This window comes from Ruditapes philippinarum, unplaced genomic scaffold, assembly GCF_026571515.1.
Source record: "Ruditapes philippinarum isolate M1 unplaced genomic scaffold, ASM2657151v2 ctg2614_1_1_1_1, whole genome shotgun sequence".
In the NCBI taxonomy this organism is placed as follows: domain Eukaryota; kingdom Metazoa; phylum Mollusca; class Bivalvia; order Venerida; family Veneridae; genus Ruditapes; species Ruditapes philippinarum.
This window is the reverse complement of record NW_026855026.1, coordinates 147,416-212,098: the sequence shown is the minus strand read 5'-3', so window position 1 is coordinate 212,098 and position 64,683 is coordinate 147,416. Positions and strand designations below refer to the sequence as shown.

The 64,683-nt window shown below is 34.5% G+C and overlaps 5 protein-coding genes and 1 long non-coding RNA gene across 6 annotated transcripts; 5 read left to right on the top strand and 1 right to left on the bottom strand.

Annotated features, from left to right (window-relative positions):
- Positions 1-4,258: 4,258 nt before the first annotated feature.
- On the bottom strand, positions 4,259-16,048 carry LOC132741874 (syntaxin-8-like). The gene is made up of 8 exons (XM_060730138.1): positions 15,976-16,048; positions 12,780-12,879; positions 12,477-12,571; positions 11,663-11,764; positions 11,101-11,222; positions 9,972-10,064; positions 5,508-5,609; positions 4,259-4,548 (listed from the first exon to the last, which is right to left on the bottom strand). The coding sequence occupies exons 1-8, from the start codon at positions 15,987-15,989 to the stop codon at positions 4,469-4,471; spliced, it is 708 nt and encodes a 235-aa protein (XP_060586121.1). The 5' UTR covers positions 15,990-16,048; the 3' UTR covers positions 4,259-4,468.
- A 2,686-nt stretch (positions 16,049-18,734) lies between these two features.
- LOC132741882 (putative ATP synthase subunit f, mitochondrial) lies at positions 18,735-22,143 on the top strand. Its single transcript, XM_060730147.1, has 4 exons — positions 18,735-18,927; positions 19,519-19,614; positions 20,853-20,990; positions 21,855-22,143. Exons 1-4 carry the CDS (start codon positions 18,765-18,767, stop codon positions 21,881-21,883), a joined length of 426 nt encoding a protein of 141 aa, XP_060586130.1. The 5' UTR covers positions 18,735-18,764; the 3' UTR covers positions 21,884-22,143.
- Positions 22,144-24,855: 2,712 nt separating this feature from the next.
- On the top strand, positions 24,856-27,037 carry LOC132741873 (uncharacterized). The gene is made up of 5 exons (XM_060730136.1): positions 24,856-24,883; positions 25,289-25,430; positions 25,625-25,789; positions 26,419-26,566; positions 26,758-27,037. The coding sequence occupies exons 2-5, from the start codon at positions 25,295-25,297 to the stop codon at positions 27,035-27,037; spliced, it is 729 nt and encodes a 242-aa protein (XP_060586119.1). The 5' UTR covers positions 24,856-24,883; positions 25,289-25,294.
- An 18,564-nt stretch (positions 27,038-45,601) lies between these two features.
- LOC132741869 (uncharacterized) lies at positions 45,602-46,554 on the top strand. Its single transcript, XR_009627356.1, has 3 exons — positions 45,602-45,739; positions 46,075-46,216; positions 46,477-46,554. It is a non-coding gene; the product is annotated as an uncharacterized LOC132741869 (long non-coding RNA).
- Positions 46,555-46,968: 414 nt separating this feature from the next.
- On the top strand, positions 46,969-47,708 carry LOC132741872 (uncharacterized). The gene is made up of 2 exons (XM_060730135.1): positions 46,969-47,108; positions 47,393-47,708. The coding sequence occupies exons 1-2, from the start codon at positions 46,972-46,974 to the stop codon at positions 47,682-47,684; spliced, it is 429 nt and encodes a 142-aa protein (XP_060586118.1). The 5' UTR covers positions 46,969-46,971; the 3' UTR covers positions 47,685-47,708.
- A 12,372-nt stretch (positions 47,709-60,080) lies between these two features.
- Positions 60,081-61,411, top strand: LOC132741871 (uncharacterized). Its single transcript, XM_060730134.1, has 2 exons — positions 60,081-60,220; positions 60,473-61,411. The coding sequence occupies exons 1-2, from the start codon at positions 60,084-60,086 to the stop codon at positions 60,756-60,758; spliced, it is 423 nt and encodes a 140-aa protein (XP_060586117.1). The 5' UTR covers positions 60,081-60,083; the 3' UTR covers positions 60,759-61,411.
- Positions 61,412-64,683: the final 3,272 nt, after the last annotated feature.

The following is a 64,683-nucleotide window of genomic DNA, read 5'->3' as shown; positions in this document are numbered from 1 at the left end:
ATTTTCTTCTTCTCTACTTATATTTCCATGCATCTTCTAGAACTCTTCTTATATTTAACGCATTTTCTAGTCAAATCTTTTCAAATATCAACAAAAGAAAAAATACAAAAAAAAGAAATATAAGAAAGACAACAAGACTTCATTCATAATTGTTTGTTTAACCTGCTGGAACCAAACTTGATAAGCATTTGTCACCAGTATAGAGCAAAGCCAGTCTGCATATTCGTGCAGTCTGTTCATGCTTTAATCTGTTGGTATTTTAATTTTGAAATCCTTTGAACGAACTATCCCAAATCGTTATCTCGACATCGTTTGATTCCATTTTCGTTATCTCGATCCCGATATTTTCCCTACTTTATCTACATACAAGGTTAGCTTTTAAAAAAGCTAGTAGCGACTCGCTTCGTAATTTTATTCCAGGGGTGTGTTTAAATGTAAAAATGACAGTTCTGTACCTGAAGAGACTTCAGGGAACATCAAAATAAAAGTGACATATAAATAAAGGGGAATATGAGTATATATGAAGATGCATGTAAACAGATAGAATGAAGTCCCTATGTCTATGCACATTTACTATATGGCCTGTTGACCTTGACCAAAAAATGTTAGATAGGTAGAATTCATAAAGATGTCTCTTTATACAAAGTTAAGTTGTAATATGTTATTTAGTATTGGAATGAGTGACAGACACAAGTCCTATACAGGAATATATTACTGAAGAACTCTCTTGGGTGTGGGCGAATTTAGATTCATGGGGTATGATTATTTGATTTGTACAAGTTCTCAAGTCTCGTAAATCCCGGTCAAAATAGACCGGGAGAGACCTGAAGCGACCGGACCGGAGAATAGTATATCCCAGTAAATACATACACAAAATACCGGAAAGGATAAAATTACCGGAAAAAAAAGAAAAAGAAAATATGCACAGAACCAGATGAACACTTATGTTAATTAACCAATTAATTGTTAATTATTTAACATACTACAGAGAAAACAGGTGAAATCGCTAAATCAAAAGTCAGTGTAAATATGATTTATTGAAAAGAATTCATGAAAACAAATATTTTATCATCATTATTATCTTTGCGCTCAAAGCAATACTTGTTGCTTTTTAAAAATGGCGTGAAAATTGAAGGTTTTTTGACGCTATGTAAGATCAAATTTGATTGGCTTAATTATTTTGGATTCCAGCCCAGACAGATAAATTTTGTAGAAAGCTGGAAGCCAAGCTTAGATTAAATTTTTGGATGGATTCGGAGTTTTAGGTTGTTTCTAAGTAAAATCCTAACGTAATACCGGCTCGCCGTGGCGAGCCGGCAAAATACTGTATATTTCTTTATCTCGACTTTGGATCGCTTTTTCAGTATTTCAAATGAAATTTTAGTGTCATCAGTTATTAATACACTATAGTCCTTTGCTTATCTCGGCTAATGAATTTTGTTCTGCAATTGGCCACATTCAGCAAGTTAAGGGTTGAAGTTAAATTTTTAACATCTTTTTTCAATTGTATCGTCACACAGCGACGCTTAAAATGCAGCAAGTGCAGTTTGAAATGTCGTCTGATAAGTTTTGAGTAGGTAACATGTACAATTGTCTGTTACAGCGGAAACAATGGAGGCTTTATCGTTTGCTAACATTAGTCCAGGTATAGCAAACAGAGCCGTGTTCGATGTTCCAGCCCAGTGTGAACCGAGACAGGTAATAATGTTGAATGTTTGATTTGCAATGGTGTCGAATTTTAAATAACATTCGGATAACATTAGAATACGATTCTGATAGTAAATAATGAGAAAAATTATCACAAGTCAATATAAAGTTTGTTCAAGCTACCGAAATATGTCGATATTGGGCTGTGCTACTTTTGTTAATTATATATGCAGCTACTGACCATAATGAAGGTCACTCTTAGATTTAAGGTTAATTTTTTTTTTTTGCAATATTGCTGATTTTTACATTCCAGTAATGGTTTTGATAAGTTTAGTTAGTCAAACAAAGTTCAAGATTAAAGAAATATTTTCCTTTCTTTTTTTCCAGACCCAACCAATTGGTCGACGTGCATTATTCGTCATTTGATTTCATGTTCATATCATTGTGAAATATAAACTGTATCTATAAACAAACTTGATGCGTTTTTTTTTCTACATTTAAATGACCGTTCACTATTAAATGTACAAAAATGCTATACATTTTACAGTAATCAAATAAATTGACATGTCCATTCAAGTCTAGATGTATATATCTTCTAAACCAAAATTTGAAAGTGATATTTTGTGCAATAAGTCAAATCGCCATTTTCTTTATATTGTTGCAGCTTAAATAATGAAATATGGGTTGTACTGCATCCCAGAACATGCCAACTTAAAACATGCAATACACATTTTTCATAGAGTATCTATATCAAATTGTAATTTAAATGTGTTCTTTGACGTGTAGAGGTTCAGAAATGCAAGAAAGTCTGTGTATGTCTATTACAACAAGGGCTTCGCTGAGACAAGGCAATATACAAAATATAGTGCAGGGTAAAAAGTGCCAAAGTGTAAAGAGATTTGAACGGAACTAAGTCCATTATGTCCATGAAAGGTTTCTCGTGTTCGGGAAGGTAAAGTTGAGCATCAATTGTTTCATTGTAAGTTGTAAGAAATGCAGAGATAAAATAATCGTATGGTGTGGTTTTAACATTTAGATTCTATGTTTTATGTGGTTTTTACCTCTCTCTTTCACAGCTGGGACATAATATCAATTCCCAGTTTAGTCCTATTTTTCACAGAAGGGTAGGAATGAGGCGAGGTAATACAAACGCCTTTCTTGCTTATACATGTATTTTTATTTTTTAAAAATATAATAATATCGTAACAAGCATATTTCACTGTAACAGTTATACACTGTTAAAATTGTTCAACAATTTAGATATATCCAATGTGGAGAATATTACAAAAGCTACAAATTAATCACCATTGGCGCGGCTTGTGTATTTTTGATAGTTTTTGTGGGGTTTTTAGTGACACAGACATGGTAAAGCCCTATGGTTCCTGGTACAGGAAGACCTCAGGTACCCTTTCGTGCACTGTTTCAAGCACGAGCAGGCACCTGAGTAGAACCACCAACATTCTGATAGCTAGCTGGATAGCTTCCACATAGAAAAGAATACAAAGTCCCTGAAAGGATTCAAGAACAGATGTCGCGGCTTATCTAGGTCTGCACCTCTGGCACAGATAGATTCAATTGCCGCAAGCAGGCAAAGAGTTAAAACAAATAAGGAAAAAAACTGCTCTTCAGTATATATATAATTATTTTAGACTTAATTTTCTTATAAAATGTCGTTTTGTCTTCACAAAAACATTTTTATCATATAAATTTAATTTATTTTTCAACTTCAAAGTGCTTCAGCTATAAATGTAAACACTCAATAAAGTTGCCCTTACTATTATGTCTCTATCATAATATAATACATGTATTCTAAATCACATATACATGCCATTAAGTTTTGCATATATATATATAAAACAAGATGACCATTTGGTCCCATTATCATTCTATTGCACAATTATCACATCCATCACACATAAGGGGACATCAAATAAGAAATTATGTACATAAAAGTTAGTTTCAATTTACAAAGAAGCTGTCTAACATAAAACAATGATTTATATACATGTAAACAAAACAACTAAATGCTCACATTAGTGGGTATGGTGTTGTTTTTTTTTTTTTTCGTTTTTTTTTTTCTTTGGGGGGGGGGGGTGAAGGGGGGGTCCGACATTTAAAACATGTCCGGAATTTACCAGAATCAGGAAAAATTTAACCAATGACTGTAATAGTTTCGGATTTAACATACAAATTGAATTGGCATACCTGTTTCATAGGTTATGATTAAATTATGTACATGAATTATTAAAACATCAGTTGGATATCAATTTTTATAACACACACTTAACTCAGTCAATCAAAATCACAGGGTGACAAAATTAATGTAATCTTACAAAACTTGCATAATGAACTTGCCCTGCTTTTAAATTATAGAACAGAACATTTGTAGTTGATTAGAAGGGATTTCAGTATTGATAATTGCAATAACAAAATTAAGCAGACGACACTGCCAACAGTATAGAGATTTGTGAGCCTGTGAGGAAGTTAAGGATAGTCAAGCTCTGTATTGGTGGCAAAGACTGTATTATATAATCACTGCCAATATCCACTGGAGTAATAATAGTCAATAGTTATGTTACATATACATTAAGTTTACCCACTGCATGTATACTATTTTAAGACATTTAAAAATACACTGTTTTTCCCAAATACATTACCAAGTGGGTCATGACACACCCCTTTTTCTTCAAAATATGGAGCTAAAAATACACTGTTTTATATAAGGCAGTCATTTATCAATTATTTCACAAATTTACATATTTATATACATATAATATACATGTCTATGATAAAAATTTGTCTGTTTCCTGTGTAAGTTTTGCTAGGCACCTTTACCGTTGTATGGAACAATAATCACCACCAGTATGGCCACAAATAGAAGTACAATAAATACCCAGTAACCTGAAATATACAAATATAATCACTATGTAGTGAATATCTTGTTATACACCTGTCATTTAAAACAATAGCCCCAACCACCCTTGGGTTAGCAGGATTAGCTGCCCTGCTTTGATTGTCACATTATAAAATCAAACTACAAATGCTATTTTCATACAAGTAAGCCAATATCCCCTGGGATATTGGCTACATCCCCCACAAACAAAATGCAATACTCTGCTATTTTGGGTTAACCGCCCTATCCGCCCCCAACAAAAGGCAATAGCCCCTGCTGTTTTGGACTACATCCCCCAAAACTAAAACAAAATATTAACCAAGCATTCATCTCGCAATGTTAGGACAATGTGGGAGTAAAAGCTTTTCTGAATTCCACACAGTCTTCTGTAATTCCGCCAAGGAAGGTCAGGCAAAAAAGCATTTCGGTATTTTCAATGAAAATTAACCACTTTAATAAGTATTGCACATAGAAATCACACATTGTATCATTTAATCAACTTTTTGTTGAATATCTTAAGGTATTAACTTCATACTCAGCTGCAAACAAGTGTCAGAAATATGACATATTTATCAAGATTGTTAAAAACAAATCAAAGAAAATACTAATACAAAATCAGGAATTAAACAAATTTTAATCAATCCACTTAACACTGCAAATATTGGATACTGACCTATTTGTAAGGTTAAGAAAGAAGTATAGAAGAAATGTCTATCAGAATTCACTCAGGCTTCACTCTTAACCTACTGACCTTGACCAGCTTCTAACTTCAAAACTGTTCATTAGCAATGCCGAGGATATTAAGATGAAAATTGAAAGTGGATCTGCTAAAAGTATAGAATCTGGTAAGATTTTACTGACGATCAGGCTTGCCTGGCTCTATACTGGTGGTAAAATGTCTAATAACTTTCAATTTCACCAAGGTAAGGCTTCAATATTTCTGTGAATCATATATACAGGTACTTACAGCATGTAGCTGATTTTCTATCTACTATTCTTATATGTCTTGTTTCCTTAATCAATCTATGACCTGTCCTGTCTGTATGGTCAGTGATGTCATCTATCAAATCTGTAAATATTAAAAAATATCTCTTGTTATATTCAGCTCAATATCTCATTTTTTATTCAAAACAATATTGTGTTATATTTCAATTCCATATCTCATCTTCAACTCAATATCTTGTTACATATGATCTCAATATCTTGTTATATTTCGACATCATTTAAAGATGTATTACTGTCCTTTATGTTGGAATTTTGGATATGAAAATCAAAAATTGTATTCGAAGGTTAAAAGCAGAAATTTTCGTTTGTGATATAAAATTGTTATTCTTAAGATATGCATTAATTTTGTATTACCGAGAACTGAGATCAAAAGTTAGATTACCATAGCCATTCTACACCCAATTCTTAAAATTTTGGTGGTTTCTTTTCATGTTCCGACTTCCTTAATAACCATCAGCATAGCTTCCTACAGGTGGCATGGGCCATATTTATGTATTGATGTATTTGTCAAATTAAGTAAACAATTCTTTTTATCAAGAATCATGTTGGTAAACTTCTTTCAACATATATCATTTACATTTGTAAGCATACAGTTTTTGTATGATATAAAAATGTTGTTTTTTTTTTTAATTTGTTTGTTCTTACATTATTTGGTTCAATCCAATTACAGGTTTTCCTGGATAACTTTTAATTGTTAATAAAATCAGAATGAATCATGGTATGCTGCTGTGTAAAGGTTAAAATTACATGAAAAGGAAATATGATCTTATAAAATACAATACTTTATATTAATAACAAACTCAAGAACCTTAAATTCTAGAAGATTGTTGCTATTTATGTATTAAACAAACAAATTCGTTGAATTTATATCCCCCACCGAGTACTGGTTATTACTAACACAACAACTGAAGACATAAGGCTTTATTTATATATTAATCATAGCATAAACAGTAATATTCTTTGAACTTGATAAATATTCAGGGCAATAACAGAGCCATAACCAGGCCTCGACACTAACTTTTTTAGCAGGTGGTAAGCTGGACCACTAGATTTGAAGTTAAGGTGGTCCTTCCAGAAAACAAGTGGTCAATTTTTATTATTATATCATTTTACTGCAAATTTAGAAAAATATACATGTATGCTTAAATTGATGACAAATATGTATTACATGTATTAACGTTCAATAAAACAGATATTTTAGTCTAATCAGAAATTAAGTAGAGCAAGTTAGTAGGTAAATCTATCGTGAAGTTATTTGTTTGTTTCTTTATCTCATTAAAAATAAACAACAGGACTCTTATTTATGGTAACTTTTAGTTTAATATTGAAATGACTTCTCCCTCAACTCAAGGGAATAGTGAAACAATTTTTGTCTGTTATTTTCTGACTGTTATTCAAATATACATTGCTGATACATTGTACGTCTTATAATCATGATTATTGCATGTATCTTTTATAGATTAACATTTTTAATAAAAGTAATAAATTATCTTATTCTTGTCTTTGAAAACAAGGAAACATCTAAAGGATAAAAAATAATAACAACGTTATATATAACAATAGCTTATTTTTCTCACTGATTATTATGAATACAGAATATTTACCTCCCTGTTGCTTGTTGGTTGATATTTATTTTTGACATTGAACATTTTTAACATTTTAAAGTATTTTTAACTCTGGAAGAAATGGATCTCTCATCGTTAAACAGTAAAAATAAAGAAAAGTAGCAAAGAATTACAAGATGTATTTTTACAGTTCCTTTCGTTTGCTGCCATTATTCAAGTCAAGTATATGAAATTTTCAGATACCCCATACAATATCATAATTACCATCGCCAGATACCCACGGTTAATTGAAATGTAAAATAACATAAATGTAAATGGTTCTGCCGTGGGTATCCGACGATGCATATTTACTAGCATCATTTGAATGAATTTTGTACCAAAATTAATATCATGAAAATTTACCTCGTTTAACTTGCATAAACAAAATATTAGCGACTGAAAATGAAAGTTATTGATGACTTAAGAACTTCTTTAACTAATCAGAGATTAATGTATTTTGTATTTTTTATGAACCATGTACATGTACATCGGACTAATTATTTTAAACAAAATGTATATAACATGTTTTTGACCCAATCGCCATTCTCCCAAATGAGTCTTGCACCAACCAGACAAGAGCCATGTCAACATGGCCATCCCCCGCCGAATGTGTTTGCTCATTGGAAGAATGTACAAGTAGTAGAGCAGAATAATTCCATTTTAGGAGGTCTTTTGGTAATGAAAACTGATGGCTATAGTGATTACAGATTTGAAACCTATGTGAATACTGATGGCTGAATATAACAAAGGGCAATTACTGAAAAATAATGCAGGGCAGGTTATCATTCTTGTGTGCTGCATCCCTCCTCAGTAAAATCTATCCACCTATGAAGTTTCAAGTTGATACCTCAAATACTTTTTGAGAAAAAAATTGAATTGAAAAATTAAGTATGAAAAATAACAAAGGGCAATAACTCAAAAATTGTACAGGGAAGAGTTTTCATTCTTGTGCACAGCATTCCTCCTCAATAAAATCTATCCACCTATGACATTTCATGTAGACATCTCAAACACTTTTCGAGTTATGCTTCACTCGGGTGAAAAATTAAGTAAAAAAAATAACAAAGGGCAATAACTCAAAAATTATAACAGGTAGAGTTATCATTCTTGTGCACTGCACACCCCCTGAGTGAGATCTATGCACCTATAAAGTTTCATTTTGATATCTCTTAGGCTTTTGGAGTTATGCTCTGGACAAAAATTAATTTTGAAAAATAACAAAGGGCAATAACTCAAAAATTATTCAGGGTAGAGTTATCATTCTTGTGCACTGCACTCCTCCTCAATGAGGTCTATCCACCTATGAAGTTTCAAGTTGATAACTCAAATACTTTTAGAGATATGCTCCGGACAAAAATGTCGGACGGAAGGACGGACGGACGGAAGGACGGAAGGTCGGACGGACGGACGGACGGAGACTATTTCTATATCCCCCGCCGAACATTTTCGGCGGGGGATAAAAATTCAAGTGGTCCGACGGACCAGTGGCCTTTAAAATTAAGTGGTCCTTGACAAAACCAGGTGGTCTCGGACCAAGGGACCACTGCTAATGTCGAGGCCTGCATAACTCTGTGTTAAATAGTAATAACTGGAAATGCCAATGAGATGTATGCATACTGCATAACTAATCAAGGGCCATAAATCTGAGTTATAAGTATCTGACCGGAACAAGGCGACTATATGCACATCTCCTCTTAGTATCCCATAAAGGTTCATTGAATTCCAGCCAGTAGTTACAGAGAAGTAGCACAGAAACGATTATTGCTCTGGTTGTATACTGTATAAGTTATCAAGGGCCATAACTCTAAGTTAAAATGTCTGACCCGAACAAGGCGACAATATGTGCATCTCCTCTTGGTATTGAAGGTTCCCATAAAGTTTCATTGAAGTAGCGAGGAAACAAATATTTTTCTATATGCATACTGCATAACTAATCAAGGGCCATAACTCTGAGTTAAAATGTCTGACCCCAACAAGGCAATTTTATGCACATCTTCTCTTGTTATTGAAGGTTCCCATAAAGTTTCATTGAATTCCAGCCAGTAGTTGCAGAGAAGTAGCGCGGTAACGATTTTTGCTCTATATGTATACTGCATAACTAATCAAGGGCCATAACTCTGAGTTAAAGTGTCTGATCCGAACAAAGCGACGATATGCCCAACTCCTCTTGGTATTGAAGGTTCCCATAAAGTTTCGTTGAATTCCAGCCAGTAGCTGCACAGAAGTAGCGCGGCAAATATTTTTTCTCTATATGCATACTGCATAACTAATCAGGGCAATGACTCTGAGTTAAAGTGTCTGACCAGAACAAGGCAACGATATGCGCATCTCCTCTTGGTATTGAACATTCCCATAAAGTTTCGTTGAATTCCAGCCAGTAGTTGCAGAGAAGTAGCGCAGAAACGATTTTTACTCTATATGCATACTACATAACTAATCAAGGGCCATAGTTAAAGAGTCTGACCGGAACAAGCTGACGATATGCGCATCTCCTCTTGATATTGATGATTCCCATAAAGTTTCGTTGAATTCCAGCCAATAGTTGCAGAGAACTAGTCTGGAAATGAAATTCGGATGGATGGACGGACGGAAGGACAGATGGACAACGCCAAAACTATATCCCCCTCCCGATTCCATCAGTGGGGGATAATAACATATATTGAGGTCTTCCTCCACCAGAAAAGCTTTGGTTATTATAATTTTATATAAATACTCAAATACTATATTAATTGGTTATTGATATATAAAAATTCATGATTTGATTACATCCTAAATAAATTACGCCCGTAAGACAAACCATTTTAATAAATATTTAAATATACCATTCTGTGAGTCAACTTCATTTCCAATATCTAATGCCATATTTTTCTGTCTGGCAATCACATCAGACAATGCTTCAAGTCCTTGATCTTGTGCTGAAATATAAAGAATCGGACAATATATGTTAATGCTCTTGCTTTTGAATGAATTTTTGCTCTCATTCACAGTTTTTCTCTCACTTTCACAATTTTATTTTCCAATTTTGGACAAACAAAATCAAATCTGTCATGCCACAGACATGAGCATATTCATGTTTTATCCCCTTCTCCAGCTCCCTGCCCCCCACCCTTCTGATTATTATCCCACTATCTATTGTAATGTGTGAATAGACCAATGATGGTAAATTGTGACAACTCTTTGAGTGACCGCTTTTTACTTTATTTTCTATTTTTAAAATGCCATAATATGGAAACACAGGTCAAGTATTCTTGCACAAAAACTGTGCATGCAGGTATACATTAACAAACAAACAAGAGCAATTACCTAGAAAAGCATCCTGACAAAGTTTGATTATGATTGATGCAAGAATATGACTACTAGAGTGTTAACGAACAAATGTGGACGGATGACAGACATTCAACGATCCTAAAAGCTCATCCTGAGCAAGCTCAGGTGAGCTAACAAAAATCATTAATAGATAAAATCAAGTAGGCATGTACAGTTGTTGCACATTTCTAAATATGCATGACTCGGTGCCAGGTAAAATTAGTTTACTTTGATAGATAAACTGGTTATTTAATCATCAAAATACAATTGTCAAATGACATCCCACTAGCCCGTGAAAAGCATGACGAAATGTTTATTTATATGAAAAACAAATAAAGCAATGCAGAATTTCCGAATCAGACATGTACTTTTATGCAAGAAGAGCACTTACGCACTACATTTTTTAATTTGTAATCCGCAGAAGCCCTCCAAATTATAATTTCTCTCCCTCCTGCCTGAGACTTTATATATTTACTAGTACCTCCACAGATGTTAATGCAACAAAAAAGATGTATTATCCTCTATTTTCAAATAAAAAGGATAAAACATATAAACTTTATGCGTCCTTTTTTCAGCATGTATTTATTGATTTTTAGTCTGCAGTAGGTATTAAAGTTTTTAAAATTTTAAAGAAGACAGAAATACCTTGTATAATTTGTTGTTGTTGTACTCGTATTTCAGAATTGCCAACATTTCTCAAATCTTCTGGCTCTTCACGAACCCCCCATACATCAGCCGATTCTGATCCTCCAGTCATCAAGTTGTACCTAAAATATTTTTACACATAAGAGCACATTTATTTTAGTCATCTTGGTAAAAAACTTAGATGCTGTTAAAAAAAAACATGCTTCCAAGCAAACTAAATGAACTTAACAGGGGTCCACTAGCCATGGCATGAATCCGGAAGCCAGTATGGACTAAGTTTTGCTGATTCTAAGGTCAAATCTCATGATTTGAACAAAATATGACCCTTCAGTTAAAATATTGAGGATCAATTCAGGCCTTTAAGCAATTTGAAGGATAAAAGGGTCATTTCAAGGGTCAAATGGACACCCTGCTCAACTTCTTTTACCAAAACACTATATTTTACTCTTCACATCATACAGAAAATATGAAACAAGTTGTCCCTGGCCAGTGTGTCCCACTATTACCATGCTTATCCTACAATAATGCAACAATACAACTATATAACATCTGTGACACCTACCTGGATTCTCCTGCCTCATTGCGGAATGCTTGTTCAATTTGTTTTTCTTTCGTTGTAAGATTGTCTATCATTACTTGGCGTCTCTCCACCTCTCTTTGTGTTCTTATTAAACATCAAGGAAAAGCAGATGAACTTGGGTTATGACCTTAAGCTGTCAAAATTTAATCTAAGACTCACATACACTGGGTAAAAGCATCTACATAGAGCGGGTAAAAGCATCTACACACAGCGGGTAAAAGCATCTACACACAGCGGGTAAAAGCATCTACATACAGCGGGTAAAAGCATCAACACACAGCGGGTAAAAGCATCTACACACAGCGGGTAAAAGCATCTACACACAGCGGGTAAAAGCATATACATACACCTGGTAATAGCATCTACACACAGCGGGTAAAAGCATCTACACACAGCGGGTAAAAGCATCTACACACACCTGGTAAAAGCATCTACACACAGCGGGTAGAAACATCTACTTCCTGTGCCCATAACAAACAATAAAAGTTAAATAAGGTTACAAGAAATGATATTGTGAAGTTGTGAACAGAAGTTATAGTTGCTTGTGTTCACAATAAACCATACACATTGATATGTAATATATAACATGACTTATATAAATGATAATCTGATTTCATTTCTGCACTAATGTAATATACCAGGTACCTGAAAAATATTGCATATTTACCAACAATCATTTTAAGCTTTTTGTGGTAAAGGTCACAGTAACCTTGACCTTTGACCAATGACCTGAAAATATGGGTCATCTACAGTCTGAACCAATGTCTGTATCAAATCTAAAGATCATGAAGGATACATGTGATAGGATGATGTTGCTCTGATCAATCCATTCTTCAATTTTTGTAGATCTCCAGAAAACTGTTTCATAGATGAGCGTACTTGTGCTGATAACTACAAAATATATACATGTATAAAATGGTCAGAACTGTTCTTAAAATTGGTAATTTTACAAAAAAAGATACATGTAATAAGTTACGGAAATTTTGAATAATGTTTATATGCAAACATGTAGTCTTAAAAACAGATGAGGTTTTCAGCAAAAAGAAAAGAATTCTCAATGGTTGATCTAAATAAATGCAAGTTATACACACTCATGTACCTTTGTATATGGAGTACTGGTTCTGTTATGTTTGTTTCTTTCGTTGATTTTTTGCATTATATCCTGCCCTAGTTCCAGGCATCTGTCATAGTCTGTAAGCCTGTAAAATAATGGGTATCCACTTTTTTATTCATTGTTGTCTAGCATACAAAACTAAATACTTAGGTATATTACTGAAAATTAATTAAGTTAACAGAGAGGTGAAAAACTGAGCAGTGTCAAGTATAGTAAATGACAAATCTTTTAGTTTTAGACAAAACGACCCTCGGAATACCATACTGCGGCTCTACCCACTGAGCTAAATGGCCTCTTACACATCATCTCCCCTAAATAGTGAACAGTTTTGGACTTTGATATACAATGTACTCTCCTGCTATATTGAAATTCATCCTCGAATTCACAGAGTTACAGAGTAATGTAAATTAAACTCTAAGCTTTATCCAGTCACGGTCCCCAGTGGGGCGCCAAATGTCAAAGGGTGAGAAAAATGTGCAGCCTGACCAGGACTGGAACCCAGAACCCTCTGAATACCATACCTCGGCTCTACCAACTTAGCTATCTGGCCGCTTACAAATCATCTACCCTAAATAGTAAACTGTGACAAAATTAAAATATAATTTTGACATTGTGTTATACTATTTGGTCATTCAATTATGTTGCAAAGAAGTACAATTATAGGATTAAAGTGGAAGTATGCAACTTTCCACTAAAATAACCCATTTGTTGCAGCCAGACCAAACTATAGATGTATTTATTCTAATAATCAGAAATGTAATTACTATTGTGAGATGTATACACTAGTACCTATTACAACTTGGTATTGCTTAGAGTTAGACATTTTTGATACAATAGAATGTTAACCCTTTCGCTGCCAGAGGATTATTTATTTATTGATCACCTGTATTTGCCAGATGGTTTTCTAAGAAATTACTATATTATTAATTAATATAATTATTATTATTTGTTATTAGTATTATAATAATTATATATGTTTCCAAATCTGCTAGTATATAATAATTATTGTTGATGGTATAATTATCTATATATCTATATATTTTTTATTATTATTATAATTATTATTATTGTAATAATAATTATTATTATTATCATAGAAACGGCAAAAGCCGTCCCCATGGCAAATACGCCGAAAATAATAGGGATGGCATATGCCGTCCTTATGGCAGTGAAAGGGTTAATGCACCTTTTTACTTGCTTAAACATCTAAAGAAAAACAAGGATGCATTGACATATATACATGTAAAGCCCAAGTGTGAAGAGTAAGGGATTAAATAAGTCTGAGGGATTCTACAGATTATTAGCACTAAATTTACATACAAAATAATGTCTGTCTTGTTAATTCCCCATTATCAGTTTTTCAAAATAAAAAATATTATCACTCTTTAAAGTTTTATATGCTAATGCGATGTCATTTGACAGTTATGTTTAGATAATGGAACTACTGTGTAGTAATTGCTCAGGATTTAATACTTTATCGGCGAAGTCGAATTTTCTTTGATGTTTCGAAAGGGCGAAATGGGGATAAAAATCAGTTAATATGTCTGACTCCCTCGCAGTGAGCCCTTAGTCAAAATATATTGATGTGCCAAAGCTAGATTCTGAGATATCTTTGTTCTGGATCAGAATGTCGCTTCATAGAGGGGAGATATTGCCCATACACAAAATACTTTTAATACAATATAGCACAATATCTCATCGCATGGTACAATTAGTTGGACTAGATATTGCCCCTAGTGATACACAAAATAACACATCTCATCATGTAGTACAAGTTGGACTTAGTGCTGTATACAATTTCAATAATAGTATGAAATGAAATTGGCAACTTGAATATAAGATGAAGTATACCACAAAGTAGGGATGGGTACCACCAATTTTTTTGTACCGCGGTATATCGCGGTATTTCACCTGTGTACCGCGGTATGTACCACGGTATTATGAAGACACTTTTTAATGTTTAACTTATGCAAACTAAGACCAACTGCCATAAGAATGTTTAAACATTTTGATAAAACACAATACATTTTAGAAAAACAGATTAATATCTTTATTTCTTTCAACTAACATCTGTCTACCTGACTGGAAAATAATAAATAAAAGAAAGAAGGAAATAACCTTATTGTCTTGATAATATTTTCAACAAAATCTAAAACAGAAAAAATGGCAATTCCCATTGGATTTTTGACCGTGGTGAATTCGTCCATGACGGTATGAGCTGTTTACAAGTTGGGCTATGTCTAAATGCTTACGTTTGTTATTGTCGCCACTCGTCAACACGTCAACATGTTTACTAGCCTTAGACTGAGCACTAACATGGGTGTCCCTTTTAATGCATTTAAATGAAGAATGATATATAGAAATTATATAAAATGTCGGCGATGAAATGTATTTACACTACATAATAAATATGAAAAACAACCGGGAAACGATCCGACCTTTCCGCGACTAATTATTCGTTAGAGTATTATACTGTGCATTTACTGCTGCTCTAAAAATAGACTTGGAATTCCACTTTAATTTAGGTTGAAAGTTGAAACACAGATTACAGGGTAAATAACGTCCGAATCTTACAAAAATATTATGTAAAATTATATATATTAAAAAACCGGTATTCCTAGGGGTCGTACCGGTACGTACCGCGTCTGAACGAAACCGCGGTATACCGGTATACCGGTAATACCGCACATCCCTACCACAAAGAAGTACCACTGTAAAAATGGCAGCATTTCACTTTTTTGCAGCCATGTTAACATCTACAAAAATTATAAACATGGGCTTTATTACATGCACATAGATGTATAGATATGTAAAAAACCACTTAGTCTTATAAATAGAAAGCAATTTTTCCTGCACCTGACCATGACTCATGGAATGGCTTTAAAAATAATTGCGAATTATTATTGTATGTCTGAGAGTATCTCTGCATAAAAGCACAAGTCATGCCATAACCACTGATATAATTCTCTTATCTTTATGAGTTCCAACATAAAATAGATCTATAATATTCTTTTTAATCTTACACTGTTAAAACCGTTAAACGCCCCCAAATTAGAATCTTACTTCATTAAATTCAATATTTATAAGAATCATTATTAAAAAAAGAGTAAGAACATCTTTAAAAAAAATGAATAATTTAATTAAGATGCATATATATAGGGTACAGCAGGATTTATTTTACCAAGAATCTGTCATTTTTCTGACAATTTGTGTCTATAGTCCCGATATTGGCGAGCTTGATTAGTAGAATAGAATAGAACAGAATATTATCTGGTCTTACGGGAAAATCTAAAGTGCGAAAAGAAATCCATTTTCCAAGCCATTTTTCCACAATGATGCGAATGGTAATCAACCAGAAAGAATTGTAACGTAAGTGTATGTGTTTTTACTTGGATTTTTTCAATTAATATACTATTCTATCCACTGACTTTGAAGACTATTCACACAAGGACCAGAAAAAGGAAAATCGCTTTAATATTCTTTTTACAGAAGGAATTAACATCAACATGCAATTGCATACTTATTACCTCAGCCTAGAATTTTTGATGGTGATAAGCTTTTATGTTTTCTGTTCTATATATTACATGGTACTCTCTAATATCACCCACTTCTCGATCAATATCTAATTAATGTAGGAAAGCAATGTACATAATGCATCTACCTTTCTGCCTATAGCCTGGGGCTTACTATATAACATTATATTTTATCATACAGTATACTTATAATTGAAATATTGAGACATATTGATAAAAAAAAATTGCATTTTTATTCATTTTCCTCATTTCACCGTAAATAATTATTTTTCATTGCATGAACATATTTTTAAATGGTGTTTTGCAAGACTTCTTTCCTCTAAACTCACCCACTTAAAAAAGTGAGAAAAGTTAAAATAAACAGAAAATACAGGTTTTCTATAAATTAATGATATATTAATTCCAAAATGATTTCATTAATATTTATCTTCAAACCACTCGATGAAAATCAATCCCGTATTCATAGAAACAAGAAATATTTTCTTAAAAAGATATATACTTGTTCGAGGTAAATTATCTTTTTCTTGCAAAACTATTCCGGATTTTTGTATTCATGCAATATGTCAGCAGTGCAAGTTTATTGGTGTAGAAATTCTAGTTATTACGTGTTGTGCAATTCGAATTTGTGATTGCAAGCAGTTATGCATGGCTCTCAGTTTTTAGGGGGGTTTTTTTTTTAAGTCCCAAAAAACCAACTGTTACTACGTTGATGTATTGTGAGGGGATTTTTAAATATGTTATAATGTAATATCTCCCTAAACGACGTTATTCTAACCGATTTTCAGACCCAGCTAGAACACAAAGGTACACCAGAAACTAGCTTTGGATGCTGGAATATCTTGCAATCTGAATGTTTCGAATCACAATTAAAAAGTATGATACAACTTCACATCTACATCTACATCATACTGCTTTAAAATCGTTCACGATTGCACTAAGCAGGCGCGTTGTCTGGGAATAGCTGTTAAAAACAAACGTGTTAAGTGCAAATTTATAGGTATAAGATAAAAGCAAGTTTAAAAAGAACTACAAGACTGAAATAAAAAGTTAAAAGCAAAGCTGAACTAGAGCTGGTAAAAAGGATGCAGCTGCCCTAACAAGACTGTGCTGGATTTTGTAGAGTAGGGTAAAAGAGCTGATGTTGCGCCTCTGCTCTAGAGTTTGCCAATTAAGTTCACTTATCATTTTAGATGCACTACTGGTGTAATTGTAGTCGTTGTATACATATCTGGCAGCTGACCTTTGAACTAGTTCTATATAATAAACCAGATATTTTTGCCAAGGATGCCAAACCGTGGAACAGTATGCTAATTAACTGGGGCCTTACATAGCTAGGTTTTGTAGGCAGTTTCTTTAACATTTTTGATTGAAGTTTTGTTTGACATTTCTTTTTATAAATCCATATTTGAATTATTTGCATTGCTTTGTGTTGTTTGGTATGATTGCGTCCAAAATAGATCCTTTTACTAATTGTTACTCCTAAATAATTTTCCAGGCCTCATGGTTTTATTGTTGGGACCATGTTACATTATAAGGGGAATCCTTACGAATGTTTTTTTGCGGGCTGATACTAAGGAGTTCACATTTTATCTGGATTTAAAATTTCCCCATGGACCAATCAGGATCCCAGTTTTCCGAAGACTGTTGAAGATTCTTTTTTGTGCAGGGTTTGTACATTCTTGGGTTTGATTTAATTGTTAGAGGTATTATTATTTGTATTCGTCTGCAAATTCTGAACCCTTCCCCTGTTAATTTACTATCAGGGTGAGGTTTCATTTCTGTAAGATTAATTAAAAGGGCAAGGTTTCCCAGGACCGAGCCTTGGGGGGGACACCAAGAAAGAAACTGTGGTAGGTTGGGTCAAGTTTTGACCATTCTTACAACGACTTGTTGGGGGTGCGACCATATAAAAATGACCTTTTGTCCTTATTAATTTGACCTCTGAGCTAACACCTCTATAGTCCTTATGTTTAGTTTAAGGAAACAAGCTTGTTTATGGTCACATTATCAAAGATGCTTTTCTGAAGTCCATGAACAATGACATCGGTCTGTGGCCCTTGCTTTTAAATTTCACTGAACCCTTTCTGGGGAAACACTGATAAGCTGGGTTTCACAGCTATGTTTAGCCAGGGACTTTCAAATAGAACTTCTATTTGAAAGACCCTGGTTTAGCAGAAATTATACACACACATAAAAACGAAGATTAGATAAACAAATTGAGGAGGTTTTAAAATCAGTATTTATTATTGCAGATATAATACATCTTGAACTGTAATTTAAGTCAGATTAAATATTTTTAAAAATTTCTTTCCCTACCTTTCGCCAAAAATAATTCCTGTCGTAGTTTAGTCATAACGCCGTATGTGCTCCGGCATATTCGGAATAATCTTAAGAATTACAAAAGTGAATCAAGCCCACTCATGCGCTTCGAGAGAAGATGGCTGAAGTCGCTAAACAGGCCGCAGAGGTAGATCCTCTTAAACCTAGGATTAACATCAATTTAAGAAGATTTCCACCACCATATAACCCATACCCAGTTGATTATAATGCACGTGTCCATGGACCTTATGACCCAGCTCGTTACTATGGGAAAGCTAAGAGTAAGTGCAGGATTTTGGTTCTGAAGGTCAAGTTCCTTTGAAATCACCATGCATAATTTTCTATTTTGAATTGATAAATGTGACTGGTCTCTTTAACAATTATATTTCAAATATAGGTTTCTAAATTTAAACCTGGTTGTACTGTTGAAATGTTGTCAAATGTTCTTGCGAGAAATTTTATCGATTTCGAGCCCGAGACGTTTCGACCCAAAAATATCATACGAGACTTTTCGGCCCCTTTTTGGACTAGATAAGTAAAAACATTTTTATGGCCAATAACACACTATGACTGCTATAAAAGTAATGAGATGTGATAAATGGCTAACTGTCTCTGGATCGTTCTGGCTTCCATAACTTTATATGTCGCTTTTAAGTTTTATTTTGACATTGTGCGACAGTAAAGTTAAATGTCAACCTTATTTGCAAATGAATAAAGTAAATTTGTTTTTCATTTTCTTAATCATATTGTATTTTTAGTGGGCATTAGCCAAGTTTAGGCTTAATGCCTTGAATCACTGTTTTTATAGAATATAAATTGTATAATAGAAGTATATATATATACATAACTTCACAATCATTTTCTACTTTCAGTTCAGTCAGCATGGGACATAAAATTGGGAGAAATACCATCAAAATTGCTTGCTTTTGATAGAAACCCTCGAAATGTATTTGGTGTTTTTTCAAGATGTAAGCTACTTTTGTTTTTAAAACCCGGGTTTTTTCCAAAATTTTCAGAGGACAAAAAACTCAAAAAAGGGGATTGGGGCTCCCCATTCTTTTGTGTCAGTTCCCCTGATACATAAAAGCTATACATATTTTTGATTTAAATTTACTTTTCCCTTTATGTCTTTTCACACCTTAGCTTTTAAACCGGGCCCTATTTTTTCTTATGGGGCCCCAAAAATAATGAAAAGGTTTAGTACAATAATTTTCAGTAGCCCCCTTTTGGGAAACCCCAAATGTTAGCATGGACATCTGTCAGACCATAAACCAGACTTGGGGAAACTACCCCAAAAAAAAACTTCGGGTCCCAGTTTTATCTGAATTTTTACTCAACCTTTTGAAAGCTGAAACCAAAGGACAAAAGCATTGTGTCACATTTTGGGGTTTAAAGGGTTTTTTTTTTGCTTTTTGGGTACACGTTGTATCTCCAAAACTACTGTAAGGAATAAGATTTAACTTCGCAAACTTTTTTTTGAGAACATTATATGAGGTAATTGTACAAGGCCCATAACTCTAACATGGATTTTGACAGAATTATGGCCAAATGCTAATTTGACTGCAGCTGGCCATATTTACTGACTTTTTTGGAAAAAAAAAGGAACAGCGTTTTAAAAACCCCGGGGCACCCGAAAAAACACCTTTGGTTAAGTTTTTGTTGAAAAGTTGTCAGAAATTTGGGTTTTCTAAAAAAAACTACTGAAGGAAAGGGGTTTTGAAACTTTATACACTTTTTTTTTGAGGGGCAAAACTTTTAAATTTTCCATCATTTCTAACACTAAACAGGGAATTTTGACGGGAATTAGGGCCCTTTTTAAATTTTAAAAAAATTCAAACATTACCCCGGGGCCCTTTTTTTATTATCAAGCAGCGAGAATAGTCAAGCACACTGTCCTACTGACAGTTAATGTTCTTACTATTATCATAATTTCTTAGGGAAAACTTTGGGTGTGCACTTGAAATTTCTTTGCAAGGTCTTCAAACAAAGTATGGGGTTAGGTGGAAAAACTGTTTGAACTGCTGGACACACAATTGTGCTGGCTGGAACTTATTACTACATAAAAGTAAAATTGACCAATCAAACTTAAGCTATAGATTAGGCCATTGAGTATAGCACTATAACTAATTGCACAAACTGTAGACCACATGATGAATTCACACCTTGATTCTACACATGTTATTAAATCCGATTTTTCATATTTCAGGCATAAGCAGATACACAGCGAGGCATTACCGTGCACAAAAAATGCCTATTAACTTCTTTATGCAGCTTATGTTTTTTACAATGACTGTAAATTACATCGCTACTTCTGGTTTCTTCTCAACAGGAAATGGTGGAAAACGTAAGTACATGTATCATATATGTATTATTTAAGTTTTAGTCTGCAGGCCCCAACTAAAAATACCAATGCAAACAGTGTGGACCAAGATCTGTGCCATCTATTCATAGTCTATACTCTGTTTTTCAGTGAGTACATATAATTTGATGACAGGTCCTTGGGGATCATTGATGCCAGCACTATCAAGTGTTGAGAATTGAGTACCACTCAAGCAGGTTCTAGGGGGCATGAGGGATGTTGCATGTATTCATTATCCCTCATGTACAGACTCAATCAAACCGAGTCTGCAATTCTCTTTTAAATTTGTTGTGATTTATGCTTCCGAGGGATCACTTTGTTTCCAGATCTTTGTCTACATTTAAAGATGGACATTACCCATGTATGATATTTTTCATGTTAATGGTAAATTTCAGTTATATTGTAGTAACAGTTAATCTAATTTGACAAATGTATGTATTTCAACTTTTTCCTTCTTGATTTCTGTATTTTTAAGTTTGCATTGTAAACCTACGCTTTCTCACACAGCAAACAAAAGCTATCCTTACAAGGCATACCGCCCCTTTTGTCTAGGGGTTAGAGTCGATGACTTCTAATCCAGTTACCTCTCTGGCGTGGGTTCAATCCGCGGGAGATGCTTTGGTAGTTAAGCATGGAGGAAGGTAGTCTAGTACTGGTGTAACTCTGCAGGAACGATGGATAGGAAACTACCGGCTATATGACTGAAATACTGTTGGGAAAAGGCGTAAAATGAAACAAACAAACAAACAATCCTAGAGCCTGATAGAAGGCGATTATAATGCCCTATGTGATGGCTTTTGATTTGATAATAATACTACATGTGAAAATGTTAAAAAATTTATTTTTCAGGGGTCCAGAGGAGATACAGATTTCACTAGTGGATCAATACATGGAAGCCATCTTGCGATACTGTTGTGCTTTGTGCAGATGTTTCATATTATCTTTGATATAATAACTGACTTTTGACCAGTTGTGTGCAACATAAAAGATTGTAACAATATGTCAGATTAGTATTTAAAATAAAAAATGTTTGAAATACCATTTGGCTTAAAAATGATTAAAATAGATTTATAATGCCCCAAAATATGGAGGGCATAGTGTCAGTTACGAAATTTTAATAAAATTTGTATAAGATTTATTTGTTTATCTAGATTGTTGAAACTGGACTTGTTTGAAGTTATTAAAGGGACTCCACTGAGGTTTTTAATGTTACCAGATTTGAAATTTTTTCTAGTTTAGTGTACCGTTAAATAAATACATGTATACAAATAACCTTAATGCAGCTCATTTTTCCAGAATAATCATTTTTATGAAATGCAAAATGACCTTAAATTGAATACTGCTACAAACAATTTTTAATTCAATCATAAGTCTCACAAAGTCAATGTAATAAAAAAAATTCCTGCTCCAATAAATAGAGATACTGATATGCACTGTCTACAGTCAAGGATACATGAACAAAATTAGCAAGGTCACAGAGACTAACAAGTAACTGAAAATGATCGTGATCTTGTATAACATGATTTACTGATAACACAAGAAATATACTGATTTTTGGAGTAAATGCAAAATAAATATGGACCTTTTTTAATATCCATAATTTTGGAAGATTACGATCAAGAATTCAAGTTTAACTTTAATTTGGTATTTGGCCTTAGAAATTTTGTCCTCTACCCGCAAGTGTTTTTGCATTGTGAGTAAAGATGTCTTTTCTTCAGTTTTATAAACCAGTGAGTATAATTGCTCATGTTAGCTGAACAAGATGGCCAGTTGGCCACTAGAGCTATAAAAATATTATCATCTTTCCCGCAATAATTTCTCAGCTGTTTGCAAGTTTAAAAAAAAACTTAATTATATTCTAACATTAGGTGATAATTTGTACATTAAAAATTCACAGGTTTAAATATAATGTCTTCCTATTCCTATGCAGATTTCATAAAGATGATTATTGATATGATACAGGGTCATATAAAATTGTAACCAGAAATTCATATTTGGGACTGGCGCATTATATGTTTGATTATAACTTTGTAATTAATGAATGTTTTGTCCTTATACTTGTGCACAACAAGTCAACGACCCATCAAGGACTTTGGTCCAATTATTAAAATTTGCTTTAATGTCCATATTTTTGATAATTATTCATGGGTTCGTTTCTTACACAAAAATAACACTTAAGACAAAACTGACTTGATTAATTCACGTGACCTTGACTTTTAAATGACCTTGACCGTCAAGGCCTAATGGTTAAGGTGTCTGGCTCTCAAACCAGGGACCAAAAGATCGAGCCTTACTTGAGCCACCACCTTGTTTCTTCATATTACAACAGTATACGTACTGGTTATTCCAGGAAGCGGACTAGAAAGTTATTAATATAAGTAATAAGAACTTGCTTACGTACGAGTGGCAAATTTTAATTATTGTCAACAACTCGATTTAACATTGATTTGCACGTGAAAGTACATGTATAATATACCGTTGGAAAGATTATTGATTTTTCTAACCAACAGTCTATTTTCGCACGATTTGCCCGTGCAATAAATTTTTAGCAGGTCATTTAAGTATATGCGTTGTAAACATGGCTGAGTTGCATTGTGATTTGAGAGGAGCAAAGAGCTTATTGCAAACTTCATGGGTTATTAGGTAAATGCGCGAAAGAAATAAAAACGGAGAAAATGCCCTTCCATATCGTATAATTGCTAGGTGAGTGTAAGGTAGAACTAAAGTTAAGGATGATTCCCGCGCTTAGCCACCAATTTCCGCTACTTCTGACCCCTGACATCGCCAATGCCAAAGCCAGATATACCGTAGGAGATAAGCGACATATCTGGCCTTAATTAGTGCGTCATATGTGTTTTCCATCTTGATAGTAAAGTTAAGGAAACTTCGCCCGTTAGATCCCGCATTTGCTAACTTCTGACCATAAGAGGGCCTTATTGTCTTGTTTCAAAGATCGAGGCCCTAGACGCCTGAGAGAAATTGTCACAAGGGATAATTTTTGAGCCTGACAATAAACTCAGTAATAAAATGAAAATAGGTGAAAACAGCAATCATCCAGTTGTTGGAGCGTTAAAAGAGTTGTGTACGTCTATTTATAAACACTGCTGCTGCCGTTGCCACTAATTGAAATATGCCCCTCGTAAAAATGTTTGAACTAAACTAAGTCGACTTATATTGTGCGTATAATTATTATATGTAAATAAATTCTATTGTTTCGTTTGAAACGAGTTTTTACTTGAAATATTTCACCAGTCCACTTTTTTTTCTGAAACGTAATGTTTCTTGCATTATGGGAATTCCTGCAATGACAACAACAGCAGCAGATGGTGCCTTATTGGCATGCATCTGTGAGGGTTATTACAAGAGATAACATTCGGAAAACTTTCTTTAGGAAACTACCAGGGAACAGATACTATCGTCATCAATGAGAAGGACTACGAGCTACAATTAAAGTGCAGTGTGGATACAGCTCAACTAAGTACATGTATTATCTAATGTGACTTGTTTAATGTCAAATGACATCTGGAAGAAAGACCCTGATGTTGAACGAATTTTCCTTAATCTTTCCAACTTGTTCAACCAACTTATTCGTGTACGTTGTTCAAACATCGGACAAAATCGGAAACGTAACTTCACAAAAACTGAAATATTTGTTTTATCAGAGCCGTTTAAAATACTTAATTTGTATATTTATCTGGATATATAACTAAGACATAAAAATAACGATTACAATAACGGTTAGAATAATAGATAATGTCATACCCATTCTACGTATTATTTATCACGTCACTATATAACGTTGTATGACGTAATTTGATTTTCTGACGTAATTTTTCATAGATACGACGTTCGGCAACATAAGATATCAACACATCACGGTATGTAAACATATTTATTATTTTTTAATTACCATATGACCTGTAGTGCGTTCGTGCGCCGTAAAACCAAACAAACAACTTTATTTTTAAATTACTAACCATATTTAAATGTCTTTCATAGAATTTTATGGTCACTATAACTCAGTTAGTAGATTCAAAATATTATAAAACTATTTTAGCTCATCCTTGGTAAAAGTTTACATTCTCGAGTCTACCTTGAATTCTCCTGTACGGAAGTTGTATGTCGAAAGCTGGTTGTAACCAGAGTCCCCCGGTCTGCCAATAGTCCTAAAAGGGAGAAAGTGTATCATTAAAAATCAAATTCAATTTCAATGTAATCGATTATGTGTTGAACAAATTAATTTGTTGTGAGCACAATAAGTGAGTATAAATGTTTTGTGACAGTGAATTATGAACAGATTATCAAGAAACGACTACAAAGCTCATTCAAGAATGGACAAAGTTTGTTCCTCAAAAAGGGCAAGGTCTATATGTGGCACACATAGAGGACACGATTTCCGCAGACAGCCGACAAATCGCAGAAAAGGTAAATTTTGAATATTCAAATGATATTTTTGTTTAAAGTTTTCCACGTAATAACTTTATCTAATGTCAATCGTATTATTTTGGAGATTTCCGCCTTAATATTTCGTTTCACGGGAAAGTGTTCAGAATGGAGCACTGCATCATCAAGCTGTTCGCTTGAAAATTATATTCTTCTTTTTCCTTTTATATGAGCAGTTGAGGATAAGACCTCACAGAAGAAAAGGCGAAGTAAGAGCGCTTTACCACCACAAAGTCGGAGGAGGTCGATGCCACAAAAACAAAGTCAAGTTGGTCAGCGCAAAAGGCGTGCAACAGGACATAATAGTTCCAGAACTGAAAGAAGAAAGGACTCTGCATTTGGTAAGTTATTGGAACTTATTATCTGATAATAAATATTCTATTCATATCGTTATACAAATGTTTTAAAATACGCTGAAATGTAAACGATGAAATGCAAATGTAAATAAAAACTTATGTTTGTTTTTAATAATATTTATGATCTGCTCTACACAAGGAAAATGATATATGGAATACTTTTATATAACTGGTACTTTATTGCATGAAATATTTTTAGATATTTAGTATAACCACATACTGTGTTACACTTTGCTTTATTTGGACTCCATTGGGGACTTTTCTTTTGACATATTAATACTGGAAATATATTTTCAAGATTAAATTGTATACCATTAGATGAAAATATCAATAACTTGTCTGCAAGATCTTTCGCTCACCCTGTTTTTCCAGAATAATCGTTTTTATTGTGAAAAGTCACCTAAACATGGAAATAGTATAAATTTTTAAGCTCAGATCCGTATAAAAACTTACTAAATATCAATTTAAGTATAATTCTGAGTACATTTTTCTTTCTTATCTTTTTAATATTATCGGTATGAAGTGTCCGATAGTTGTAAGATTTATTTTAAGTTTTATATTTAGAGTCTTTAACCATAGGGGTCTCTTCTTTAAATATTCTTTGTTTCTTCCAGAGTTGAAGATGTACCTGGATGAATGTTATGACTACATGCAACATACAAACAGAAATGATGTAGACATTCCCAAAGATCCCGCTTCTGAACGGCAGAGTACAAAAGTTTCAGAAGATGTTTTTTGTCTGAAAAATCCAGATTTTAAAAGGTATCAAATTATTTCTTTCAAATTTTATTTTATGGCTGTTACATTTTTATTGTAAACAATTGATTTCCATTTGTATATTTAAGACAACTATTCTGTGGGGGAAAATATGCTAAAAGTTTCTTAAATATTTATTATGTCATAAGTTACGATGCAACTTGTTCAAGCACTTACAACATTGTTTCATTGAATAGGGACACTCGAGAAGCAGACGAAATCCATTGCCACTCCGCGAAACAGCAGACGTCAGGTGACCAAACTGTGAAATCTACTAAACATGGTAACCTAGACATGAGTATTACAGATATCTGCCCAAAGACACAAGCTACTAACACTCGGCAAATCAGTGAGAAGTTACTCCAAGATGATATAAGGAATGAGTTGAGTTGCAAAAGGAAAACAAAGAAAGGACTTTTCACCAATGTCTTTCGCAGGGTCCTCGCTTGTTTTGATATTAGAAATGATAGAAAATGAAATCAGAAAAGGCCAATATACTTACTAGTATTTTGTGTTTTTGATTTTATAATATAATTTGTAAAATAAAATTATTCGTTTTTCAAATTTCTTCATTTTTTTCTTTTATATTTTATTTGAATATCTTACTGGACAAATCCATAAAATCAGTTCTGGTGATATATTGGAGAAATTGATCATCACATCACCAGGATTTGAACAAACCAACCTTTGGTTGAAAGTCAGTCATATTTACCAGTGGGTCCATTCCCTCCTTGAACTCAATCGCAACTTCTCGGCTCTTTCCGTCAAACCTCGAATACACAGAACGGGTATTACCCATAGGAACTCTGGAACAGGACCGCATATTGCGGCGCATAAATCCGAATCCGTACCGGCTTTACATATTGTTTGTCCGACCTTTGAATATCTTTTCATATTATGCGAACGGGTGGTCTTTAATTATATAATCTCAATTTAATATAATCTGCTAATTTAAAAATAAGTTAAATTTACGGTATATTGAAAAAGAAAAGGAGTGACATCCGCCATTTGCCGCAACGTTCGGCATAAGTTATTCCCCTTGATATGCTTGATTTTTGTTTTAATTTTTTTAGTAATGAAAACCAGATGAGTGCCTAAAATATTTATCTATTGATCATGTTTTAATATTCCCTTTTTCAGTTAGGCAAAATCAGTTGAACCATATTACTAAAGTGTCTGTTTTCTCCATGTTAACAAATCAAAACACGAATACGCCCGTTATAATGCCGCCTATACATGTCAACACGTGTAAACAATAAACCGTTAACGTTATATCCGGACGATACCTGATAGTTGACAAAAATAACGGGAACAAAATTCTGAAAAAATAGTAATCAATTGTAGCCAAAGGGGATAAACTCATGCCGAAAACGTTGCGGCAAATGGCGGATGTCACTCCTTGTCTTTTTTATAATACCGTAAAATTTGACCAGTTTTAAAAGAGACAGATTGGGTTCAATTGATAATATATTTTTTGAGTCCATACACTCGGATAATACTAAAAGATATTTAGATGTAGCAGACACGTTTTTAAAAACGGTTACACGATCGAAAATATGCGCCGCAATCTGCGGTCCCGTTCTCGAGTTCCTATGGTATTACCTACGCTAAGAAACCACGGATTTAATATAAATCCGTGAAGAAACTAAACATGTAAACAATTAGTACTTTAATATTGGGAGTTGTTGACTAAGTTTATATCATAATATCTAGTGAAAGTCTATCTAAATTAAGTAACTTCATAAATATAAAAGTAAAAATTACATTATTTATATAATTATACTTGTTACCGCGTGGTTGTAGAAACCGAAAGTTTAACGAAATGTCCACTGGTTCACCTGGGAGAAGGATCTGACATTTTTGCACAAAAGTTACCAGTCTAGACTTACATCAAATGGAACATTTATATTAATTTAATCTCGGGGAAATTATTTCCAGTCCCGTCATAAAAACCTTATGTGGACAATCTTTGATAAATAACACTTAATAATTATTAGGTTTTTCATAAAAATGTTCTAAATAGTTATGTATTCATTTAAAAATGTTTGTTTGCTGTATTCACAACTGCCATTATTTTACTGATATGAGCGCACGGAATAATTCAGCAATTCAGTCCGTCCCATTTTGAAATGCATCAATTTTTATCCAAGAAGTAAAAATATAATTGAGCCGCGTCATGACAAAACCAACATAATGGGTTTGCGACCAGCATGGATCCAGACCAACCTGCGCATCCGCGCAGTCTGATCAGGATCCATGCTGTTCGCTTACTAACCCTATAACAAGTAAAGAAACTGATAGCGAACAGCATGGATCCTGATCAGACTGCGCGGATGCCCAGGCTGGTCTGGATCCATGCTGGTCGCAAACCCATTATGTTGGTTTTGTCATGGCGCGGCTCTATCTTTTATGGAGCTCGTGGTTTTTATAAAAGTATGTTACGGAAAAACACGAGAATAACTTCAGGCGTTATTGAAATGATCAGCACAGTACTATTAAAGATCAGTCGCAAACGACAGTCATCATATATATCAACAAATTCATAGAGGAACACGTATATCAATCATAAGCCCGTAGGCGTAATATCGGGACCTCCATGTCATAGGTATAGGAAACTTTCTATGGAGTAAAATAGCTAGGACTTAAAATGTGGTAAGAAAATCGCCTTGATAATGCATACTATTATATCAGATAAACATATGGTCCATGCTGATCTCCTTTGATTACTTTATCCGATTGTCATTTGCCACGACAATAGTTAACGTTATCATGACGTCATTATATTGTCTGACGTAACATTTCATAGATACGACGTTCCGCAGCATTTGATATCAACGCATCACGGTATGTAAACACATTTTTGTTTTAATTTACAAATTGACAATAACCTTATTGAAACGTATTTCACAAAATTTTGTGATTAGTTACCAGATTCAAAATGTTATAAAACGAAAAGAATTATAATTATTTCAGCTCCTTCTTGTTTAAATCTTTCACACTTTGAAATCCGCTTCCTTAAGCTATCCAGTAGTGTTGTAATAATATACGGCGTTGATGGTCAACCCTAGTAGTATATTCCGATCCTATTCAAAATCCTTTCCATTCGGCAAGGAAGAGAGAAAATGTGTTTTCAGTTGTCAGCTATAGATAATATTTCCATTGAATCGAATCTCTTTAACAAATTAATTTATTGTGAGCACACTAACTGAATATAAAAATCTTGTTACAGTGAATTATGAACAGATTAACAAGAAACGACTACAAAGCTCACTCAAGAATGAACAAAGTGTGTTCCTCAAAAAGGGCAAAGTCTATATGTGGCACACATAGAGGACACGACTCCCAAAGAAAATTGACAAATCGCAGAAATTGTAAGTTTTGAAATAATTCTTAAAACTTTTTAATGATATTTTTGTTCATTTGCATGCATGAATCAGAGACAGTGATATTTGTAGTTCTGAAAACTATATTTTGAATGCTTACTTAGACCCAGGTCTGTTTACAGTTGATTACAATGTCATTTCATCATGTCAAATGCTAAGCAAGTAGTTTTCCGTCCTTTATACGAAAAACAAAGAAAATTCGACCTATTTTTTTGATACTATTAGCATGTTTTAAGTATTCCACTTAATACCTGTAACTATTGTCAATCGTAACGTTTCGGCGCTTTCCGCCATAGTTCAGGCTGCCCGCTTGGAAATTATATTCTTCTATTCCGTTATATTAGCTGTTCAGCATAAGACCACACAGAAGAAAAGGCGAAGTAAGAGCGCTTTACCATCACAAAGTCAGAGGAGGTCAATGCCACAAAAACATGGCCAAGTTGGACAGCGCAAAAGTCGGACAACTGGACATCATAATGGTTCTAGAGCTGAAAAAATAAATGACTATGCATTTGGTAAGTAATTGAAATCTTATTATCTAATGATTTATATAGTTTCATGCCGTTATATAGAAAAGTTTAAAAATAAACAATACGTTGTCAACACCATCTTACATTTGAAGAATGCAATGTTAATGTAAATAAGAACTCCTGATTGTTTGGCAAAGTTTGAACATTAGATAATAATTATGATTTCATCCGATTCTAATACTTATAACGTGATAATGTAGAGTGCTCAGTTGTCAGATCTATAAACTCTCCTGCGCATCGGTCGAATGTTTCACTATACATGTACTTCATTTCCTTAAGTAACGCGTGTGTATTCATTAAACTGCTAATGGAGGCGTGATCCATAGATATAAGATATTCAAATTTTATGTTGTATGTTTTTTGGAGCTTATATTAATATGCTGCAAATTTTTTGCAAATTTTTTTGCAGAGTTGAACATGTACCTTGACGATCATTATAACTACATGCAACATATAAAAAGACATGATGCAGAAATTCCAAAAGAACCGTCCTCTAAACGGCAGAATACAAAAGATGTTTTTTCTCTGCGAAAGCGAAGGTATTAAGGTCTTCCTTTCAATTCTTATTTATTGATTTTACTATAAACAAGTAATTTCCATGTGTACAATTGAAATGAATGTTAAGAGAATGATTTATTAAAGCAGTTATGTCTTAAGTATTTTATGACATTAATTTACGATGTTCAAGGTGTATGTTTGTTACAATAATTTCATTATATTATTTACGTTGAACAGGGAAAGTCGACATGCAGACGACGTCCATTGCCATCCCGCGAAACAGCAGACGACAGATGACCAAACTGTGAAATATATTCAACATGACAATAACGACAATACGGATGTCTGCCTCAAGTCGCAAGCTAATGGTATTGAGCAAATCAGTGAGAAATTGGTACGAGACAATACAAAAAACAAGTTGACAGACAAGAAGAAAATAAAGAAAGGATTTTTCGCCAGCGCCTATCGCACTTTTCTCGCTTGTTTTGGTATTAGAAATGATAGAAAATGAAATCGGAAAATGATAATGCTCCTATTTTTTTTGTTAATTTTATGATATAAATTATTTAACGTATATTAAATTAATCGTTTTCCAAACGTCTTGACTTTTTTGTCTATCGTGTTATATTTAGATATATATGCAAGCATGTTTAAATAACATGTATAAATGCACTGTGAATGATTGATTGTGAAACGAACAACCATTTTAAAAAAGCGTTTTACTGTACAAAATCCTTAGATAGGAGAAATTTACACTTGTTTTGCTTTGTTTCTTATATACATTTCATTTAATGATTTAATGAAAAGGCCACATCAAACTGGAAACATGGCGTTCATTCAATCGTTTTGAGTCTTTGTTTAATTTAGATTCCTCATTTGTTAGCTGAGTATTCGAAGAATAAGGAGAGTTATCCTAGTACCTCGAGTGTCGGCGTAACCACTTGTGTTAAAGTTTGCGTACCACCTCAGACATTTTCAAAGCCGATTGACATCTGGCTTTAAAACTTTGTATATGCCTTTGTCTGTACCCAGGAGGTAACTCTATCAAGCATTTGACAGAAACTTGCCCCTTTTTTGACTTAAAATTTACGTTTAAACTTACGAACCATCTCAGATAATCCACCGACATATGACTTTGAGAGATTGCAAACTTGTTAACCATCAGAATTTCAACCTGTGTACAGGAGAAGGTCACTGTATCAAGCTTTTTTACAATATGTTGCCCCATTACTATCAAGCACTGAGAATAGTCGAGCACGTTGTCCTACTGACAGCTCTTGGTTTTACCCGAATAATTAGAGGTTATTCTTTCATTTGTGTGAAATATGGCATATATTTTCACGAAACATGGTAAAAAAATCCATATTTTCATGAGCGGAAAGGTGAGTGAAATAATTATGTAGAATTTTACCAGGTTTCGTGTAAATATACTCCATATTTCCCAAAAAGATTTTAAGAAATCCTCTTCATTTAATTCAACCTTTTAAGAAAAAAAAAAACATGGTATCTGTTTACAAATACAAATGTACACTCATTTGCTGCGAAATTGCAATTGAATAGCGTGCAGTAATTTATACACGGATTATCTTTATAAGTTTATATTCATATAAAGTCAACGACTTTAACACCGGACATGTCACTGATTATGTCCTTAAAGACTCAATTTTGAAGCACAAAGTGATGATAATTTATATCCGTGCAATGTCCACAAAGTATTCACAAAAAAGATGAATTTAAGCCGTAACGGAGGCTACTGCATGACTGTGTTCAGTGAGTCATAAAACGTACAGTAGCCTGTGACTAAGATAAAGTATCGGTAACCCTAAAAAGATCGAGCTGTTTGTGCCAACCAATGACCTGTCTTTGAAAGCCGTCACTGCGTATATAGATAGGTTTATTTCTGTATGGAATACATATACATGGACGTGGACATTTAAAACATGTACGGTAGAAATATTTAACATACATAAGAATGAATAAGCCATCACATGTACATCAGCTCCAAAGATAGCACTAAAAAGAAAGACTCTTATTTCCATTGTGGCGTAATAGGGGCTCACCCATTTAGGTATTATAAAAGATACACACGAAAAATATATGATTAGAAACAGTGCTAATTTATGGTTGCTAATTTGGAACACTTTTGTGCGTCGTGTTGTCGTTAGCGTTGTCGGACTTTCGTCTTGTCGTCCTGTCGCTAACGAAGCAAGCCAATCGGCGCGTTGTCCTGCGGCGTGTTGTCGCGATGTCACATAGTCGCTCGACTCAAATCGAAGGATTGGTGACAACGCGCCGTTTGGCGTGCTTCGCTAGCGACAGGACGACAAAACGGCAGTGCGACAATACGTCGTTTGGCGCGTTTCGCGAGCGACAAGACGAAAATCCGATTACAGTATAGGTTGTGTTGCGTTGTCGCTATCGACAGCGCGACACGCAATTTGTACAAAATCCGCCACCATACTAATTACGATGTGTCATATAGATATTGTGACTGATTTGGTACACTTTGCTCGTTGCTTTGTTGATAGCGACAACACAAGCTATATCGTTAACGCCTTCGTTTTGTCGTCTTGTCGCTAGCGAAACGCGCCACACGGCACCTTGTCGCACTGTCGTCTTGTCGTCCTGTCTCTAGCAAAGGACGAAAAGTGGCGCGTTGTCGTGTGGCGCGTTGTCGTTTAGTCGCCCTGTCGCTTGGCACATAAGCCATTTCTTCGATATGAGCCGAGGACAATGTTACATCGCGACAACTCGCCGCACGACCATGTGCCGTTTGGCGTTCATCGTGAGAGACAGGATGACAAGACGAGAGTCCGACAACGCGCCGTTTGGCGCAACGTCGTCCTCCATGATGCACAAAACCGTTCCAAATCAGCCACCATATTTACACTTTACCCTTAAAGTTACTGATATCGTTCTTCATTATATATCATTTATATCTTATTATAAACCACGGTGTGTGAATAATGATCCTCCTAGCTTATTTGTGGCATTACCAGTTGACACAAACATAAAAGTGTGAGTGATGATAATGTCTGGCAGAGCAAGACGTGTTTTTATCTGTAAATGTATGATATAGTCAAAAAATTAAGCAAGAATTTCAAAAAAATCAAATGTAGCAAATATTATAATGGATAACACAAAGTTGGACAATTGTTTGTCCTTGACTTTCTTCCTTTCTTAGAGCATGAATTAAACATCTTTCTAATATATGAAATCTTCAAAGGCTATACGTAGGTGCTCTTTTGGTTATTGGAGCTAATAATTATATTAATATCTTTATTTAAAGACGGTTACACATATACAAATTATACAAATACAATAACAATCATATATATCTTGTTTCAAATGTGGCCATCTGAAATATGACTGTATAATATGTAATTTTAGAATAAGACATTCATTCATTCATTCATTCATTCATTCATTCATTCATTCATTCATTCATTCATTTGAACATCTTTTTTTTTTTAAACATTTAAGGTAATCAACGTTAAGAATATTTAAAGGTATATTGTTCTAAATGTTCATGCCATAATAAGAAAATGTGTCTTTAATATAATTATGCCCCCATTTCGAAGAAAAGGGGGTATATTGCTTTGCACTTGTCGGTCCGTCGGTCCGTCGGTTCGTCGGTCCGTAGACCAAATGGTTTCCGAGTGATAACTAAAGAACCCTTAGGCCTAGGAACTTCAAACTTGGTATGGTGATTGGTCATGACCAGTAGATGACCCCTATTGATTTTGGGTCAAGGGGTCAAAGGTCAAGGTCACATTGACCTTGTAAGCAAAAACGGTTTCCGATCAATAACTAAAGAACCTTAAGGCGTAGGAACTTCAAACCTGGTATGGTGATTGGTCATGACCAGTAGATGACCCCTATTGATTTTGGGGTCAAGGGGTCAAAGGTCAAGGTCACATTGACCTTGTAAGCAAAAACGGTTTCCGATCAATAACTAAAGAACCTTAAGGCGTAGGAACTTCAAACTTGGTATGGTGATTGGTCATGACCAGTAGATGATCCCTATTGATTTTTGGGTCAAGGGGTCAAAGGTCAAGGTCACATTGACCTTGTAAGCAAAAACGGTTTCCGATCAATAACTAAAGAACCTTAAGGCCTAGGAACTTCAAACTTGGTATGGTGATTGGTCATGACCAGTAGATGACCCCTATTGATTTTGGGGTCAAGGGGTCAAAGGTCAAGGTCACATTGACCTTGTAAGCAAAAACGGTTTCCGATCAATAACTAAAGAACCTTAAGGCCTAGGAACTTCAAACTTGGTATGGTGATTGGTCATGACCAGTAGATGACCCCTATTGATTTTGGGGTCAAGGGATCAAAGGTCAAGGTCACATTGACCTTGTAAGCAAAAACGGTTTTCCGATCAATAACTAAAGAACCTTAAGGCCTAGGAACTTCAAACTTGATATGGTGATTGGTCATGATCAGTAGATGATCCTATTGATTTTGGGGTCAAGGGGTCAAGGTCAAGGTCACATTGACCTTGTAAGCAAAAACGGTTTCCGATCAATAACTAAAGAACTTTAAGGCCTAGGAACTTCAAACTTGGTATGGTGATTGGTCATGATCAGTAGATGACCCCTATTGATTTTGGGGTCAAGGGGTCAAAGGTCAAGGTCACATTGACCTTGTAAGCAATAACGGTTTCCGATCAATAACTAAAGAACTTTAAGGCCTAGGAACTTCAAACTTGGTATGGTGATTGGTCATGATCAGTAGATGACCCCTATTGATTTTGGGGTCAAGGGGTCAAAGGTCAAGGTCACATTGACCTCTTTGGTAAAAACGGTTTCTGATCAATAACAAAAGAACCCTTAGGCCTAGGAACTTCAAACTTGGTATGATGATTGGTCATGACCAGTAGATGACCCCTATTGATATTGAGGTTAAGGGGTCAAAGGGCAAGGTCACATTGACCTTGTAGGTAAAAATGCTTTCAAATCAATAACTTAAGAACCCTTTGGCCTTGGAACTTCAAACATGGTATGGTTATTGGTCATGACCAGCAGATGACCTATTGATTTTGGGGTCAAGGGGTCAAAGGTCAAGGTCACATTGACCTTGTATGTTAAAACGGTTTCCGATCAATTAACTTAAAAAGCTTAGGCCTAGGAACTTCAAACTTTGTATGATGATTGGTCGTGACCAGCAGATGACCCCTATTGGATTTTGGGGTTAAGGGGTCAAAGGTTAAGGTCATGACCAGTTATACTTGATAACCCTTATTAATTGTTTGATCACTGGGTCAGAAGTCATGCATAATAACCTTATCACATGACTCATTGGCTGCTGATAGGGGGCATACATGTTTTACAAACATATCTTGTTTGTTTTAGGTCTTGTCCATAATACAATATATTTTCGTGACCTAGATCTTCAGTTATATATTTTGTTGTCTGATAAAGCCAAACCTGTAAATGAAGGCCATTCAAGGATGTCCATGTCCATTAAAGACAAGTGGTATATAATTAGAGGTTAATTTGTTACGTCACTATGCCGGTCTATGAAAAATAGAAGTCGACTATGAACGAAATTCGATATAGTATCGACTTCTGTTCTTCTATAAAAATTAACGCACAGGATTTTTAAAAAATACAGCCTTTTCATTGGATGACAAATAAAGTTGGACACTAAACTCAATGACGGGTTGTCTCACAGTTGCCTTTATACACGTAATGTATTATACAGTGCGTTAATTAAAACTCGCGTATTTTTTTGCTATGCTTATCGCTAATGAAATATATTATATATGTACATGTATATATCAGAGACGTTGAAAATACATGTACATTTATCTGGCTATGTTAAATACATAAAATTAACTATTTAGAAATGTTGATAAGAGATTTAGAATAAAAGATGTACGTCATACCCATTCAAACGTCACTTACGTCATGACGTAATATATTTTCTGACGTAACTTGTCATAGAAACGACGTTCCGGAACATAAGATATCATCACATCGTGGTATGTAAACATATTTATTACTTTTTGATTTACAATACCCTTATTTCACAGAAATAAAAGTTTAAAATGTATTAAGCTTGTAGTTTAGGGGAAAGTATAAGAATAAATTTTAGCAATTTTACTACATCTTGATAAAAGCTTGCACCCGGTCGGATCTAGCGCCCCTCCCCCCCCCCCCCCCCCCCACACACACAATCCCAACCCACTCTCTTTAGAGTCCTTTCAATTAGACAAAGAAGTACTAAAGTCAGTTTTAGTTTACATTTATATATAATATTTCTTATGAATTGTGTTGAATAAATTAATTTGTTGTGAGCACAATAACTGAGTATAAAAATCTTGTTACAGTGAATTATGAACAGATTATCAAGAAACGATTACAAAGCTCACTCAAGAATGGACAAAGTTTGTTCCTCAAAAAGGGCAAGGTCTATATGTGGCACACATAGAGGACACGATTCCCAAAGAAAATCGGCAAATCCCAGAAAAGGTAAGCTTATTACTTTTAAGTGGTAATTTTGTTCAATACAATGTATTTTTTAATAATGAATTAGCGCAAAGAATATTTTTATTGAATGATAATTATATTTAAGTGGCTAACTATCACTTTGATTCAAGTCTGTTTACATTTGTTATGTCATATTATTCAACTCTGGGTGATGTTAAGAAAGAACATTTCTTATATATAACATTGACATTGAGGTATAGTAACGCATGTTGCATATTTTCCATGTTATAATTTGAAATATTGTCAATCGTATCATTTCGGCGATTTCCACCATAATTCGTTTCATCGGGGACAGGGAGCGCAGGGGTAGGAGGGGGTTGTGAATGAAGCATTGCACCATCAGGCTGTCACTAGATATTTATATTCTTCATTTTCCTTATATTTGCAGTTGAGGATAAGACCTCACAGAAGAAAAGGCGAAGTAAGAGTGCTTTACCACCACAAAGTCAAAGGAAGTCAATGCCACAAAAACATGGTCAAGATAGACAGCGCAAAAGACGCACCACTGGACATATTAGTTCTAGAGTTGAAAGAAGAAGTGACTTTGCGTTTGGTAAGTAATTGAAAACTTATTGTCTGATAATTTATAACTTTTCAGATTAAAAATATTTTGTTTTTTGTTGTTATTTTTTAAATAAGGTGACAACGACATCTTACGCGTGAAGGATGAACTCCTGTTTGTTGCGCAAAGTTTGACATTCGATAAAATTTATGAATTTATCTGATCTGGTCTAAGCTTTAACAAAGTAAAAGGACATAAGGGAGATTTTTGTATGACTGGTACTTTTTCATGTTTTCGTTTGTAGTGCCCAAAGTGATCTGTGTATATAAAAAGATTTTTGTTTTTAGAACTCCTTTAAACACGCTCTAACTTTTTTGCAGAGTTGAAGATGTACCTAGACGATCCTTATGACTACATGCAGCATATAAACAGAAATGATGCAGAAAGTCTCAAAGAACCCGGTTCTGTACAAAAGAATACAAAAATGTCAGATGTTTTATCTCTGAGAAAGCCAAATTTAAAAAGGTATCAGATTTTTTTCTATCAAGTTTTTTAAAGCAAATATTTATTTATTTATTTCTTTTTCTTTTTTTTTTTATTTATTTATTAACAAATAATTTTCAGTTGTTGAAATAAATGTTGCCCTTTTTCATACAAAGAATGTTTTATAAAAAAAAGAAAGAAAAACATGCGTTAAAAGTTTCTTAAATATACTACGTTTTAATTTACGATAATTTAAGCTGTTCAAGCACTTGCGTTGCATTATTATAACAATCATTTTATTATAATTTTTACGTTAAACAGGGACAACCGAGAAGCAGACAACACCCATTGCCACCTCGCGAAACAGCAGACGTCAGGTGACCAGGTGAAATGTACTCAACGTGGAAGCTTAAACATGAACATTACAGATGTTTGCCAAAAGTCACAAGCTACTGGGGATGAGCAAATCAGTGAGAAATTGGTGCGAGATAATATTAGAAATGAGTTGGCAGACAAGAAGAAAACAAAGAAAGGAGTTTTCACCAATGTCTTTCGCACAGTTCTCGCTTGTTTTGGTATTAGAAATGACAGGAAAGACAGGAAGTGAAAATAGACAATGTTACTGTACCAATTTTTGTGTGTTAATGTATGATTTATTTTGTTAAACATATAGTAAAATTAATCGTTTTTCAAATCTCTTGATTTTGCTTTCTTTAATATTTTATTTGATTATATATTTTACTGAGCAAATCCGTAATTTATATAAAAATTGCCGAGTGGTTAGAGTCACTGACTTCGAGCCACTTGCCTCTCACCGTCGCAGGTTCGAATATTGCAAGAAAATTTGAATTTAATAGTTCATATTAGGAAATGACATAGCTAGATTACCAACAGCTAGTGGTTGAATTCGGACAAACCTTTTTGCCTGAAATAATGAACGGAGGGGCATATGATACGCCGTTTTCTGTTACTAAAGTTATATGATCTTTAAAATGCTGGTGTGACATAAATAAACAAAAGTAACTGGGCAAAACGTTAAGGTCACCAATATGTCAAGGCCCCTGTAAAACTCGTGATGTTGCAATAGAAATCGTTATCGGATCAGATCTTATCAATTTAGCTTCGTTTTCCATTCTAGAGTGCAAAACATCTATATCAAATACATTACGCATCCCATATACATCTATGTAGCCTCGTTTCCATTTCAAGAGTACAAAACATCCATATCATGCAAATCACACCCCATATATCCTCGCGTTTAGTTTTACAGTTCAAAATATCTATATCAAATGCATATCGCACTCCATCTTGCATCATTTCCATTTTCAAGACAAAAAAATGTATCAATTCCTTTTTGTATTTGTAACGAAGTAACAAAGTTTTGTCAAAATGTAAAAAGGTGTGAAATAATTAATAAGGTCGAAAGACATTATTGAGAACAATACTGATTATATTGGACACGTACGCAGCTGTAAAACCTAGCGCGTCATACAATATAGATTTGATATAGCAGTGTGCTCGTCCAATAGAATTCATTATTGTACTCAACATTGTTTAATAACCTCATAGTCTCATTGTTAACCATCGAGTTAATGGCAATTTTTGAAACCATTTAATAACCATTTAAGGTTTAATGAAGCACGAGTTTCTTAGTTGTAAACCATTTATTATGCCTCCAGATGATCCAAAATATTTCAAGAAAATCAATATTGAGTAAAATGCACTAAAACTTTTAAAAATATATAAAAACATTCAAGATCTAAGTTATATTTTATATGTTATGTGCGGTTTTACACTGATTTTGCAGTATTTTATCACAATATTTCTACTGCGATACTAACGCAGTAAGCCGGACTGTGATTGCAAATGTTGACCTTTTTTTTTTGGGTAATTTTCGTGGATTGTAAGTGCCGATTGCACTATGTAAAATTTCTTAATTTGTTCACCTCACATTATTTTACTTTTAAATACATTTCCAAAACGATATGAAAATTAACATGAATCTGGAGGCGTGATGCTTTAATTTCCCTTTATATATAAAAAAAAGAATAAAGCAAGCTTAAGGAAAATAGTAAAAAAGTAAACTTTTAAAAGGGTTGTTTTCCTCTGGATCTAATGATTTTTTATGTTAATTAGTGATTGTTTTAAAAAACAAGTTACAAAATATTAAGTAAAATAAACAAATTTCTTGGGAGGGCTTTTGTCCGCCTTGTCATTTTCATGGGAGGGCTTTTGTCCGCCTTGTCATTTTTGGATGGGAGGGCTTTTGTCCGGGAGGGTTTTTGTCCGTTTCCCGTATACATACATTCGCTTTGTATGTTCGATTGTGAAACAAACAAATTATTTTTAAAATGTGTTTTACTAGACAAAATCCGTAAAAATTCTCTAGACAAGAGTTTGACAGAAGGATGGACATGTGGAAGGAGGAACATGGCGGCGGCTATGCTCTCTTCACGAAGTAATAAAAGTTCTCATACGAAAAAATACTATTTTGAAAGAAAAATACCATGCCATCTCCCACCCTCTTAAAGTTTTTTCTATTAATTGTTATAGTATATTTGGTATAAAAATACTTAATTGTTGTGCGACATTATTGTTGTGCTTGTGTTATTTTAGTTCTTTCTATTCGGCATCTTTCTTGTTGGGTGGTTCCAGTATTTCTTACTTGAATACTGTTGAATCACCCTTAGGATATGTGGCCTGTTTTTTAAATTTGTCTTTTGACGTCATATCTGTGATATGCAGGCTTCATAACCTCAGATCCCCTTTCAAAATTCCATTTTAATTAGTTCCGCCCATTACATTGTTTTCTCGTTTAGGGCACATGCATTTTTTATGCTCCCCGAAAAATTTCGGGGGAGCATATAGTCGTCGGGTTGTCCGTCCGTCCGTCCGTCTGTCCGTCCGTCCGTCAGTCCGTACGTACGTCCCGAATTCGTGTCCGGCCCATAACTTTGTTATTTGAAGTCGGATTTTAAAATTATTTCACAGAAATGATCACCATATTGAGACGACGTGTCGCGCGCAACATTTGGGTCGCTACCTTGAAGGTCAAGGTCACAGCATGACCTTGCAGCAAAATCGTGTCCGGTCCATAACTTCATTATTTGAAGTTGGATTTTAAAAATATTTCACAGAAATGATCACCATATTGAGACGACGTGTCGCGCGCAACATTTGGGTCGCTACCTTGAAGGTCAAGGTCACAGCATGACCTTGCAGCAAAATCGTGTCCGGTCTATAACTTTGTTATTTGAAGTTGGATTTTAAAAATATTTCACAGAAATGATCACCATATTGAGACGACGTGTCGCGCGCAACATTTGGGTCGCTACCTTGAAGGTCAAGGTCACAGCATGACCTTGCAGCAAAATCGTGTCCGGTCCATAACTTTGTTATTTGAAGTCGGATTTAAAAAATATTCCACAGAAATGATCACCATATTGAGACGATGTGTCGCGTGCAACATGTGGGTCGCTTCCTTGAAGGTCAAGGTCACAGCATGACCTTGCAGCAAAATCGTGTCCGGCCCATAACTTCCCTATTTGAAGTTAGATTTAAAAAGTATTTCACAGAAATGATCATCATATTAAGATGACGTGTCATGCACAATCGCATTTAAGTCGCTACATTGAAGGTCAAAGGCTCGGTATGACCTTGCAGCAAAATCGTGTCCGGCCCATAACTTTGTTACTGGAAGTCGGATTTAACAACTATTTCACAGAGATGATCACCATATTGAATCGACGTGTCGCATGCAACATTTAGGTCACTACGTTGAAGGTCAAGGTCACAGCATGACCTTGCAGCAAAATAATGTCAGGCGCATAACTTTGTTATTTGAAATCGGATTTTACAACTATTTCACAAAAATGATCACCATATTTAGACAATGTGTCGTGCACAATATTTGGGTTGTTTTTACACTTTGAACTTTGTCTGTGACATAACTCTGACACAACAAGAGGTATACCTTCCTGTGTCCAAAACCTATTCGGGGAGCATCACCCGGTTCAACCGGCTCTTGTTTTACTTGGGGACCATATGCCGCTTTTCATGGAATGGCACTAACGTGTCACATTCAAGGTTCCATGATAACCGCCATATGAACACATATGCGGATGTTTCAAAATTCTAAATTTTACCAGGTTATTTTAAATGTTGAATTCTGCTTAAGCTGGTGCTAGGGGCGTGGACGGTAACTTGCACTTTCCAGTACCGTCCATGAACAGGCTCAATCAAACCGAGCCTGCAACATTTTTCAATTCTGCCGTGTTGGGCTTTCTTTAGGGCTTCTTATTTCTCTCTATTTTACCGCCACATCAGCGTTGTTTGTGCCGTGTGGAGGCCGTAAAAAGTCGCCCCGTACATTCAATCAGGGATGTTATATTTCCGATCCTAAAAGATCGTTCAGCACGACATTATTGTTGTGCTTGTGTTATTTTAGTTCTTTCTATTCGGCATCTTTCTTGTTGGGTGGTTCCAGTATTCCTTACTTGAATACTGTTGAATCACCCTTAGGATATGTGGCCTGCTTTTTATTTGTCTTTTGACGTCATATCTGTGATATGCAGGCTTCATAACCTCAGATCCCCTTTCAAAATTCCATTTTATTTAGTTCTGCCCATTGATTCCTCGTTTAGGGCACATGCATTTTTTTACTTGGGGACCATATGCCGCTTTTCATGGGATGGCACTAACGTGTCACATTGAAGGTTCCATGATAACCGCCATATGAACACATATGGGGATGTTTCAAAATTCTTAATTTTACCAGGTTATTTTAAATGTTGAATTCTGCTTAAGCCGGGCGTGGACGGTAACTTGCACTTTCCAGTACCGTCCATGAAAAGGCTCAATCAAACCGAGCCTGCAACATTTTCAATTTTGCCGTGTTGGGCTTTCTTTAGGGATTCTTATTTCTCTCTATTTTAACACAATTACCTTTTTATTGATACCCCAAAAAATCCAGTATTTGTTTGATTTTAAGACTGCCCTGAATATATTAATTGAAAGCCAAGCAATAACATAACTTTGCCGGGATGTTTCTGTACAATGACGTAAAAAAGTAGGGTAAGTACTATGATATTTTTTGGATGAGTTTTGCGTCGTGCCAACACAGTATTGGTGATATGGTGACTTCCCAACTTGACTGTTGGAGAAAGACCTTATTCTAGATTAGAACCCCGACGTTCTGTAAACTAGCTGGATAGCCTCCTCACAAGAAGGAATCCATAAACTCTGTCGGGATTCGAACCCATAGCGGTGAGGGGCGAGTGGTTTAAAGTTAACGACATGTCACCAAGTATATGCTTAAAGACTAAATTTTGAATTACAAAGTGGTGAGGGGCGAAGGTACATCGGTGCAATGTCCACAAGTATTAACAAAATAAATGAATTTGAGCCGTAATGAAAGCTCACTGTGCACAATGGCCAGTGAGTATAAGAACGTACAGTCACCTATGACAATAATAAAGTATCGGTAACTCTAAAAAGATCGAGCTGTTTGTGCCAAGCAATGGCCTGCCTTTGAACGCCTCCACTGCGTGAGATAGGTTTATTTCGGTATATAATACATATACATGGACATGAATATTTAAAACAACAACTAGTTATTTAAAACAACATGTATGGTACAAATATTAAACATACATGAGAATGAATAAGCCCATGCACATCAGCACCAAGGATAGCACAAAAATATGGTGGCTGATTTGGTACATTTTACGCATTGCGTTGTCGATAGCTACAACACAACCTATATCGTTATCGCCTTTTCGTCTTGTCGCTAGCGAAACGCACCAAACGGCGTGTTGTCGCACTGTTGTCTTGTCGTCCCGTCTCTAGCGAAGCACTCCAAACAGCGCGTTGTCGTGCGGCGCGTTGTCGCAATGTTGCCCTGTCGCTTGATCCTGTGGCCAAGCCTTCGATTTGAGCTGAGCGACAATGTGACATCGCGACAACACGCCGCACGAAACGCGCCGTTTGGCGTGAAACGTTAGCGACAGGACGACAAGACGAAAGTCCGACAACGCGCCTTTTGGCGCTTTGTCGTGCTTTTGCTAGCGTCAACACGACACACAAAAGCGTTCTAAATCAACCACCATATTGAGCCCCTAGAACGCCACTATGGAAATAAGAGTCTTTTTGTATATATATGTTGGCTGATTTGGAATGCTGTTGTGTGTCGTTTTGTCACTAGTGACAGCACTATAAAGCGCCATACGGCGCGTTGTCGGACTTTCGTCTTCTCGTCCTGTCGCTAACGATGTACGCCAAACCGCACGTTGTCGTGCGGCGTATTGTCGCGATGTTACATTGTTGCTCGGCTCAAATCGAAGGATTGGCTTATAAGTCAAACGACAGGGCGACATCGCGACAAGGCGCCGCACGACAACGTGACGTTTGGCGTGCTTCGCTAGCGACTAGACGACAGTTCGATAACGCGCGTTTCGCTAGCTACAAGACGAAAAGGCGATGACGATATAGGTTGTGTTGTCGCTATCGACCACGCAACGCGCAAAGTGTACGAAATCAGCTATCATACGCTACCCTGATATCGTTCGATCCTCACTATATATCATTTATATTTTACTATTAACCACTGTATGTGAATAATGATCCTCCTTGTTTATGTGTGAATCAACATAAACACAAAACTTTGATTGATAATGTCTGGCAGAGCAGGGCGTGTTTTTTTATCTGTAAATAAATTATGATATAGACAAATAAAACCAAGAATTTCAAACAAATAAAATGTAGCAAATATTATTGTAGATAACAGAAAGTTGGACTATGGTTGATTTCTGACTTTCTACCATTTTTGTATTCTGCAGGTACAACATGTATTTCAATTGCATGAAATTAATAATTTTTCTAATAGTCTTTTCAGGCTATACGTAAGTGCGCTTTTGGTTCTTGAAACTATAGCCAAACCTGTAAACGAAGGCCATCCAAGGGCGCCATTACATACAAGTTGTATGTAGTTGGACGTTAATAATCAATGACGGGTTGTCTCACAGCGGCCTTTATACGTACACAAATAAATAAAACTCGCGTCATATTTCGCAATGCTTTTCGCTAGCGCAATCTATTATATATGTATATCAAAGATGTTTGAAATGCATGTTCATTGCATTTGTACATTTATCTGATTAAGAATTGTTGATAAGTGAGATGTACGTCATGCCCATTATTACGTCACTTACGTCATGACGTAATTCGATTTTCTGACGTAACTTGTCATAGAAACGACGTTCCGCAACATTAGATATCAACACATCACGGTATGTAAACATATTTTTTTATTTATTTAAAATACATTTATTTCACAGAATTTCATGGTCAATGAAGAGATTCAAAATGTTATTAAGCTAATTATAGGTGGTGGAAAGAATCAGAATTAAATTTTAGCAACTTTAGCTGCTTCTTGATAAAAGCTATCACTCGGACCCAGCGCCCCCACCCCACCCACTCTCTTCAAAGTCCTTTCCATTAGACAAAGAAGGGCTACAATCTGTTTTAAATATTCATTTATAAATAATATTTCAAATGAATCGAATGTGTTGAACAAATTAATTTGTTGTGAGCAAAATAACTGAGTATAAACATTTTGTTACAGTGAATTATGAACAGATTATCAAGAAACGACTACAAAGCTCACTCAAGAATGGACAATGTTTGTTCCTCAAAAAGGGCAAGGTCTATATGTGGCGCACATAGAGGACACGATTCCCAAAGAAAATTGACAAATCAAAGAAAAAGTAAGTTTTGAAATGATTTTTATAACTTTTAAACATTTCTTATATATAACAGAGAAATTTTGGTATGTATACTAACGCATGTTGCAAATTTTTCATGTAATTATTCGAAATATTGTCAATCGTATCATTTCGGCGATTTCCACCATAATTCGTTTCATCGGGGACAGGGAGCGGAGGGGTAGGAGGGGGTTCAGAATGAAGCATTGCACCATCAGGCTGTCACTAGATATTTATATTCTTCATTTTCCTTATATTTGCAGTTGAGGATAAGACCTCACAAAAGAAAAGGCGAAGTAAGAGCGCTTTACCACCACTAAGTCAGAGGAAGTCAATGCCACAAAAACATGGTCAAGATGGACAGCCTAAAAAACGCACCACTGGACATATTAGTTCTAGAGCTGAAAGAAGAAATGACTTTGCATTTGGTAAGTAATTGAAAACTTATTGTCTGATAATTTATAACTTTTCAGATTAAAAATGTTTTGTTTTTTTATTGTTGTTTTTTTAAATAAGTGACAACGACATCTTACGCGTGAAGGATGAACTCCTGTTTGTTGCGCAAAGTTCGATAACATTTATGATTTTATCTGATCTGGTCTAAGCTTTAACAAAGTAAAAGGACATAAGGGAGATTTTTGTATGACTGGTCCTTTTTCATGTTTTCGTTTGTAGTGCCCCAAGTGATCTGTGTATATAAAAAGTTTTTTGTTTTTGGAACTCATTAAACACGCTCTAACTTTTTTGCAGAGTTGAAGATGTACCTAGACGATCCTTATGACTACATGCAGCATATAAACAGAAATGATGCAGAAAATCTCAAAGAACCCACTTCTGTACATAAGAATACAAAAATGTCAGATGTTTTATCTCTGAGAAAGCCAAATTTAAAAAGGTATCAGATTTTTTTCTTTCAAGTTTTTTAAAGCAAATATTATTTATTTATTTATTTTTCTTTTTTTATTTATTTATTTATTAACAAATTATTTTCAATAGGTGAAATAAATGTTGCCCTTTTTCATACAAAGAATGTTTTATAAAAAAAAAAGAAAAGAAAGAAAAACATGCGTTAAAAGTTTATTAATATACTACGTTTTAATTTACGATAATTTAAGCTGTTCAAGCACTTGCGTTGCATTATTATAACAATCATTTCATTATAATTTTTACGTTAAACAGGGACAACCGAGAAGCAGACGACATCCATTGCCACCTCGTGAAACAGCAGACGTCAGGTGACCAGGTGAAATGTACTCAACGTGGAAACTTAAACATGAACATTAGGCCTACAGATGTTTGCCAAAAGTCACAAGCTACTGGGGATGAGCAAATCAGTGAGAAATTGGTGCGAGATGATATTAGAAATGAATTGGCAGACAAGAAGAAAACAAAGAAAGGATTTTTCACCAACGTCTTTCGCACAGTTCTCGCTTGTTTTGGTATTAGAAATGACAGGAAAGACAGGAAGTGAAAATAGACAATGTTACTGTACCAATTTTTGTGTGTTCATGTATGATTTATTTTGTTAAACATAAAGTAAAATTAATTGTTTTTCAAATCTCTTAATTTTGCTTTCTTTAATATTTTATTTGAATATATATGTTACTGAACAAATCCGTAATTTATAGAAAAATTGCTCAGTGGTTAGAGTCACTGACTTCGAGCCACTTTCCTCTCACCGTCGCAGGTTCGAATGTTGCAAGAAAGTTTGAATTTAATAGTTCATATAAGGAAATGACATAGCTAGATTACCAACTGCTAGTGGTTGAATTCGGACAACATGTTTGCCTAAAATAATGAACGGAGTGGCATGTGATACGCCGTTTTCTGTTACTAAAGTTATATGATCTTTAAAATGCTGGTGTGACATAAATAAACAAAAGTAACGGGCCAAACGTTAAGGTCACCAAGATGTCAAGGCCCCCGTAAAACACGTGATGTTGCAATAGAAATCGTTATCGGATCAGATCTTATCAATTTAGCTTCGGTTTCGTACAAAACATCTATATCAAATACATTACGCATCTCATATACATCTATGTAGCCTCGTTTCCATTTCAAGAGTACAAAACATCCATATCATGCAAATCACACCCCATATATCCTCGTTTTTAGTTTTACAGTCCAAAATATCTATATCAAATGCATATCGCACTCCATCTAGCATCATTTCCATTTTCAAGACAAAAAAAATATATCAATTCCTTTTTGTATTTGTAACGAAGTAACAAAGTTTTGTCCAAATGTAAAAAGGTGTGAAATAATTAATGAGGTCGAAAGACATTATTGAGAACAATACTGATTATATTGGACACGTACACAGCTGCAAAACCTAGCGCGTCACCCAATATAGATTTGATATAGCAGTGTGCTCGTCCAATAGAATTCATTATTGTACTCAACATTGTTTAATAACCTCATAGTCTCATTGTTAACCATTGTGTTAATGGCAATTATTGAAACCATTTAATAACAGTTTAATCACGGATTTCCGTGGTTTAATGAAGCACGAGTTTCTTAGTTGTAAACAATTAGCCTAAGAGCCAAGGGCCATTTAATCAAAATTTTTGTCCAAATCTGAAACTTACACCAGAGTAAGTATAAAGTCTCTCCTTAATAAAAATCTAAATCTTACAAAATTTTGCTTTCACAACGCCTCAGAATCCAAGATGGCGTCCAATATGGCCGCCGATTTTATGCAAAACGAGTATATATCTTATTATGGTAAGTTTTACAGCAAAAATTATGCTATTTTCAATAAAAAGAAGTGCAAACATTTCAGAAGTTATCAAGTTATGATTAAATGACATGAAATATATAGCTTTTTAGGTTTTTGTCTTAAAATTTTCAAAATATCAAAGAAAAATGCCTATTTTTGGCAGATTTTTGTAATATGGTTACCTAAAAATAAGAAAAATATTCAATGTAGCCTTTAAATTTCTAACATTCATTTGTTTTTCATAAATACTATGTGTGTATTAAATTGTTATTACAAAAAAATGCAACAAATTGCATAATTTGTAAATTTTATAGTTGGTTAAAGTGGGTGGGGTAATTTCACCCAAAAATTGGAAAAATACAAAATTCGCCAAAATCTGTTAATTTTTTTGCCTCCTTTGTATAATACTTTATATGTCATTTAATGCAATTATTCTCTTTTTTTTTCATGTATTCAAATTGTTTTCAAGTACTTTTTTTCAAATTTCTTTAGAGACGGTGGGTGGGGTTTAATAAAAAAACTGCACGTGTGTATCTACTGCAAATATTGAAATATACTTATTATAATAAATTCTATTTAGTTAACGTCTAAAGAAATAAATTAGTTATTTTCAGCAAATTAATATCATAAACCATTTTTAAATACTTAGGTATATTTTGTTGCATAAATTTGGACCTTAATTAATATTTTTTGCTCAATACGAATATTAGCATGATTGTTTGTGTTTCAAAGTGACAATCTAAATTATTGCAAGTTTTTCCTTGTATAAACTTCGTACATGATTATATTTTAAGTGAAACATAATTTCTTCAAGTTAATGGTAAATGAAATATTTCAAATCGGCTTGAATGGCATTTGTTGTTTCACAGAAAAAGACAAAACTGCACAAGTATGTAAATTGGTAATGACCATTTTTTTGCTTTTATAATATTCTAAGGCATAGGGTGTTGTATTTACTTTAATAATGTTACAAGTCAGTGCAATAATGAATACAAATATAGTGTCTACTTTTGAAAATTATCAACTTTCTTTTGTATGAAAACATAATTTTATTTCTGATAGCCTAACAGGCATTCACTTTTCAACATTTAAAGTGTCAATAAAACCAAAGAACCATGCAAGTAGAATTATAACAACACTAAATGTAAGATAAACGAAGCCACCAAAATGTGTCGCTTTAAAAAAATCAGTTTGAACAAAAAGGTTTTTGTTTAAATATGATGATTAAACAGGACATCTAATTTTATTTAAGAAAAATATGAGACTGAGAGGCCTGAATGATGGAATTTTCTGGTTTTGCATGATATAAAACAGTCAACATTAATTACGGCATTTTAGTAATGAACATATTGATATGCCGTTGATTAAAATAGGTGAACAAATGGCAGGCATGATTTTAATGTTATAGTTTGATGTTTGAAAAAAGAAAATGATATACAAGACATTTCTTGTTTACAGCAAACTTCAAACAGTCGCCAGATTTATTGTGAATACGCACATGAGAAATATCTTCTGATAATTAGATATATATTTTATATAATAACCTTTTTCCATGATTTTCGAGATATTTCACTTGTGATCCATATTGTGACATGAAGGCCACTTGGAAAGGGTGTGTTGATTTTGTTTATACCAATTTGACTGATGGCATGATTTCTCAAAACCCACTGAAGGCTTCAGTTTTGTTCATTGTCAAAATAGAGAAAATAAGAATCCCTAAAGAATGCCTAACACGGCAAAATTGAAAACATTGCAGGCTCGGTTTGATTGAGCCTGTTCATGGACGGTACTGTAAAGTGCAAACTACCGTCCACGCCCCCTAGCACCTGCTTAAGCAGAATTCAACATTTAAACATGAAATGGTAACGTTTTGAATTTAGAAACATCCGCAGATGTGTTCATACGGCGGTTATCATGGAACCTTCAATGTGACACTTCCGTGCCATTCCATGAAAAAGCAGGCAACATTTCCTAAGGGTGAATCAACATTATTCAAGTAGGAATATTGGAACCACCCAACAAAATAATGTTTATTTAACAATACATATTCGCAATTTAAAGATATAAATAATTATTTTAGGTAAATTCATAACAATATTCTGTAAATGTGTGGCTTGAAATAACAAATGTTAATTTACATTTTATGTTTGAGACATGTGAAAGAGTAAAATATTACCTAGCTATAAATCTTATAACATGTGCAGTTTTATACAATATATCAACCTGCTCCTTTGCTTTATATAATACATACTTTAGCAGAGAAAACATAAAATGCTCCTTTGCTTTATATAATACATACTTTAGCAGAGAAAACATAAAAATTGATGCTCCATCAGTATCAGACCAAGTCTGTCATACTTTAACCTGTCCACAATCTATTTGTTCATATCACTTAAATTACCAGAGGACAGTTCTATATTCAAAACAAGGCAAGTCCATTTAAACAAATAACTTGATAAATGTCCAATTGAATCTTGATTTAAAGAATAATGGTGCATATGAATACATTACTAAGTTTTTCATTTTTTACTTGTTTAAAGGGTTTGTTAATAAACTTGAATAAGAAAAATTAACAACAAAAAAAGTAATTGCTGATTTAAAAAGTTTTACGTTCCTTTAAACAGCTGTTTTAATTTTAATCTTTATATGAAATACACTAATTCTTGCAATGACCATGATAAAATTAGTTTCAAGAATAGGCATAATTATCTTTATTAGTGAGTATATTATGGTAATAAAAATATGGTTAAATTTTAACTAAATTTCATCAAATTAAATTCAAGATTTAATATAGGTCCACTTATTATTATACACCACCACCAACCTCAAAATGTGGCAGGTCTGCCCGCTTACATCAATAGAAAAAGCATTGCATTTGAAATCCAGGGGTAGCTGCTTCAATCATAGGCGTAATTTCTCAATGACTATTAGTTTCGGACTGAAAGTTTAATGCTCATTTGTTTTTCTCTTTCACTGCTCAATCAGAAATCAATGGGGATGAGTAGCCGGTCATTTCGGGTCATTAATGGTAAGTTTTCGGGCTATACTGTTATCACTGTGAATCAATCCTATACCCCAGCTGGAGGATTTCTTCTAACTTCATTATGATTCATATGTCCACCTAAACAAGGCGTTGTAGCGAAGTTTAAATGTCAGAGAGCCTTTTGTCTACAATGTTTCGTTAGAGCAAGCGCGTTTTCTCTGAGAACGATAAGTGCAAAGAACAACAGTGACGGTACGGCTGCAAAACGCGACATTAAGACAGTACAATGGTCTTTCACAATGTTACTGTCGTGCTTCACCATCGTACTGTCGTATTGTCACTATCGTACTGCCGCACTTCACTATTTTACTTACTGCCTTCTTCTTGTCAAGAATACGCAACCGTCACTCAGCAAGGCGTCAGATGAAGAAACATGCCTTTAAATCTATTATGTTCTTATGACAAAGTCAACGTTTTCCTCCGTGTTAATATTTTGTTTTGGCATGCTAAAAGGAAAGGTGACAGTACGATATTGACAATACAACAGTACAATAATGACAAAATAACAGTATGATTGTGATAGTACGATGATGACAGTATTATGGTGACAGTACGATCGTGGCAGTATGATTGTGACAGTACGATGGAGACCTTATGATGTTGACAGTACGATTGTTACAATATGATGGCATGATAGTGACAATAGGACAGTACGATTCTAAGAGTACGGTAATGGCAATACGATGGTGACAGGACGATAGTGACAGTATGATTGTGACAGAACGATGGTGACAGTATGATTGTGACAGTACGATTGTGACAGTATGATATTGTGACAGTACGATTGTGACAGTATGATGGTGACAGTACGATGGTAACAGTACGATTGTGACAGTACGGTGGTGGCAATACGATGGTAACAGTACGATGGTAACAGTATGATTGTGACAGTATAATGGTGACAGTACGATCGTGGTAGTACAACAGTACGATAGTGCAAATATGAAAGTACAGTTGTGATAGTTCAATTGTGATAGTACTATAGTGGCAGTACGATTTGACAATATGACAATACAATAAATATCACCATCGTAATGTGGTCACATACTGTCGTACTGCCACCATCGTACTGTTGTATTGTCATCATCGTCGAACTCTATCATTGTACTGTTATCATCATACTGTCTTGCTTTGTGCATATCATTCACAGGGGAAACGCGCTGGCCATAACGGAAAACTGTAACTGTCCTAAAATACGTAACCCTTAAAACTTGGCTGAAATATGTATCTATCTCAGCAAGGCAATGCATATAACCCATGCCGTCCCTATATGTTCTATTATTTGTACTTTTTTGCTTTCATCTTAGCTTTATACCATAAATACCATTTATATGCTATATAATTTACTTGGATTGGAATATGCTAATAAAAACAAATTGTAGGCTTGTTTCAATTACATTTTGCTTTATATATGCAATACCGTAGCATAACATAATTATAAACTGTTTTAAGGATAACGTATGCAGCAGTCCTATAAATAGAAACCTTTAAAATATGAAACATTCAAATTACAGAAATAAACTGGATATTGTTAAGATGATTAAACTAAAATTATTTTTATAGTATGCCTCGATTTGTCTTTCTACTTTCTGTTAATAAAAATAATTATTTCAGTTGTGTCATTAAAAGCATCATATATTAGGCTTCTCAACGAATACATTAACACTTACTGTATGAATATATAGAGTATTTGTGTTCTTACTTTGTTTAAAATTGCAATATTTAGTATTGTTTTACCCTTTTAATGAATTTCTTCATTTGTTATTCCCCAACTAAACAAGTGGGGAGCATTGGTTGATAGGATGGTTTGTCTGTACATATGTCTGAACGCCTTATACGTACATCTTTATTCTTGTCCAAGCAATAATTTGGAAAGGAAAATAAGGTCAGAATATATCATTTTTAAATCTTGATGTCAAGGGTAATTAAAGGCACAAAAATACCCCTTGGTATGGACATTTGGATTTATGTCATCTTCGTTTGATATAAATGACTTATATCTTCATGTTTTTAAGGCAACATAAGATAATTTGGGTTTAGTTAGGTATTCGGTAGATTTCAGTATTTTGATACATATATTTAAAAATGTGCATTCTTCTCTTCTTTTTTGTTTTACCTAGACCATTATACTTTAAGAAAGACAAGAACAAATTAAGAACAAGAAATGCATACAAATGAGAATTAGTGCATAAAACACTTTTTTTCAAATCGAATTAAATTATAAACAGTCAAAACACATGCATGCCTGCATCTATGTTGAACAATAAGTGTGGCGAAAGAGTATGATCAGGAAAAATGATTTGAAGTTGAAAATTACATCACAAAATATACCTTAATTTCCAAAAAATGGTTTATATCATTTCCATTGCTTTAGATAACTAATTTATTTCTTTATTAAGTCAACTTAAGAAATTTAAGTACCTTTCGATATTCCGGTAGCTTTCAGTAATTCGATACACATATTTGTGCATTTATTTTTATTTTTCACCACCCATCGTAAAATAAGTATTAAAAAACTTAAAAACAATAAAAATGCATGAAAAAAGAGAATAATTGTATGAAATCACATATAAAGTAAAATAAAAAAGCAGAGAAATAAAATTAACATATTTCGGCGAATTTTGTATTTTTCCGATTTTGGGGTGAAATTACCCCACCCACTTTAATCAAGTATAAAACTTACAAATTATGCAATTCCTTGCGTTTTTTATGATTACAACTTAAAACGCACATAGTATTTATGAAAAACAAAACAATATTAGAATTTAAGGAGCTACTTGGAATATTTTTCTTATTTCTAGGTAACCATAATAGAAAAATCTGCCAAAAATAGGCATTTTTCTTTGATATTTTGAAAAATTTAAGTCCAAAACCTAAAAAGCTATATATTTCATGTCATTTAATCATAACTTGATTACTTCTGAAATGTTTGCACTTCTTTTTATTGAAAACAGCATATTTTTTGCTGTAAAACTTACCATTATAAGATATATACTCGTTTTGCATAAAATCGGCGGCCATATTGGACGCCATCTTGGATTCTGAAGCGTTGTGAAAGCAAAATTTTGTAAGATTTGGATTTTTGTAAAGGAGAGACTTTATACTTACTCTGGTGTAAGTTTCAGATTTGGACAAAAATTTTGATTAAATGGCCCTTGGCTCTTAGGCTAAATTTATTATGCCTCCAGATGATCCAAAATATTTCAAGAAAATCAATATTGAGTAAAATGCACTAAACTTTTAAAAAAATATAAAAACATTCAAGATCTAAGTTATATTTTATATGTTATGTGCGGTTTTACACTGATTTTGCAGTATTTTATCACCATATTTCTACTGTGTTACTAACGCAGTAAGGTCGAACTGTTTTTTGCAAATGTTGACCTTTTTGGGGTAATTATCGTGGATTGTAAGAGCCGATTGCACTATGTAAAATTACTTAATTTGTTCACCTCACATTATTTTACTTTGAAATACATTTCCAAAACAATATAAAAAATTAACATGAATCTGGAGGCGTACTGCTTTAATTTCCCTTTATATATAAAAAAAGAATAAAGCAAGCTTAAGGAAGTAAACTTTTAAAAGGGCTGTTTTCCTCTGGATCTAATGATTTTTTTATGTCAATTAGTGATTGTTTTAAAAAACAAGTTACATAATATAAAGTAAAATAAACAAATTTCTTGGAAGGGCTTTTGTCCGCCTTGTCATTTTCATGGGAGGGCTTTTGTCCGCCTTGTCATTTTTGGATGGGACGGCTTTTGTCCGGGAGGGCTTTTGTCCGTTTCCCGTATACATACATTCGCTTTGTATGTTCGATTGTGAAAGAAACAAAAGACTTTTTAAAATGTGTTTTACCAGACAAAATCCGTAAAAATTCTCTAGACAAGAGTTTGACAGAAGGATGGACATGTGGAAGGAGGAACATGGCGGCGGCTATGCTCTCTTCACGAAGTAATAAAAGTTCTAATACGAAAAAATACTATTTTGAAAGAAAAATACCATGCCATCTCCCACCCTCTTAAAGATTTTTTCTATTAATTGTTATAGTATATTTGGTATAAAAATACTTAACACAATTACTTTTTTATTGATACCTAAAAATCCAGTATTTGTTTGATTTTAAGACTGCCCTGAATACATTATTGAAAGCCAAGCAATAACATAACTTTGCCGGGATGTTTCTGTACAATGACGTAAAACAGTAGGATACGTACTATAATATTTTTTGGATGAGTTTTGCTTCGTGCCAACACAGTATTGGTATTATGGCGACTTTCCAACTTGACTGTTGGAGAAAGACCTTATTCTAGATTAGAACCCCGACGTTCTGTAAACTAGCTGGATAGCCTCCTCACAAGAAGGAATCCATAAATTCTGTCGGGATTCGAACCCCATAGCGGGGGGGGGGGGGGGGCGAATGGTTTAAAGTCAACGACCTTAACCCCGGACATGTCACCAATTATATACTTAAAGACTAAATTTTAAAGCACAAAGTGGTGGTAATTTACATCCGTACAATTTCCACAAAGTATTAACAAAATAAATGAATTTGAGCCGTAATGAAGGTCACTGTGTACAATGGCCAGTGAGTTTAGTATAAGAACGTACAGTAACATATGACAATAATAAAGTATCGGTAACTCTAAAAAGATCGAGCTGTTTGTGCCAAGCAATGGCCTGCCTTTGAAAGTCTTCACTGCGTAGATAAATAGGTTTATTTCGGTATAGAATACATATACGTGGACATGGACATTTAAAACAACAACTAGGTATTTAAAACCACATGTATGGGTACAAATATTTAACATACATGAGAATGAATAAGCCATGACATGCACATCAGCACCAAGGATAGCACAAAATATGGTGGCTGATTTGGTACATTTTGCGCATTGCGTTGCCGATAGCTACAACACAACCTATATCGTTATCGCCTTTTCGTCTTGTCGCTAGCGAAACGCGCCAAACGGCGTGTTGTCGCACTGTCGTCTTGTCGTCCCGTCTCTACCGAAGCACTCCAAACGGCGCGTTGTCGTGCGGCGCTGTTGCCCTGTCGCTTGATCCTGTCGCCAAGCCTTCGATTTGAGCTGAGCGACAATGTGACATCGCGACAACACGCCGCACGAAACGCGCCGTTTGACGTGAATCGTTAGCGACAGGACGACAAGACGAAAGTCCGACAACGCGCCGTTTGGCGCTTTGTCGTGCTTTCGCTAGCGTCAACACGACACACAAAAGCGTTCTAAATCAACCACCATATTGAGCCCCTAGTACGCCACTATGGAAATAAGAGTCTTTGTGTATGGTGGCTGATTTGGAATGCTGTTGTGTGTCGTTTTGTCACTAGTTACAGCACTATAAAGCGCCATGTACGGCGCGTTGTCGGACTTTCGTCTTCTCGTCCTGTCGCTTACGCTGTACGCCAAACCGCACGCTGTCGTGCGACGTATTGTCGCGATGTTACATTGTTGCTCGGCTCAAATCGAAGGATTGGCTTATAAGTCAAACGACAGCGCGACATCGCGACAAGGCGCCGCACGACAACGTGACGTTTGGCGTGCTTTGCTAGCGACAAGACGACAGTTCGATAACGCGATAAAGCTACCGACCACGCAACGCGCAAAGTGTACGAAATCAGCTATCATACGCTACCCTGATATCGTTCCTCACTATATATCATTTATATTTTACTATTAACCACGGTATGTGAATAATGATCCTCCTTGTTTATGTGTGAATTAACAAAAACACAAAACTTTGAGTGATAATGTCTGGCAGAGCAAGGCGTGTTTTTTTCTTATCTGTAAATAAATTATGATATAGTCAAATGAAACCAAGAATTTCAAACAAATAAAATGTAGAAAATATTATTGTAGATAACAGAAAGTTGGTCTATGGTTGATTTCTGACTTTCTACCATTTTTGTATTCTGCAGGTACAACATGTATTTCAATTGCATTAAATTAATCATTTTTCTAATAGTTTTTTCAGGCTATACGTAAGTGCGCTTTTGGTTCTTGAAACTATAGCCAAACCTGTAAACGAAGGCCATCCAAGGGCGCCATTACAGACAAGTTGTATGTAGTTGGACGTTAATAATCAATGACAGGTTGTCTCACAGCGGCCTTTATACGTACACAAATAAATAAAACTCGCGTCATATTTCGCAATGCTTTTCGCTAGCCCAATATATTATATATGTATATCAAAGACGTTTGAAATGCATGTTTATTACATTTGTACATTTATCTGATTAAGAATTGTTGATAAGTGAGATGTACGTCATACCCATTATTACGTCACTTATGTCATGACGTAATTTGACTTTCTGACGTAACTTGTCATAGAAACGACGTTCCGCAACATTAGATATCAACACATCACGGTATGTAAACATATTTTTTTAATTATTTAAAATACATAGAGGATATTCAAGTTTTTTCTGTAAATACATGATTTATTTTCATCGAGTGGTATGAAAATAAATATTTCATGAGTGGCGGTAGCCACGAGTGAAATATGGTAATTTTCATGCCACAAGATGAAAATAAATCATGTATTTATAGAAAAAAACTTGAATTTTCTGTTTATTATATACATTTTTCTCTTTCAGGACATTAATATTTGCAAGACTTTCCCTTAAATTTTGAGTACTGGCAGAATTTAAAAGAAAGTAGTCCGGCAAGACACCAGTGAAAATACGGAAAATATGTTTCACTGCAGTGAAAAATAATTTTTTACAGTGAAAATACGGAAAATGAAAATACGCATTTTATTTCATCAATATTTCTCAATATTTCATTTAAAAGTATATAATAAATTTATTTCACAGAATTTCATGGTCAATGAAGAGATTCAAAATGTTATTAAGCTTATAGTTAGTGGAAAGAATCAGAATTAAATTTTAGCAACTTTAGCTGCTTCTTAATAAAAGCTATCACTCGGACCCAGCGCCCCCACCCCACCCACTCTCTTCAAAGTCCTTTCCATTAGACAAAGAAGGGCTACAATCTGTTTTAAATTCATTTATAAATAATATTTCGAATGTGTTGAACAAATTAATTTGTTGTGAGCACAATCACTGAGTATAAAAATTGTGTTACAGTGAATTATGAACAGATTATCAAGAAACGATTACAAAGCTCATTCAAGAATGGACAAAGTTTGTTCCTCAAAAAGGGCAAGGTCTATATGTGGCACACATAGAGGACACGATTCCCAAAGAAAATCGGCAAAGCGCAGAAAAGGTAAGCTTATTACTTTTAAATGGTAATTTTGTTCAATATTTTTTAATAATGAATTAGCGCAAAGAATATTGTTAATAAATGATAACTATATTTAAGTGGCTAACTATCACTTTGATTCAGGTCTGTTTACATTTGTTATGTCATATTATTAAACTCTGGGTGATGTTAAGAAAGAACATTTCTTTTATATAACATTGACATTGAGGTAAAGTAAGGCATGTTGCAAATTTTTCATGTAATAATTCGAAAGATTGTCAATCGTATCATTTCGTCGATTTCCGCAATAATTCGTTCCATCGGGGACAGAGGACGGAGCGGTAGGAGGGGGTCAGAATGAAGCATTGCACCATCAGGCTGTCACTAGATATTTATATTCTTCATTTTCCTTATATTTGCAGTTGAGGATAAGACCTCACAGAAGAAAAGGCGAAGTAAAAGCGCTTTACCACCACAAAGTCAGAGGAAGACAATGCCACAAAAACATGGTCAAGTTGGTCAACTGAAAAGACGCACACCTAGATATATAAGTTCTAGAGCTGAAAGAAGAAATGACTTTGCATTTGGTAAGTAATTGAAAACTTTTATTTAATAAGGTGACAACAACATCTTACGTGTGAAGGATGAACTCCTGTTTGTTTCGCAAAGTTTGACATTCGATAATATTTATGATTTTATCTAATCTAGTCTAAGCTTTAACAAAATGTAAAGCGGCATAAGGGAGACTTTTGTATGACTGGTACTTTTTCATGTTTTCGTTCGTATAGCCCCTATTGATCTATGTATATTACAATATTTTGTTTTTAATTTTATCTTTTGGAGCTCCTTTAAACACGTTCTAACTTTTTTGCAGAGTTGAAGATGGCGCTAGATGATCCTTATGACTACATGCAGCATATAAACAGAAATGACGCAGAAAATCCCAAAGAACCCACTTCTCATCAAAAGAATACAAAAATGTCAGATGTTTTATCTCTGAGAAAGCCAAATTTAAAAAGGTATCAGATTTTTTTCTTTCAAGTTTTTTAAAGCAAATATTTATTTATTTATTAACAAATAATTTTCAATTGTATATTTGAAATAAATGTTGTCCGTTTTCATACAGAGAATGTTGTAAAAAAAAAAAGAAAGAAAAACATACGTTAAAAGTTTCTTAAATATCAAAAATGTCGTATTTTACGATAATTTAAGCTGTTAAAGCACTTACGTTGCATTATTATAACAATCATTTCATTTTCATCTTTAAACAGGGACAACCGAGAAGCAGACGACATCCATTGCCACCTCGCGAAACAGCAGACGTCAGGTGACCAGGTGAGATGTACTCAACGTGGAAGCTTAAACATGAACATTACAGATGTTTGCCAAAAGTCACAAGCTACTGGGGATGAGCAAATCAGTGAGAAATTGGTGCAAGATGATATTAGAAATGAGTTGGCAGACAAGAAGAAAACAAAGAAAGGATTTTTCACCAATGTCTTTCGCACAGTTCTCGCTTGTTTTGGTATTAGAAATGACAGGAAAGACAGGAAGTGAAAATAGACAATGTTACTGTACCAATTTTTGTGTGTTAATGTATGACTTATTTTGTTAAACATAAAGTAAAATTAATCGTTTTTCAAATCTCTTGATTTTGCTTTCTTTAATATTTTATTTGAATATATATTTTACTGAACAAATCCGTAATTTATAGAAAAATTGCCGAGTGGTTAGAGTCACTGACTTCGAGCCACTTGCCTCTCACCGTCGCAGGTTCGAATATTGCAAGAAAGTTTAAATTTAATAGTTCATATTAGGAAATGACATAGCTAGATTACCAACAGCTAGTGGTTGAATTCGGACAACCTTTTTGCCTGAAATAATGAACGGAGGGGCATATGATACGCCGTTTTCTGTTACTAAAGTTATATGATCTTTAAAATGCTGGTGTGACATAAATAAATAAAAGTAGCGGGGCAAAACGTTGAGGTCACCAATATGTCAAGGCCCCCGTAAAACACGTGATGTTGCAATAGAAATCGTTATCGGATCAGATCTTATCAATTTAGCTTCGTTTTCGTACAAAACATCTATATCAAATACATTACGCATCCCATATACATCTATGTAGCCTCGTTTCCATTTCAAGAGTACAAAACATCCATATCATGCAAATCACACCCCATATATCCTCGTTTTTAGTTTTACAGTCCAAAATATCTATATCAAATGCATATCGCACTCCATCTAGCATCATTTCCATTTTCAAGACAAAAAAAAATATCAATTCCTTTTTGTATTTGTAACGAAGTAACAAAGTTTTGTCAAAATGTAAAACGGTGTGAAATAATTAATGAGGTCGAAAGACATTATTGAGAACAATACTGATTCTATTGGTCACGTACACAGCTGCAAAACCTAGCGCGTCATCCAATATAGATTTGATATAGCAGTGTGCTCGTCCAATAGAATTCATTATTGTACTCAATATTGTTTAATAACCTCATAGTCTCATTGTTAACCATTGTGTTAATGGCAATTATTGAAACCATTTAATAACAGTTTAATCACGGATTTCCGTGGTTTAATGAAGCACGAGTTTCTTAGTTGTAAACAATTTATTATGCCTCCAGATGATCCAAAATATTTCAAGAAAATCAATATTGAGTAAAATGCACTAAACTTTTAAAAATATATAAAAACATTCAAGGTCTAAGTTATATTTTATATGTTATGTGCGGTTTTACACTGATTTTGCAGTATTTTATCACCATATTTCTACTGCGTTACTAACGCAGTAAGGCCAGACTGTTTTTGCAAATGTTGACCTTTTTTGGAGAAATTTTCGTGGATTGAAAGAGCCGATTGCACTATGTAAAATTACTTAATTTGTTCACCTCACATTTTACTTTTAAATACATTTCCAAGACAATATGAAAATTAACATGATTCTGGAGGCGTGCTTCTTTAATTTCCATTTATATATATAAAAAAAGAATAAAGCAAGCTTAAGGAAAATAGTAAAAAAGTAAATTTTTAAAAGGGTTGTTTTCCTCTGGATCTAATGATTTTTTATGTTAATTAGTGATTGTTTTAAAAAACAAGTAACAAAATATTAGGTAAAATAATCAAATTTCTTGGGAGGGCTTTTGTCCGCCTTGTCTTTTTCATGGGAAGGCTTTTGTCCGCCTTGTCATTTTTGGATGGGAGGGCTTTTGTCCGGGAGGGCTTTTGTCCGTTTCCCGTATATATACATTGGCTTTGTATGTTCGATTGTGAAACAAATAAAGGATTTTTAAAATGTGTTTTACTAGACAAAATCCGTAAAAATTCTCTAGACAAGAGTTTGACAGAAGGATGGACATGTGGAAGGAGGAACATGGCGGCGGCTATGCTCTCTTCACGAAGTAATAAAAGTTCAAATACGAAAAAATACTATTTTGAAAGAAAAATACCATGCCATCTCCCACCCTCTTAAATTTTTTTCTATTAATTGTTATAGTATATTTGGTATAAAAATACTTAACACAATTACCTTTTGTATTGATATTTAAAAATCCAGTATTTGTTTGATTTTAAGACTGCCCTGAATACATTATTGAAAGCCAAGCAATAACATAACTTTGCCGGGATGTTTCTTTACAATGACGTTAAAAAGTAGGATACGTACTATAATATTTTTTGGATGAGTTTTGCCTCGTGCCAACACAGTATTGGTATTATGGCGACTTTCCAACTTGACTGTTGGAGAAAGACCTTATTCTAGATTAGAACCCCGACGTTCTGTAAACTAGCTGGATAGCCTTCTCACAAGAAGGAATCCATAAATTCTGTCGGGATTCGAACCCATAGCGGTGGGTGTGGGGGGGGGGCGAATGGTTTAAAGTCAACGACCTTAACCCGGACATGTCACCAATTATATACTTAAAGACTAAATTTTAAAGCACAAAGTGGTGATAATTTACATCCGTACAATTTCCACAAAGTATTAACAAAATAAACGAATTTGAGCCGTAATGAAGATCACTGTGTACAATGGCCAGTGAGTTTAGTATAAGAACGTACAGTAACATATGACAATAATAAAGTATCGGTAACTCTAAAAAGATCGAGCTGTTTGTGCCAAGCAATGGCCTGCCTTTGAAAGCCTTCACTGCGTAGATAAATGGGTTTATTTCGGTATAGAATACATATACGTGGACATGGACATTTAAAACAACAACTAGGTATTTAAAACCACATGTATGGTACAAATATTTAACATACATGAGAATGAATAAGCCATGACATGCACATCAGCACCAAGGATAGCACAAAATATGGTGGCTGATTTGGTACATTTTGCGCATTGCGTTGCCGATAGCTACAACACAACCTATATCGTTATCGCCTTTTCGTCTTGTCGCTAGCGAAACGCGCCAAACGGCGTGTTGTCGCACTGTCGTCTTGTCGTCCCGTCTCTACCGAAGCACTCCAAACGGCTCGTTGTCGTGCGGCGCGTTGTCACCATGTTGCCCTGTCGCTTGATCCTGTCGCCAAGCCTTCGATTTGAGCTGAGCGACAATGTGACATCGCGACAACACGCCGCACGAAACGCGTCGTTTGGCGTGAATCGTTAGCGACAGGACGACAAGACGAAAGTCCGACAACGCGCCGTTTGGCGCTTTGTCTTGCTTTCGCTAGCGTCAACACGACACACAAAGGCGTTCTAAATCAACCACCATATTGAGCCCCTATTACGCCACTATGGAAATAAAAGTCTTTTTGTATGGTGGCTGATTTGGAATGCTGTTGTGGGTCGTTTTGTCACTAGTGACAGCACTATAAAGCGCCATACGGCGCGTTGTCGGACTTTCGTCTTCTCGTCCTGTCGCTTACGCTGTACGCCAAACCGCACGCTGTCGTGCGACGTATTGTCGCGATGTTACATTGTTGCTCGGCTCAAATCGAAGGATTGGCTTATAAGTCAAATGACAGGGCGACATGGCGACAAGGCGCCGCACGACAACGTGACGTTTGGCGTGCTTCGCTAGCGACAAGACGACAGTTCGATAACGCGCGTTTCGCTAGCGACAAGACGAAAAGGCGATGACGAGATAGGTTGTGTTGTCGCTACCGACCACGCAACGCGCAAAGTGTACGAAATCAGCTATCATACGCTACCCTGATATCGTTCCTCACTATATATCATTTATATTTTACTATTAACCACGGTATGTGAATAATGATCCTCCTTGTTTATGTGTGAATTAACATAAACACAAAACTTTGAGTGATAATGTCTGGCAGAGCAAGGCGTGTTTTTTTCTTATCTGTAAATAAATTATGATATAGTCAAATGAAACCAAGAATTTCAAACAAAACAAATGTAGCAAATATTATTGTAGATAACAGAAAGTTGGACTATGGTTGATTTCTGACTTTCTACCATTTTTGTATTCTGCAGGTACAACATGTATTTCAATTGCATGAAATTAATCAT

Excerpts from the sequence above, each read along its gene's own strand:
- LOC132741882 (XM_060730147.1), top strand. The coding sequence starts at position 18,765 with ATGGCTGAAGTCGCTAAACAGGCCGCAGAGGTAGATCCTCTTAAACCT. Across the intron at positions 19,615-20,852 it reads ATTTGGTGTTTTTTCAAGAT|GCATAAGCAGATACACAGCG; the intron begins GTAAGCTACTTT and ends TTCATATTTCAG. Across the intron at positions 20,991-21,854 it reads AACAGGAAATGGTGGAAAAC|GGGTCCAGAGGAGATACAGA; the intron begins GTAAGTACATGT and ends TTTATTTTTCAG.
- LOC132741874 (XM_060730138.1), bottom strand. Across the intron at positions 12,572-12,779 it reads CCAGTACTCCATATACAAAG|TTATCAGCACAAGTACGCTC; the intron begins GTACATGAGTGT and ends TATATTTTGTAG. Across the intron at positions 5,610-9,971 it reads TGAAGTTGACTCACAGAATG|ATTTGATAGATGACATCACT; the intron begins GTATATTTAAAT and ends TAATATTTACAG.
- LOC132741873 (XM_060730136.1), top strand. The coding sequence starts at position 25,295 with ATGAACAGATTATCAAGAAACGACTACAAAGCTCATTCAAGAATGGAC. Across the intron at positions 25,790-26,418 it reads AAGAAAGGACTCTGCATTTG|AGTTGAAGATGTACCTGGAT; the intron begins GTAAGTTATTGG and ends TGTTTCTTCCAG. Across the intron at positions 26,567-26,757 it reads AAAAATCCAGATTTTAAAAG|GGACACTCGAGAAGCAGACG; the intron begins GTATCAAATTAT and ends TTCATTGAATAG.
- LOC132741871 (XM_060730134.1), top strand. The coding sequence starts at position 60,084 with ATGGCGCTAGATGATCCTTATGACTACATGCAGCATATAAACAGAAAT. Across the intron at positions 60,221-60,472 it reads AGAAAGCCAAATTTAAAAAG|GGACAACCGAGAAGCAGACG; the intron begins GTATCAGATTTT and ends ATCTTTAAACAG.
- LOC132741872 (XM_060730135.1), top strand. The coding sequence starts at position 46,972 with ATGTACCTAGACGATCCTTATGACTACATGCAGCATATAAACAGAAAT. Across the intron at positions 47,109-47,392 it reads AGAAAGCCAAATTTAAAAAG|GGACAACCGAGAAGCAGACG; the intron begins GTATCAGATTTT and ends TACGTTAAACAG.